Consider the following 60,948-nt stretch of genomic DNA (forward strand, 5'->3'; position numbering starts at 1 on the left):
TGGCAAAGGGAACAAGTATCAAAATCCAGGAGGTGCAGAGATTCACCATCAAAATCAATAAAAATAAGTCCACACCCAGTCATCTAATAGTAAAACTTACATGTCTTAGTGACAAAGAGAAAATCCTGAAAGCAGCTCAGCACAAGAGGTTTGTAACATACAATGTAGAAATATTAGATTGGCAACAGACTTATCCACAGAGACCTGGAAAGTCGGAATGGACTGGCATGATATATTCAAAATACTAAATGAAAAAAATATGCAGCCAAGAATACTATATCCAGCTAGTCTGTCATTGAAAATAGAAGGAGAGATAAAGTCTCCCAGGACAAACAAAAATTAAGAGAATTTGCAAACACCAAACCAGCCCTACAGGAAATATTGAAAGGGCTCCTCTAAGCAAAGAGAGAGAGTCTGAAAGTAGTAACCAGAAAGGAACAGAGAAAATATACAGTGACAGTCATCTTACAGGCAATACAATGGCACGAAATTCATATCTTTCAGTAGTTACCCTGAATGTAAATGGGCTAAATAGCCCCAATCAAAAGACACGGGACATCAGAATGGATTTAAAAAAGCCAAAACCCATCGATATGCTGTCTACAAGAAATTCATTTTAGATGCAAAGACACCTCCAGATTTAAAGGGAGGAGGTGGAAAACAATTTTCCATGCTAATGGACACCAAAAGAAAGCAATCCTTTTATCAGATAAATTTGATTTTAAGTCAAAGACCATAATAAGAGAAGAGGAAGGACATTATATCTTACTTAAGAGGTCTGTCCAACAAGAAGATGTAACAATTTTAAATATCTATCCCCCTAACATAGGAGCAGCCAACTATATAAACCAATTAATAACAACATCAAAGAAACACATCAACAATAATACAATAATAGTAGAGGACTTTAACACTCCCCTCGCTGAAATGGACAGATCATCTAAGCAAAAGATCAACAAGGAAATAAAGGCTTCAAGTGACAAACTAGACCAGAAGGACATCACAGATAAATTCAGAACATTCCATCAACAGAATACACATTCCAAAACAACAGAATACACATTCTTCTCTAGTGCACATGGAACATTGTCCAGAAAAGATCACATCCTGGGTCATGAATCAGGTCTCAACCAGTACCAAAAGATTGGGATCATTCCCTTCATATTTTCAGACCACAATGCCCTGAAGCTACAACTCAACTACAAGAGGAAAGCTGGAAAGAACTCAAATGCATGGAGGCTAAAGAGCATCCTACACAAATGAATGGGTCAACCAGGAAATTAAGGAAGAATTGAAAAGATTCATGGGAACAAATGAAAATGAAAACACAACTGTTCAAAATCTTTGAGACAAAGCAAAGATGGTCCTGAGAGGAAAGTATATAGTGATACAAGCCTTTCTCAAGAAAGAAGAAAGGTTTCAAGTATATAACCTAACCCTACATCTAAAGGAGCTGGATAAATAACAGCAAAGAAAGCCTAAACCCAGCAGGAGAAGATAAATCATAAAGATTAGAGCAGAAATCAATGAAATAGAACTCAAAAGAATAGCAGAACAGATTAAGGAAACTAGGAGCTGGTTCTTTGAACAAATTAATAAGATTGATATACTCCTGTCCAGACTTACCAAAAAGAAAAGAGAAAGGACCCAAGTTAATAAAATCATGAATGAAAGAAGAGAGATCACAACCAACACCAAAGAAATACAAACAATTATAAGAACATATTATGAGCAACTATGCACCAGCAAATTTGACAATCTGGAAGAAATGGATGCATTTCTAGAGACATATAAACTACCACAACTGAACCAGGAAGAAATCAAAGACCTAAACAGACCCATAACCAGTAAGGAGATTGAAACAGTCATCAAAAATCTCCAAACAAACAAAAGCCCAGGGCCAAATGCCTTCCCATGGGAATTCTACCAAATATTTAAAGAAGAATTAATACCTATTCTCCTGAAACTGTTCCAAAAAATAGAAATGGAAGGAAAACTTCCAAACTCATTTTATGAGGCCAGCATTATCTTTATCCCAAAACCAGACAAAGACCCCACCAAAAAGGACAATTAGAGACAAATATCCTTGATGAACATGGATGTGAAAATTCTCATGAAAATACAATCCAATAGGATCCAACAGTGCATTAAAAGGATTATTCACCACGACCAAGTGGGATTATTTCCTGGGCTGCAAGGTTGGTTCAACATCCGCAAATCAATCAGTGTGATACAATACATTAATAAAAGAAAGAACGAGAACCGTATGATACTCTCAATAGATGCTGAAAAAAAGCATTTGACAAAGCACAGCATGCTTTCATGATCAAATCTCTTCAAAGTGTACCTCAATATCATCAAATCTGTCTATGAAAAACCTGCAGCAGATATCATTCTCAATGGGGAAAAACTGAAAGCTTTTCACCTAAAGTCAGGAACATGGCAGGGATGTCCACTATCAGCACTGCTATTCAATATAGTACTAGAAGTCCTAGCTTTGGCAATCAGACGACAAAAAGAAATAAAAGGCATCCAGATCAGCAAAGAACAAGTCAAACTCTCACTCTGTGCAGATGATAGGATACTTTGTGTGGAAAACCCAAAAGACGGCACTCCAAAACTACTAGAACTCATACAGGAATTCAGTAAAGTGTCAGGATATAAAATTAGTGCACAGAAATCAGTTGCATTTCTATACACCAACAGCAAGAGAGACGAAAGAGAAATTAAAGAGTCGATCCCATTTACAATTGCTTCCCAAACCAGAAGATACCTATGAATAAACCCAAACAAAGAGGCAGAGAATCTGTACTCAGAAAACTATAAAGTACTTATGAAAGAAACTGAGGAAGATACAAAGAAATGGAAAACATTCCATGCTGATGGATTGGAAGAATAAATATTGTGAAAATATCTATGCTACCTAAGGCAATCTATACATTTAATGTAATTCCTATCAAAATATCATCCATTTTTTTCAAACAAATGGAACAAATAATCCTAAAATTTATATGGAACTGGAGAAGACCCCGAATAGCCAGAGGAATGTTGCAAATGAAAGCCAAAGTTAGTGGCATCAAAATTCCAGACTTCAAAGCTTTATTACAAAGCTGTAATTATCAAGACAGTATGGTACTGGTACAAAAACAGACACATAGATCAATGGAACAGAATAGAGAGCCCAGAAATAGACCTTCAACTCTATAGTCAACTAATGTTCGACAAAGCAGGAAAGAATGTCCAATGGAAAAAAGACAGTCTCTTCAACAAACGGTGTTGGGAAAATTGGACAGCCACATGCAGAAGAATGAAACTGGACCATTTCCTAACACCACACACACAAATAGACTCAAAATGGAAAAAGAACTCAATGTGAGCTGGAAATCCATCAAAATCCTTAAGAAGAACACAGGCAGCAACCTCTTTGACCTCAGTGGCAGCAACTTCTTCCTAGAAATATCGCCAAAGGCAAGGGAAGCAAGGGCAAAAATGAACTATTGGGACTTCATCAAGATCAAAAGCTTTTGCACAGCAAAGGAAACAGTTAATAATAGCAAAAGACAGCTGACAGAATGGGAGAAGATATTCACAAATGACATATCAGATAAAGGACTAGTATCCAAAATCTATAAAGAACTTACCAAACTCAACACCCAAATAACAAATAATCCAATGAAGAAATGGACAGAAGACATGAACACACATTTCTGCAAAGCAGACGTTCAGATGGCTAACAGACACATGAAAAAGTGTTCCACATCAATTGGCATCAGGGAAATCCAAATCAAAACCACAATGAGACATCACCTCACACCAGTCAGAATGGCTAAAATTGACAAGTAAGGAAACAATAGATGTTGGCAGGGACGCAGAGGAAGGGGAACATTCCTACGCTGTTGGTGGGAATGCAAGCTGGTGCAGCCACTCTGGAAAATATCATGGAGGTTCCTCAAAAAGCTAAAAATAAAGCTACCCTACAACCCATCAATTGCACGACTGGGTGTTTACCCTAAAGATACAAATGTAGTGATCCAAAGGGGCACGTACACACAGATGTTTAGAGCAGCAATGTCCACAATAGCCAAACTATGGAAAGAATCTATATGTCTCTCAATAGATGAATGGAGAATATATATACAATGAAATATTATGTAGCCCTCAAAAGAAATGAAGTCTTGCCATTTGCAACGATGTAGATGGAACTAGAGGGTATTATGCTGAGCAAAATAAGTCAATGAAAGAGACAATCATCATATGATCTTTATGATATGAAGAATTTGAGAGGCAGAGTGGGAGGTAGGGTGTAGGGAAGGAAATATGAAACAACATGGGATTGGGAAGGAGACAAACCATAAGAGACTTAATCTCACAAAACAAACTGAGGGTTGCTGGAGGGTTGGGGGTAGGCATAGTGTGGTTGGGTTATGGACATTGGGGAGGTTACGTGATATAATGAGTACTGTGAAATGTGTAAGCCTGATGATTCACAACCTGTACCCCTGGGGCAAATAATACATTATATGTTACTAAAATAATTTAAAAAATAAAATACAAATAAAAAAGAATGCTTGGGTAGTGATTTTCATATCGATCAATTAGATATTTTTATTAACAAGTCAGGAAATGACAGATGCTGGAGAGGATGTGGAGAAAGGGGAACCCTCCTCCACTGTTGGTGGGAATGCAAGCTGGTCCAACCACTCTGGAAAACAGCATGGAGGTTCCTCAAAATGTTGAAAATAGAACTACCCTATGACCCAGCAATTGCACTACTGGGTATTTACCCTAAAGATACAAACATAGTGATCCGAAGGGGCACGTGTACCCGAATGTTTATAGCAGCAATGTCTACAATAGCCAGACTATGGAAAGAACCTAGATGTCCATCAACAGATGAATGGATAAAGAAGATGTGGTATATATACACAATGGAATACTATGCAGCCATCAAAAGAAATGAAATCTTGCCATTTGCGACGACGTGGATGGAACTAGAGCGTATCATGCTTAGTGAAATAAGTCAATCGGAGAAAGACAACTATCATATGATCTCCCTGATATGAGGACATGGAGAAGCAACATGGGGGGGTAGGGGGATAGGAGAAGAATAAATGAAACAAGATGGGATTGGGAGGGAGACAAACCATAAATGACTCTTAATCTCACAAAACAAACTGGGGGTTCCTGGGGGGAGGTGGGATTGGGAGAGGGGGAGCGGGCTATGGACATTGGGGAGGGGAGGCGAACCATAAGAGACTATGGACTCTGAAAAACAACCTGAGGGTTTTGAAGGGTCAGGGGTGGGAGGTTGGGGGAACAGGTGGTGGGTAATGGGGAGGGCACATTTTGCATGGAGCACTGGGTGTTGTGCAAAAAGAATGAATACTGTTACGCTGAAAAAATAAATAAAATGGAAAAAAAAAAAGAAAGAGTCAGCAAAAAAAAAAAAAAAAAAGATATTTTTATTTTAAAGTTACTCAGATTTACCCTACCACTGTGTACATCTGTAATGACACTGGTATTTTTTTTTAAGATTTTATTTATTTATTTGACAGATAGAGATCACAAGTAGGGAGAGAGAGAGAGAGGAGGAAGCAGGCTCCCTGCCAAGCAGAGAGCCCAATGCGGGGCTCGATCCCAGGACCCTGGGATCATGACCTGAGCGAAAGGCAGAGGCTTTAACCCACTGAGCCACCCAGGCGCCCTGATCAATTAGATTTTTAAACTAAAGATTGTAGTCAGAGATAAAGAAGGACACTGCATCATTCTTAAAGGTCTTTCCACCAAGATCGGACAATTGTAAATATTTATGCCCCCAATATGGGAGCAGCCAACTACATAAGATAACTTTTAATCAAAATAAAGAGTCATATTGATATGAATACATTAATAGTAGGGAATCTTAACATGCCACTCTCAGTAATAGGTCATCCAAACAGAAAATCAATAAACAAGAGCATTGAATGACACATTGGATGAGATAGACCTCATAGATATATACAGAGCATTCCACCCTAAAACAACAGAATACTCATTCTTCTGGAGCACACATGGACTTTCTCCAGAATAGACCATATACTGGGTCACAAAGCAGGACTCAACTAATATCAAAAGATTATTCCCTGCATTTTCTCAGACCACAATGCTTTGAAACTAGAACTCAACCACAAGAAAAAGTTTGGGAGGAATTAAAACACTTGGAAGCTAAACATTATCCTCCTTAAGAATGTTTGGATCAACCAGGAAATCAAAGAAGAACTTAAGCAATTCATGGAAACCAATGAGAATGAAGACACTTTGGTCCAAATCCTATGGGATACTGTAAAGGTGGTCCTAAGGGGGAAATACAAAGCCATCCAAGCCTTCCTCAAAAAAATTGGAAAATCCAGCATACATCAGCTCTCTTATACCTTAAAGAACAGGAAAATCAACAACAAAGTAAGCCAACTCCACACACAAGAAGGGAAATAATCAAGATTAGAGCAGAGATCAATGAGATAGAAACTAGAGATACAATAGAACAAATCAACGAAACTAGAAGCTGGTTCTGATTAAAAATAGAGCTTCTCTATGACCCTGCAATTGCACTACTGGGTATTTACCCCAAAGATACCGATGTAGTGAAAAGAAGAGCCATCTGTACCCCATTGTTCATAGCAGCCATGGCCATGGTTGCCAAACTGTGGAAAGAACCAAGATGCCCTTCAACAGACAAATGGATAAGGAAGATGTGGTCCATATACGTATGGAATATTGTGCCTCCATCAGAGGATGGAGGCAAAAGGATGAATTCCCAACTTTTGTATCAACATGGATGGGACTGGAAGAGATTATGCTGCGTGAAATACATCAAGCAGAGTCAATTATCATATGGTTTCACTTATTTGTGGAGCATAAGAAATAACACAGAGGACATGGGGAGATGGAGAGGAGAAGGGAGTTGGGGGAAATTGGAGGGGGAGATGAACCACGAGAGACATGGACTCTGAGAAACAATCTGAGGGTTTTGAAGGGGATAGGGGTGGGAAGTTGGGTGAGCCTGGTGGTGGATATTATGGAGGGCACGTATTGCATGGAGCACTGGTTGTAGTGCATAAACAATAATTCTGGTACAGTGAAAAGAAATTTTAAAAAAATAAAAAAAAATTTAAAAAGTCAATAAGATCAATAAGCCATCAGCTGAACTAATCCAAAAGAAAAGAGAGAGGGTACAAATTAATAAAGTTAGGAATGAAAAAGGAGATCGTTACTAACACCAAGGAAAGAGAAACAATCATCAGATATTATGCCAATAAGTTAAGCAACCTAGACGAAATGGATGCATTCCTGGAAACTTCCAGAACTGAATCAGGAAGAAATTGACAACCTGAATAGACCAATATCTAGTAACGAGATTGAAGCAATGATCAAAAACCTCCCAAAAAACAAGAGCCCAGGACCTGACGGAGTCCCTGGGGAATTCTACTAAATATTCAAAGAAGAAATAATACTTATTCTCCTGAAGCTGTTTCAAAAAATAGAAACAGAAGGAAAACTTCCAGACTCTTTCTACGAAGCCAGCATTAGCCTGATCCCCAAACTAGCAAAGACCCCACCAAGAAGGAGAATTTCAGACCAATATCCCTGATGAATATAGATGCCAAGATTCTCAACAAGATCCTAGCTAATAGGATCCAACAGTACATTAAAAGGATTATCCACCATGACCAGGTGGGATTTATCCATGGAATGCAAGGGTGGTTGAACATTAGCAAATCAATCAATGTGATAGAACAAATCAGTAAGAGAAGAGAGAAGTTTCACTTGGTCCTCTCAATTGATGCAGAAAAAGCATTTGACAAGATACAGCATCCATTCCTGATTAAAATAACTCAAAGTATAGGGATAGAGAGTACATTCCTCAACTTCATAGAATCTATCTATGAAAAACCCATAGCGAATATCATTCTCAATGGGAAAGAGCTGACAGTCTTCCCTTTGAGATCAGGAACACGACAAGGACTTCCACTCTCACCACTGTTGTTCAATGTAGTACTAGAAGTCCTAGCAACAGCAATTAGACAACAAAAAGTAATAAAATGTACTCAATTGATAAAGAAGTCAAATTCTCTCTCTTCACAGGTGACATGATACTTTATATGGAAAACCCAAAAGACTGCACCCCCAAACTACTAGAACTCATACAGCAATTCAGTAATGTGGCAAGATACAAAATCAATGTACAGAAATTAGTTGTTTCTTACACACTAACAACAAAAATATAGAAAGGGAAATTAGAGAATCAATTCCATTTACCATAGCACCAAAAACCATAAGATACCTGGGAATAAACCTAACCAAAGAGGTAAATGATCTGTACTCATGGAACTACAGAACACTCATAAAAGATACTGAAGAAGACACAAAAAGATAGAAAAGCATTCTATGCTCATGAATTGGAAGAATAAACATTGTTAAAATGTCTATACTGCCTAGAGCAACCTATACTTTTAATGCCATCCTGATCAAAATTCCACTGGCATTTTTCATAGAGCTGGAACAAACAATCCTAAAACTTCTATGGAACCAGAAAAGACTCCACACAGCCAGGGAAATGTTGAAACAGAAAACCAAAGCTGGGGACATCATGATGCCTGACTTCAAGCTACATCACAAAGATGTGACAGCATGGTATTCACACAAAAACAGACTCATAGATCAATGGAACAGAATAGAGACCCTAGAAATGGACCTTCAACTCGATGGTCAACTCATCTTTGACAAAGCAGGAATGAATATCCAATGGAAAAAAGACTGTCTCTCCAATTAATGGTGCTGGGAAAATTGAAGAGCCACATGCAGAAGATTGAAACTCAATCATTCTGTTACATCAAACACAAAGATAAATTCAAAATGGATGAAAGACCTCAGTGTGAGACGGGAATCCATCAGCATCCTAGAGGTAAAACACTCAGTCACCTCTTCGACATCAGCCACAGAAACTTCTTCCTAGACACATTACCGAAGGCAAGGAAAACAAAAGCAAAAATGAACTATTGGGACTTCATCAAGATAAAACCCTTCTGCACATCAAAGGAAACAGTTAACAAAACAGAGTGGCAACCCATGGAATGAGAGAAGATATTCAGAGATGACATGTCATATAAAGGGCTGGTATCCAAGATCTATAAAGAATTTCTCAAACCCAGCACCCATAAAACAAATAATCCAATCAAGAAATGGACAGAAGACATGAACAGACTTTCTCAAAGACATGCAAACAGCTAACAGACACATGGAAAAATATTCAACATCACTTGCCATCAGGGAAGTACAAATAAAAATCATGATGAGATACCACCTTACACCAGTTAAAATGGCCAAAATTAACAAGTCAGGAAATGACAGATGTTGCGAGGATGTGGAAAAAGGGGAACACTCCTACACTGTTAGTGGGAAGGCAAGCAAGTGCAGCCACTCTGAAAAATAGTATGGAGGTTCCTGAAGATGTTAAAAATTGAACTACCCTACCACCCAGCAATTTCACTACTGAGTATTTACCCCAAAGATACAGACAGAGTGAAAGGAAGGGGAACCTGCACTCCAATGTTCATAGCAGCAATGGCCACAATAGACAAACTGTGGAAAGAGCTGAGATGACCTTCAACACATGAATGGATAAAGAAAGTATGTTTCATAAATACAAAGGATTATTCCTCCGCCATAAGAAAGGATGAATACCTACCATTTGCATTGACATGGATGGAACTGGAGGGGATTATGCTGAATGAAATAAGTCAGGCAGAGAAGGACAATTACCATATGGTTTCACTCATACGTGGAGTGTAAGGAATAGTGTGGAGGACCAGAGGGAAAACTGAATGGGAAGATATCAGAGAGGGAGACAAACCATGAGAGACTCTGGACTCTGGCAACCACAGTTTGGCGACCGTGGCCATTGCTGCTATGAACCTTGGGGTACAGGTGGCCCTTCTTTTCACTACATCAGTATCTTTGGGATAAATACCCAGTAGTGCAATTGCAGGATCATAAGGAAGCTCTATTTTTAATTTCTTAAGGAATCTCCACACTGTTTTCCAAGGTGGCTGCACAAACTTGCATTCCCACCAACAGTATAAGAAGGTTCCCCTTTCTCCATATCCTCTCCAGCACACGTTGTTTCCTGTCATTAATTTTGGCCATTCTAACTGGTATAAGGTGGTATCCCAATGTGGTTTTGATTTGAATCTCCGTGATGGCTAATGATGATGATACCATTTTTATGAAAATTTTATTAATTTATGTTAGAGAGAGAGCGTGGCATGAGAGTGGGGGAGAGGCAGGAGGGGGAAGAAAGAATCGTGAGCCCATGCTGCACTGAACATAGACACTACGTGAGGCTTGATTCCACCCATGAGATCATATCCTGAACCAAAATCAAGAGTCAAAGGCTTAACCCGCCGAGCCCATCCATCTCCTTGGGCATTAGTATTAGTGCATTCCCTGCTATGTCCACCACCGCTGTGCTGAACACTCCTGTAAATACATCTGTGAAAAATCATGCCAGAGTTTCCTGGGGTGAGTCTGAATACGAGCATTGCTCGGTGATGGGTGCACCTGCAGCCTGGGGTGGGTGCTGCTCACTGTTCCCCCAGACAGGGGTGCCTGTCACCCTTCTCCCCATGGGACCCCAATGTCCTCAGTCACCTGAGGGTCACCCGGCCCTGGAATCCACCTTCTCTAGCAGAGGACAGATGGGACTTCTTTCTCTGGCCAGGACTATGAACCCTTAACTTGGGAAAGAAAAGCTCTCCTTGGACCGCCGACCCAGCCAGGCAGCCATGACCACCATGTATGTGACAGAGCCAGAGTGGCTGGGCCATGGAGGGAATGAGTGCCTTAAAGCAGCCTTGCGTGGGGCATGTGGGAGCAGCAGCCCCTGCTTCTTCAGGAGCAGTGATGTGTGCAGAAGGAGGAGGCTGGGGTGGAGACTTTGAGGCCACACCACAGTCCCTGTCTTGGTCCTAAAATCAGCAGGAAGACAGAGACTCCAGGAGGATTCCCATACAGGGAAAGGGGCATATTGGAGGGCACTGAAGCTGCCAGCCCCGCCGGCCACAGGCCACTTGCACAGGATCACCTCCGGCACTTCCTTAGCACGTTGTCCATGTTCATATGTGGACAGTGATTGACCCACTCAGTGCTGATGAACTTCCAGAGATGGACTAGAACCCTTCCAGGGCCTGCTCATGGGTCAGAGGCCCCCCACGGAGAGAAGCAGTGGATGTCCCTCTTCCTCTGGCACGGGGGAAGGCAGCCACCATCCTGGGGAAGGCCCTTGTCCAGGCATGTGTTCTCTCTGAAGCCCCTGCTTTCAGTGGGCATTGTTGTGCCTGAGAAAGGCTGCCTCATCCCCAGAGTCAGGATCTGTGAGGAGCTGTCTATATCCTGGCCCAGGATCATACCCTGAAATGATCCTGTCTTTGGGAGGACGGGTCTCCTTCAGGAGCTAGGGAGGGGACTGGCTGTGAGGGGACATGGCCATGAATGCCAATTAGGTCCCTCACTGCAGTAACAACACCCTCACACTCAGGCATCCTGGTGTTGGGCCCTCCTCCCCGGCCTCCTTCCCATACCTCTGACTCGAGCCAGGGCTGCAGCCAGAGACAGGCTGGATATCTGTCCCAAGGTCCTACCAGGAAGACAAAGCAGAAGAAGGAGAGAAGAAGGGAACACGGTGGACTGCTCTTCTCCCTGCCCTGAGTCAGCCTCCACTGCTGCCTCCAGGTCCTCTGGCCCAGCCCTGCATCAGCTGGACCCTGGGAGGGAGTCTGTATTCCCGGCCAGCTGGATGGGGGGTATACAGTGACTTTTGCATCCCCAGATGTCCAACACACCTGGCCTTGTACCTGAGCCTTGCTGCCCAGGATGGGCATGGGTCCGGGGCTCAGCGGACTTTGGGGCCACAGAGCATTTGGAAGTGGTGAGGGAACATAGGGGACCGGTCAGGTGTGGAGCCATGGGTCTCACACATGTCCACTGTGGGCCTGGGTCATGGTACAGGTACTGTGGCAGGTCCCCTGTGCATACCTGGCCCTCTCAGGAGGAGTCCTGTGTGCCTGGTGCACCTGTCTTCCACCTACCCCTGGAGGAGTGGCCAAGTTCAAGTATTTCCATGTCCAACCCTCAGGGACAGTTGGGAACCTGGGGTCAAGAGAGGCAGGGATGGGCCCAGGACAAATGAGTACAGAGTCCAAGGAGTGGAGCTGCTCTCCAGTCCTAGCCCCAGCCCTCCCATGAGGTTGGCTTTGGGAGTGAGAGTCCTCAGATCCTTGGGGATAGCTGCCCACCCAGTCCCAGGTAGGGACAAGATTCTTGGCATCCCCAGACAGGTAGAGGCATGTGCGCCTGCGTGCGTGTGCACACACACACACACACACACACACACACACACACACACACACCATTCTGACTGCCCAGCTTGGGGTCAGAAGGGGAAGACACCCTAGGAGTGTGGTGGGTGACAAGGAGAAAGAAGATAGAGGTCGGCATTGAGATATCACCTTACACCAGTTAGAATGGCCAAAATTAGCAAGACAGGAAACAATGTGTGTTGGAGAGGTTGTGGAGAAAGGGGAACCCTCTTACACTGTTGGTGGGAATGCAAGTTGGTGCAGCCACTTTGGAGAACAGTGTGGAGATTCCTCAAGAAATTAAAAATAGAACTTCCCTATGACCCTGCAATTGCACTGCTGGGTATTTACCCCAAAGATACAGATGTAGTGAAAAGAAGAGTCATCTGTACCCCAATGTTTATAGCAGCAATGGCCACGGTCGCAAAACTGTGGAAAGAACCAAGATGCCCTTCAATGGACGAATGGATAAGGAAGATGTGGTCCATATACACGATGGAGTATTATGCCTCCATCAGAAAGGATGAATACCCAACTTTTGTAGCAACATGCACGGGACTGGAAGAGATTATGCTGAGCGAAATGAGTCAAGAAGAGAGAGTCAAGTATCATATGGTTTCACTTATTTGTGGAGCATAACAAAGAACATGGAGGACATGGGGAGATGGAGAGGAGAAGGGAGTTGAGGGGAATTGGAAGGGGAGATGAACCATGAGAGACTATGGACTCTGAAAAACAACCTGAGGGTTTTGAAGGGCGGGGGGTGGGAAGTTGGGGAATCAGGTGGAGGGTAATAGAGAGGGCACGTATTGCATGGAGCACTGGGTGTGGTGCAAAAACAATGAGTACTGTTGCACTGAAAATAAATAAATTAATTAAAAAAAAAAAAGATAGAGGTCGGAGACAGCTGGGCCATGGCGCAGGGGCATCAGGACTCCTGACAAGAACTCAGGTCCCTAGCATGGGGATGGGAGACAGGCCAGACTGATGGTCAGGGGCCTTTAAGGGGCCCAGGGGCATTGCCAGGACATTGGGAGAGGACAGGATCTGGGGTCTGATGTCCATCACCATCCTGGGCTACTGGAAGTAGGAAGAGATGCCCCCCAAGTCCAGATAGGGCTACAGTACAAAAGCTCTCAGATTGCTCTTCTGTCAATTGGTATGTAGAGATGGGGTGTCCCTGGGGTCCCACAGACTTGTAGAAGAGTCTGTTGGCCTTGGGTCTTTATTCCTGACCCACTGTCCTCCAAGTCCTGGGATAATGCTTTGTACTCTCCCGAGGTCCTTCTGAGAAGAGACAGCCTAGGGGCTTGGGAGCCTGATAATCTGGGTTTCCAGGACGTGGCAGAGCACTGGGCCTCTTGTCTGAGTACCAAGGCAGGACTCTCCTTGTTGCAGCCTCAGGGTCCCCATTTGGAAGAGGTTCCAGAGTCAGTGCTCTGGTCAGGGTGAGGAGGCCTTAGGAAGGAACCAAGCACCAGGACAGGAGAGGGAAATGGGGAGAAGGGAGGCTTCTGAGGTTTCTCACATCGCCCCCAGAGCCCCCAGGTCCTGCTCCTGGGAGAGACACAGACACACACAAAGAAGACAGAGACAGAGAATGAACACAAGAGAGGGAACCAGGAAAAGTCACAGACTTCCCTCAATCAGGTTGGAAAGCACATCCCATCATTTCCCCCCACTCTACTCCTTAGAGCGCATCACACAGACCATCCACCCTCGGTGGGAGGGGATTCCACAGGTTTGTGTGACCAGGATTCAGGAATCCCTGGGAACCACTGTGGAGACTGCCCAACACTGGGCACAGATGAGGCTCTGGGACCAGGCCTTAACCTCATGGGAGCCCCTGATGTCTGTGTGTCACAAGAGGACAAGGTTAGAATCAGTCCACTGCAACCTTCCCACGGGGGCTGGGAGAGACATGCAGGAGGAAGGTGACTTTGCCTGGACCCCAGAGCAGATCCAGTCCCCACTGAGCTGTATTCTATGCCCCGCCCAGCCCCCAATCATCCATCCATTGCCACGTGTGTGTACCAGCCTCCCGTGATAGCAGGTACAGAACATATGTGGCACTCCTACCCCTGATGGCATCCCTAGAAGTAGAAGACAGAAGACCCCACTGTGCAGATGGGGAGGCTGGGGAGGCCCTGAGAGACATGGGGTCTGTCCAGGGTCATAGCCCTGTGCACAAGCAGGGACCCGATCTGAACCCAGCTCTTTGTCCTCACAGCGGGGACACCATCTGCATCCAGCCCCCACAGGGGCTGTGGGTGGGCTGTGTGGGTGTCACTGTATGGACGGGCATGGGGTAGAGGGTGAGCATAGAGCACCTGGGGGAGGGGTAGAGCATAGAGCACTTGGGGGCTCTGGTGTGAGGAGGAAGTCTGGTAAGCAGACCTCAGGCAGTGGTGACCTCACTTCCCTGACAACAGAGCCCAACAGAACGTGGAATCCAGGTAACCAGGCACCCACATTCCAGAGACAGCCTCCTGCCCAGCTCATTTCGTTGGAGGGACTGGAAGGAACAACATGTTCACATGTTGCATCCCAAAGTCCGGAGGCTGGAAGCAGAGGAAAGCCTGCCCTGCCAACGCTTTCCTTCCCTGGGGGTGTCATGTCAGGGCTCCCCAACGCCTCAGACCATTTGGCTGGAAGGCCCAAAAGGTGATGGAGGGAGGCTCAGAGGCAGCCACCCAGCCCCACATGCTCTGATCGACCTGTGCAACCCCAGGTCCCCTCCCCATGTGTGTGTGTAATTGTGTGTGTAGAAAGAGGCCTCACGTAGGGTGGGGAGGCCACGAGCAGGAGCAGGCTCATGGGGGGTCAGATGCTTGGTGGGTGGGTCATGTTCATACCCAAGATCAAGGCTGGCTAGGTGCGATGGGGTGTGTGGTGCTGCAGCCATCTGCCCAGGGTTTATCCTGAGAGCCCTGCAGGGATGGCTCAGTGTCCTGGGTGCAGGACTGTGCATTCACAGGTCTGTGTCTGATCTGGGACCAGCTGGAGGACTGGGCAGGAGGATGGTGGGGACGGCAGGGCAGGGCTGTGATGCGTCCAGGCCAGATACTGGTCCCTGTCTTTGCAGAAGGCCACAGATGATGAGAGGAGGCTTGTGGACACACACTCCTCCCAACACAGGAGTCCCCAGTCCTGGGAAGGCCTCCAACAACCACCCAGGCTGCTGTGCCTGGATGTGCTACACTGGACTGCCATCCTGGATCCAGAGCCCATGGAGGCCAAGCCTGAGGGTGAGAAGGCTGGGACTGGATGTCTGTAGGTGTGTGGGGATGGCTCGGTGCTGAGCCCCACAGGGAGCAGCCCCCAGAGACTGTTGTGAGGCCAGGATCAACGGCTGGGCTCAGAGTATCTGGGGTTGGACTGCAGTAGGGAGACTTTCCCGTGAGGGTTCCCACCTGGCTGCAGCTCCTCCAGGAAGCCCTGGGCAGTGCTCTGTCTCTGCAAAGGCACAGGGAGAGGCAGGCACGAGGGTGAGCTTTTCTCCTCTCGAAGCTGCTCCAGCTGAGGAGCTAGAGCCAATGGCAACTTCAGCAGCTCGGGAGTGGGGGACGGTGCCTGCAGCAATGTCAGCAGGAGACCAGGAGCCAGTAAGTGACCTGGAACTTGCCCACAGAGAGGCTGATGCTGTCCAGGAAGAGCTGGCACCTGCCACTGCCCCCACCCCTGCTCCTGCCACTTCTGCCCCTGCCAGAGCTGCTCCCACTTGTCCTGCCCCTGCTTATGCTCCTGTTTTTGCCCCTGACCCAGATCCTCCCTTGAATCTTGCCCCTTTGCCTGTCCTTGCCAAAGTCTCAGCCCCTTCCCCTGCCCCAGCCTGGGCCCCTATTCCTGCCCCAGACCCAGCCCCTGCCCTTGATCCTGCACCAGACATCACCACTGTTCCTGACCCAGCTCCTGCCCCTGCCCATTTCCCTTCCCCTGCCTCAGACCCAGACCCTGTCTCTGTCCCTTTCCCTGCCCCAGCCTGTATCCCTATTTCTGTCCCAGACACAGTGCCTGCCCTTGATCCTGCACCAGATGTCACCACAGCACCTGACCGAGCTCTTGCTCTTGCCCCTTCCCCAGCCCCTGTCCCTTCCCCTGCCTGTGCCCCTGTTCCTGCCCCAGACCCAGATCCTGCCCAAGCTCCTACCCCTTGCTCCTGCACCTTTCCCTGCCCCTGCCTGTGATTCTGTTCCTGTCTCTGGCCCAGCTTCTGCCCTGGATCCTGCACCAGCCACAACTGCTGACCCTGTCCTTTCCCTGTCTCCTGCCCGTCTCTGCACTTGCATCTGTCCCTGCTCCTGTCCCTGACCCTATCCCGACCCCCATGCCTACTCCTGCTCCTGTGGGGCTCTGAGAACCACATTCAGTGCCCACAGCCTTGCAGGGAGAGCTCCCTGTACAATTACCCTTAGTTCTAGCCCCTGACCCTGAAGCCCTGCCAGAATGTGTTGTCCCCTCCCCCTATGTTCTTTCTCTCTAGTACATATTAACTGGTATAGTAGCTTTCCATGTCTTCTATGCTGTTTATCATTTGTTTTAAATAAAACTACTTGCTTTCAGTTGAACATGTCATAAGCATTAAGTATATTCCCAGCAAAGTGCCCCCACATCACAGAACACATCTGTGGGATATCTGCTTCCACAAAGGAGACCCTGAACCCAAAGCCCTCCCTGCCCATTTCTCCTCCAGTTCAGGCTCTCGCAACCCCTATGCTGTTTCTCTGTCTCTTCCTTCACCTATTCTGGATGCTTGCTGTATGGGGAATCAGGGCATAGGTGCCTTTGTGTCTGCCCCTCTATTTTCAAAGGGGACTCTGGTTTGTTTGTTTGTTTGTTTGTTTGTCTCTGTTTATGTGACAGAGAATTTCCCTTATTTGATATGGAAATGCCAATGGATTACAGATGAGATGTAATCATAGAAGCTCCTTTAGGAATCATGGACACAAACTCGGAGTCAAGAACCCTGTTCCTGCTAGGACACCACAGCCTGACCCCAGACAGGACACAGCTGGTTCCTCTTGTGGCCCACACAGAAACCAGAGAAATGCAGAAAGATGGATGACACACCACAGAGGGCACACACATCGCTCACACCCAAGGCCAGAGAAAGGTTTCCCCTGTCTTTGGTCCAAACCAAAGTCATGGGGTTCCACAGGGACAGAGACCAAACACATGCAAGTCCAAGGGGAAGGTTAGGCACATGGGGAGTATGTGGGAGCTCCCAAGAAAGGACTCTGGAAAAGGAAACCCTATGGAGGCAACGCTGGTCACCCTCAGACTGGCAGGTGTCTGGTCTGGGGGCCGGCAGCCCTGGGGAGGATGTGAGGAGGCAGAGGTTCAATGCAGACCTCCTGGAGAGAAGCACGGCAGGCACCCTCATCTGGGAGAACAGTGAGCATCACCCAACCCAGGCTGCAGGTGCACCCATCACTTAGCTGTGCTCAGTCTGGGACTCACACCTGGAAACTCTGGTGCAGTTTTTCAGATATTTTTTCCAGGAGTGTTCAGCACAGTGGTGGTGGACAGAGCAGGGAATGGCACAACGCTAATGCCCAAGGAGATGGATGGGATCCTTGGTCCCAGTCCTCATAATAGAATGCCCTGAAGTGACTGTCCAGAGTCGTCTGGGACACAGGATCTAGGAAGCCCCTCCTGAGACCCCCCCCCCCCGTCATCCTGTTCCCAGGAATATTCAGAATTGTTTGAGGGGAGGTGGAGAAGATCCAAGATGACAGAGGGCCAAGAAGGAAGGTCAGCACTGGGAGGATAGACGGACATGCCCCGAGTCACCATCCAGGGCCCAGACTGTGATGCCCTCGGACCTCACCCCAAATAATGGCTCCTGATATATGGACCAGCTTCTGCTCTTTCACTCCCTCCTCCTCTACCTCACTTATTTACCCATCATTCATTCACCCCTCTTTCTCTTCCACCCCTCCCTCCCCTCCCCCCAACTCTCATCCTGTCTCCCTCCTATCCTCCCTTCCCTCCTCCCTCTCTCCAATCCTGGCTCCCTCATGCCCTCCCTCATTCAGCAGAAAATCTGGGGTCCCATCGCTATACTGAGCACTGGGGCTTCATCAGCAAGCACCCAAAACCCAAGTGGTCATGTCCACTGTGGGAGGTGACAGGGGGCAGTCCTCAGGCTTAACAGTGGTGATGAGCACCAGGAACCTGCTCCTGAACACAGAGGCCAGTTGCACAAAGAAAAGAATGGATAGACCCATGCTTAGCACTTCCTCAAGAAAAATCTAGTCATGAAAATTAAGTATATCCTCAATTCATGCACTGTGAGATCTAATGGTCCATATGCACTGATTCTTAGAAGCAACAAAGCGTAAATCATCCAGCATTGACTGGGGCTTTGTGACACAACTTTTCTGACCAAATGACATCATTTCAGCTAACATCTTCAGAGACCCAAGAGTCCCTGCAATCCTCTGTCCCTTCCGTCAACCTCCTTGGGAAGCTCTATCCTGTCATCTTCCTTGTATCCTGCATTTTCTGTGACCTTTTGTGGTCTCCCCTCCCCCCACCAGGGCCACACTCTCCAGGATTCTCCATGTACCTTGGCTGGGTGGACACATCCCACACTGGGCTCAATAAGCCCATGTTTTGTGCAAGGCCTGTGGGCTCCCTCTGGGGTCACTTGCCAAATCCATTGCAGTGGCCTGCATGTTCCTGCCCTGGACCTCTGATGAATCTGTAAGGCTAGCTCATATCACTGGCATGGAAGCATGAGTCCAGAAGGTCCAGATGACCTGTTCCCATTCCCAGCATCTGGATCCTGGCCCGAGAGTGGTCGCTGGGCAGAGGAGTTGGGCCCAGAGAGCCTGAGGGAGGACGTGGCATGGTGAGCCCACAGGAGAAGAGTGAGCACCGTGGGGTCCTGGCACTCAAGCCTGCTGGAGATCACGTCCCACCCGCACTGCATCCGTCCCCAGGGCTGGAGATCATCGGGTACCCACCCTCCCAGGCTGCAGGCTGGCAGTGACTGGCCTGCACGAGGCACTGCTGGAGTAGGAGAGAGCCCTCCACGGTGAGGAGGGGGCAGGTGCTCCTCCTGCAGCAGGTGCGCTGGGGTGAGCTGAGGGGGCATCAGCAGACAGCAGTGTCTGCAGCTGGGGTCTCCACACAGAACCCCTCCTGAAGCTCAACACAAGCTTGTCTGGATGGCCTTTGTCCCCAAACAAATCTGTCCTAGAACTGCCCCTCAAGCCCGGACTCTCAATGTTTTGTACTCAACTCAAGTGACAAGAAATGGCCAATGGTTTAGATGGTGTTGGGTGCACAGAGACATGTGATTTTCTGGCCCATGATGTAACATTGCTGGCATTTTAAAGATCGCAGGGCTTTGATTCAAAAATGGTAGAATGCTGGGGACCCCAGAGAGCTTTCCAGAAACCTGTCTCTGTGCCTTATAGCCCTCCCATCCCACCAGCTCTACTCAGAAACCCTCCAGGCCACAGACCCACAGTCTTGGGTCCTCAAATGGCCCAGATGATGTGCCTTCAAAAAGCGATCCAGGTGGGCAGCAGGACACACTGCAGATTTCAGCAAATCCCCCTCCTAGAAAGTGAGGGGGCCACTGGACAAGCTGTCCCAAAACAGCCAGGTCAGGGTTCCAGGAAGACACCAAAGGCTCAAGAGTAACTGAGGAGCATCTGAAGATCAGGTAGGGACAGTGGGAATCTCAGGTGGTTTTGCCCAGGGTCAGCTCCCATCCCCCTAAACCCTCAGTGTCATGGCTCTACTGGGGGATGGGGGAGGGACCATGCCTGGAGGACCCTGGGCTCCACTGTCAGGGGTCGCCAACTTGATCTTGCACAGGTGGGGAAACCTGGCCACACCCCAAAGAATTTCTAGAATAGTAGCTATCTCAGTTGTCAGGTCAGCTGACCTGGTCAGTCAATCTTCTAGCTGCCTGAGGTGGGACCGAACCACGGGCCAGTGCACTAGCCACAAATAGAAGAGGGAGAACCAGTTCTTCATTTCAATAGTCTCTGAGTTACTGGTTTGTTCCTATGGCTGGTATACCTCACAAGGCCTTAAAATGTTCTCAACATGTTTTCTGCTGGAGAGGTTTTTGAAAAATCTCTGGTTTGTAGGTAAAATCATCTGGAATTGGCCTTGGTTGGCAGAGCCATGGTGGGAAAAGTATGGAGCTTCCCCAAAATACTAAAAATAGAACTCCTGTATGATCCCACTACCAGGTACCCATTCCCAGGAAATGAGGTCAGTTTCTCCAAGTAATGTCTACACACTCTCACCCAATCTCCCTGAGGTAGGGGCAGCCATCCTTAGCAACAGGGCAGTCATGTGGGAAGTCATAGGCAACCCTCCCTTTGAGGCAGATGCCTCCTGGGGAAAAAAGGCTGCCCCAGGGCTGGGAGGTCTCCACAGCAGCCCACTCAATGTCCTAGATACTAGGAGTAGGTGGAGTACAGCACCAGGCCAGTGAGGGTGAGGACACACTACCCCAAATTTGGCACCTTGGCAAATTAAATATAGAAACTGAAAGAATTTTGCATAGAGCAGAAGCAGGAAGGTCCTCTGTTCCCTCAGCCATTAGCCCTTCTTCCCTGAATCAGGTCAGAATACTCCCATGGTGCCCTTTCTCTGCCCAGACCACAAGGAGGACATGCTTATCACCATATTCAAGGAATTTGGGGCCACAAGGGCTGTCGGAACAAACCTAGTTAAACTAACCTTTGTCTTCCTGGTTACTTATTTATCATTTACCAGCCCCAGTCCAAACCCCTGTGTCTCTCAATTCTTCACACATTGGTTCCTTCTTTGTCTAAAAGGCAGAAGATCTGTCTGCTCCAGTCGCCTCTGCTGGGCTCCATGTTCATGTGAGGCTCCCACCAAAAAAATCAATACACTTGGCCAGCATTTCTCCTGTTCATCTGTCTTTGTCAACTTCCAGACCCAGCCAGGGACCTTAAGAGGAGTTGAAGGAAACTTTCCTCTCTTGCAGCCCTGGGTGGGGAGTGATCCAGGGGGAGTCCAGAAAATGCATCCTGTCTTTCTGACCTTGGTTAAAACTGCCCTCTGCTGGCTGGCAGCACAGGGCTCTGCACAGCTGGGGGAGCCTGGGAGAGGCAGGTGGAACCTGTAGGAAGCTACCTGACCCCCAGCCAGGGGACTTGGCCCCACTGACAAGTCCAGGGTGTGATGATGAATATTATCATAGGAGCATCGTGAAATCAGACCTTCCCCACACCAGGCTTCATTATGGCTGCTCACTGTAGTTGCTACTGTTGGCTTAGTGACTTTTCTGAACTAACTTGGTCAAGTCTGTGTTCTTTGCTCTGTGTGGCCACTGAATCCGGTGCTGTTAACTTAGTGGTCAGCCAGTGGCTGGGCAGAAGGTCACCCATGTTTCTGAGCTATGGCTACAGATCGAAGGTCCCCACAACCTCCTCCTCATGTTCGAATAGTCTGCTCAAGTGGCTCATGGAACTCAGAGAAACATGTTACTTACCAGATGACCAGTTCATTAAAAGGACAGAACTCAGGACCAGGCAGCTGGAAGCGATGAGCAGGGCAAGGTGTGCAGCAGAGGCTCAGAGCTCCTCTGCTCTCAGAGTGAAAGATGCCTTTACCCACCTGCACTCTGACCTTCATCTGTACTTCCTAACTGATGACGTCCTTCCTTCAGGCTCCTGTGTTAACTCAAGTGAGAGACCCAGTGGGCACCAAAATGACCCCTCAAACAATAAACACTGCCTGACACCAGCAAGACCCCATGTGATGGGCCCAAAGAAAATGACTGACCAGAACTTTACTGACCCCCTTCAACTCCCCACCAACCTTTGTCCTAGATTTTCCTCATGTTAAAGCCCAGGAGTGTTTTCAGCACCTTCAGACCATGCTAGTCCTCTGCGTTACAGTGTTGGCTGCATTGAAATAAATTCCTTTCCTGTGTCACCACCACTTGTCTCTCTGCCTTTGGATCTTGGACACTGAATACTGTAATGTAGCAAGTCAAATACCAGTTCTTCCCCTCCCCAGGGTTCACTGCTGCTTCTCCTCTCACTGCAGTTCTGCTGTTGGCTTAGTGACATTTCTGACCTGATTTTGTCAAGTCTGTATCCCTTGTGTGTGGCCACAGAAGTGTCTGGTCTTTGAATGTAATGGTCAATGATGATTGGGCAAAATTTCCTTAAACATCCAGAAATTACCCTCCTTCTGAGGAAAAAAAGAAAACAAAACTTCCAGTCTTTGCAGATGTGGCAGAGGGATGTGTGGGTGTCAGGATACACCTTCAGCACCATTAGCACTCTGCCTTGACCTTCACTTCCTACTTGCTGAGTTTGACAATCACCAGGGGGCTGAGCCTAGGGCCTTCTCAGGTCAGCCCTGAGCAGGCACCCAGCCCATGCGTGCAGTGTTCCAGGGGCTTGGGAATAGTTCAGAGCTTCCAGGCCTTTCTCCCACAGAACTCCTCACCACTCAGCCTTTCTTCTAGTGATTCTGCTTGGTTTCTATTTCCCCCAACTCTTATCCATTGCCCTAAGCAGCAGAGACACACATATGCCTTTAAATGGTTTGGACATCGAATGTCCTCCAGTAGATACCTCGCTACTGCGAGAGTTGGTGGAAAGCAACAAGTCACATAGGCATCCAAGGGTCTGGACCTCGTGTTTCCCTCTCCTGAGATGGGGACATCTGTGAGAGGAGCAGGTGGCCATCTGGTGGGGGGAGGGGTGCAGACACCTGGCTTGGACAGGACAGATGGGGTAGGTAAGGCTTGAGACCCCCCAGGCATGTTCCTGGTATCTGGACTGAACTGGTCTTCAAAGCTGCAGATCGGTTGGGATCATCTTCAGGCTGAGGAATAAAATGAGGGGAGCAGAGGGGACTGAGGAGGCTAAACTTAGACAGGAAAGGGCTGAAACATTCCTCTGGGGAAAAGTGTGTCAGGTCCAGGGTCATGGGGACAGAGCTTGAGGCCATTGTGCTATGCGAAATAAGCCAGTCCCTAAAGGACTGATATTGGAGGACCCTACTTGTGAGGGACAGAGAGCACTCTTACTCATAGAGGTGCAAGGAGCTGCTGGGTGCTGGGGCAGGTTGAGGTTGAATGGGGGATTCAGGTCTCATGGGTAGAGGTTCAGTTTGGGATGATGAGGAAGTGGTGGTGATGGATGGAGGTAGCAGGTACAGAATGGTGAATGTACTTATTGCCACTGAATTGTACCCTGAAACATGCTTATCAGTTGTATGTTAATTACATCACAGTAGGAAAGAAGTGAAGTGAGTGAGGAGGACAGGGTGAGTCAGGAGAACAGGGCCATTGCAAGTCCCAAGAGGGCAGGGATCCTGTATCTTAGTTCTCACTCTCATTTTCTGCCCATTGCTGGGGACTGAGCTCACAGTAGGCACTCAGTGAATGCTTGCTAAGATGCAGTGCAGGCAGATGAGAGTAAAGTACAGACCCACCAGTGGGCACTGAGGAATCTCAACAGGATGTGCATCCAGACTGAGTGAGTGCCCACATTTCACAAGCGCCAGCACAGAAATAACCACTTAAAACAAAGGCAGGTGACCATAAGCTGTATTACAAAGCAGTGACCATCAAGACAGTATGGTACTGGCACAAAAATAGGCACATAGATCCATGTAACAGAATAGAGAATGCAGAAATGGACCCTCAACTTTATGGCCAATGAATCTTCAACAAAGCAGGAAAGAATGTCCAATGGAAAAAAGACAGTCTCTTCAATAAATGGTGCTGGGAACATGGGACAGCCACATGAAGAAGAATGAAACTGGACCATTTCCTTATACGATACACAAAAATAGACTCCAAATGGACGAAAGACCTCAAGGTGAGACAGGAATTCACCCAAATCCTTGCGGAGAACAGAGGCAGCACCTCTTTGACCTCGGACACAACAACTTCTTGCTAGACACATCTCCAAAGACAAAGGAAACATAAACTGTTGGGATTTCATCAAGATGGAAAGCTTTGCACAGCAAAGGGAATAGTCAACAAAATGAAAAGACAGCAAACAGAATGAGAGAAGATATTTTCAAATGGCATATCAGATAAAGGGCTAGTATCCAAAATCTACAAAGAACTTAGGCAACTCAATACCCACAGAACAATAACCTAATCAAGAAATAGGCCAAAGACATGAACAGACATTTCTCCAAAATGACATCCAGAAGGCCAACTGACACATAAAAAAGTGCTCACCATTCCTCGACATTATGGAAATACAAATCAAAATCACAATGAGATACCACCTTATACCAGTTAAAATGGCTGAAATTAACAAGACAGGAAACAACAAGTGTTGGCAAGGATATGGAGAAAAGGGAACCTTCCTAAACTGTTGGTGGGAATAAAAGCGGGTATAGTCACTCTGGAAAACAGTGTGGAGGTTCCTCAAGAAGTTGAAAATAGAGCTGCCCTACAACCCAGCAATTGCACTCCTGGGTATTTACCCCAATGATATGAGGTAGTGAAAAGAAGGGCAACCTGCATAGCAGGTTTATAGCAGCAATGTTCATAGCAGCAATGTCCATAATAGCCAAATTGTGGAAAGAGCCTAGATGTCCTTCAACAGATGAATGGATAAAGAAGATGTGGTCCATATATACAATGGAATATTACTCAGCTATCAGAAAGGATGAATACCTACCATTTGCATCGACATGGGTGGATCTGGAGGGGATGATGCTGAGTGAAATAAGTCAAGTATAGATAAACATCCATTATAGACATCAATTATCATATGGTTTCACTCATACATGGAACATAAGGAATAGAGTGCAGGACCACAGGGGAAGGGAGGGAAAACTGAACAGGAAGAAATCAGAGAGGGAGACAAACCATGAGAGACTCTGGACTGCAAGAAGAAAACTGAGGGTTACAGATGGGAGGGGTGTGGCAGGATGGTGTAGCTGGGTGACAGATATTAAGGAGGGCACATGTTGTGATGACCACTTGGTGTTATAGGCAACTAATGAATCACTGAACACTGTGCTAAAATCTACTGATATATTATATGTTGGCTAATGAATTTAAATTTTAAAAATTAAATTAAATTTAAAAATAAAAAATAAATCCAAGGCAGAAACATACATAACTCAGAGGGCTCCATGCTCCTGGAGGCTGAGCTAGGGACCACAGCCATGGTCTCCGGTGGTCAGGGGACTGGAAGTCTGAGAGGTGGCTCAGTGCACCCCAGACCCTGAAGCCCCATGGCTATGGCAAGGTGCACAGACTGGGAGGGAAGACCCATCAGAGGCCATCCTGGCTCAGGCTGCTGCAGGCGCACTCTCAGCCCCCCCAGGTTGTGTTTGTCTAGAACCAGGAAGAAAACCTCTTCCCTCAATTGTTCTTTTTATTTTTTTATTTGACAGAGAGAGATCACAAGTAGGCAGAGAGGCAGGCAGAGAGAGAGAGGGAAGCAGGCTCCCTGCTGAGCAGAGAGCCCGATGCGGGACTCGATCCCAGGACCCTGAGATCATGACCTGAGCCGAAGGCAGCAGCTTAACCCACTGAGCCACCCAGGCGCCCCCCTCAATTGTTCTTTTTAAATATGGCTGCTCAGCACTGACACAGGAAAAACATCCGACATAAAGCTGGAGCCGTCACAGCTCCAAATGACCCAGAAGTTATCAAAATGTGATGATCCCAAAGAGAGGACCTTGTGTCCCCAGGCAGTCCTCCTGTGTGCGGGTGCAGCTGGGGGCCCTAGACATGCCTGTGTGGGCAGTGCTGGGCTCCACGGTCTCCCTCAAATGGACAGAAGTAAGAAACTGGTCTGACAGCTCTGCTCAGGGCAGCACCCCCGATGGAGACTGGAACAGTCCCTCATGATTCCTGGATATCCTGGTGATTCCTGGGCATGGTGGGAATCTCAGTTTCTTCATGAAGGGGGTGGGGAGGGCAGCTGAGGCGCCATGGGTCCCACAGGTCCTCAAGGGATAGCACCTTGCTGGGCTTGCGGTCCAGCAGGTACCTGTTCAAGTGACTCTCATAACACCGCTCAACCTTGATCCCATTGGCCAGGTCGACCCCCATTGCCTGGTGACAGGCCAAGGTCAGTCAGTGAACTGACTAGCAACCCCTCCAAAAAAGCCTCCCATGTAATAAACATCACCCTGGTCCCTAGAGATGTGGCCTGGGACTGTGGCCGGTGCTGGTAGTTGAAGTCTTCACAGGCCACCCAGTAGAAACTGGGGTGCAGGGTGCCAAAGAGGGGAGACAGGATCTCCATGCCCACATGGTTGCAGAACTTCTTGTCCACATCCACACATATCAGGTTGTCCACCTCACGGAGGAAGTGCTTCTCACAGAAGAGGCTGGCCATCACCATGCACTGCAGGGACACGTCCTACCAGTGCACTGTGCTGGGGACCTCGAGGACCACCACCCTCCAGTCCTCCTGGGGGGCCCATGGACCCAGCAGCAAGCTTGTGGATAAAGACCTAGTAGGTGAGCCTGCATCCCACTATGATGGGCTTCTCTGCCCTCTGCAGAAACAGCTGAAGGAAGACCACCTATCTACAGGGACAAGGGACAAGCTGGGAGGAGCGTTACTGTCAGAGGCTAGCAGCAGGACCCCAGAACTGGGGGTCATGACGTGTGCACCTTCTTTTTTTTTTTTTTTAAGATTTTATTTATTTATTTGACAGAGAGAGAGAGAGATCACAAGTAGGCAGAGAGACAGAGTTGGGGGTGGCAGGCCCCCCACTGAGCAGAGAGCCAATTACAGCTCTCAATCCCAGGACCCTAGGACCATGACCTGAGCTGAAGGCAGAAGGTTTACTCACTGAGCCACCCAAGCGCCCCCCGTGTGTGCACCTTCTTCAAGGGGGCAGGCCCTGAGCTACTTAAAGCTACAGCCACTCTCCCAGCCTGACCAGAGCAAGTCTGTTCATGGGACCTCCCTACCTTCTGCTCCCAGAGATGGGGGCCATCAGCACCCCATCATACAAAGGGGATCCTGAGGTTCAGAGGTAGGAAACCAACCCCACAGTCAGCATGCTGGAGCCAGGAACACGCCCCCTATGCTGAGCTCTGAGGCAAACCCTGATGGTGCCCTCCCCTGGCCAACCCCCTGCAGGTCCTGTCCCCTCCAGCCAGGAGTGGAGCACATTTGGGCACAGCCCTCCTTTCTGTAGCCTATAGATGGACAGAATCAGGAGGGCTGGCCACCTGTCCCACTTTGCTTTGAGTGGGCTGTCACTGGCCCCCACAGAGCTGTTTCCACCCCCTATAGGGTCCTCCCGTGAAGACTACTTGGCCTCTTGCTGACAAGGTCCATCAGTCAACCACTGCTATTCCTAGGAGTTGGTCACACTCAAAATCCCCCAGATCAGGAATCAGGTCCAGCCCTTGAGCAGGGAAGTGGCAAGAGGACTGATGGAAGAAGAGGGGCTTGCTTGGGCCCCAGCTGCGAATCCAACAGAGTAAGCTTCCAGGTCCAGGTCTCCATCTCCCTGGCCCCAAGAAGTTTTAAATCTTGTCTCTTTGAGGGGAATATCTGTGGGGACTGCCGCTCCCCCATTGTCAGCAATGGTGGTGAGCCCCTCTAGACAAAATTTTTTAAGATTTTATTCATTTATTTGACAGAGAGAGAGACAGATAGAGAGGGAACATAAGCAGGGGGAGTGGAAGAGGGAGAGGCATGCTCCCCCCTGAGCAGGGAGCCCAACATGGCGGGGTTCGATCCCAGGACCTGAGCCAAAGGCATATGCTTAATGACTGAGCCAACCAGGCACCCTGAGACTGATTTTTTTTCAGACAAGCACTAAGGCTACTTCCCTGTGCATGACCCATACCTGGCAGGTTAGTAAATTGCTCACCCAGGGAAAGTAGGCACTACATTTAAATAGGGGACAAGGCCTCACACACCCACCAGCCACACGTCAGGTCACCAGGGTAAGTCCGGGTCCACCCAATGGGGGAACAAGTCAGACATAAAGTGGAGAGAGAGGAGTACTCCTGGCAGAGGGCAGAGAGAATGTAAAGGCTTGGCATCTGGCCCAAGGCATATGTGGGAGGACCACATACCTGGGAGGCCCATGGAGTTGGGGGATAGGGTGGGAGATATGAGGCTGGAGAGGACGGGCAGCCAGGGAGTGGATCAGAGAGGCTCAAAGGTTCTGTTCTGAAAAGATCACTCTGCTTACCGGAGAAGAATGAGCTCTGTACAGCAAAGGACAGGTAGACCCTCACCCTAACCCCTAGCCCCACCCTAACTCTAATCAAACACTATGCTTAATTTTGAGGACTGACAGCTCTACTCTGAAAGCACCAACAAGTCCATCATGCTGGCTTTCACTCCTTGCTCAGTATTGTACTGAAAGTTCTACCCAGAACAGTGAGGCAAGAAATAAGGAATCCACATGTGAAAGGGAACAGTAGAACTAGGTCTATTCAGAGACCAGAGATGGCATCATCTTATATAGAGAGCTTCCTAAAGAATCAACAGAAATGATTACAGCCAGTTCCCTAATTCTGCAAAGTTACAGGACAAAATATCAAGACACAAAAATGTCTCTTATTTGTATACACTAGCAATTAATCATCCAAAAAGGAATTTAAGAAAACAATTTCATTTTAGGGAACATCAACATTGGCAAAACACTTGGCAACAGATGTAATCAAAGTGTATGTCTTGTACACTGAAAATTACAAAAGGTTGCTGAAAGAAAGTAAGGGAAACCTAAATAAATCTGAGGAAACCCATGGTGATGGAAAGATGTAGTACTGGTAAGATGGCAACAGTACCCAGTGCAATGTGGAAATTCAATGTGTTCCCAAGAAATTTTACAAAGACCTTTGGGAAGAATTGCACAAGCTAATCATAACAGTCATATGGAATTTTAAGAGACCACAAGGTAGCCCAAACCATCTTGAAAAAGAAAATGAAAGGTGAAAGGTCATACTTCCAAAGTTCAAATCTTAACGTGAAGCAACAGCAAATAAAACATTGTGATACTGTCACAAAAGTATGCATATACACTGAAACAAATAATACATGCTATGTTAATTGGTTGAATTTAAATTTAAAAATTTTGGGGGTGCCTGGGTTAAAGCCTCTGCTTTCAGCTCAGATCATGATCCCAGGGTCCTGGAATTGAGCCCCGCATCAGGCTCTCTGCTCGGCAGGGAGCCTGCTTCTCCCTCTCTCTCTGTCTGCCTCTCTGCCTACTTGTGATCTCTCTCTCTGTCAAATAAATAAATAAAATCTTTACAAAATAATAAAAAAAAATTTAAAATTTTTGTTAAATAAATAAAATTTAAAAATTTAAAAGTATTCATACAGATCAGTGGGATTTAACTGAGAGTCTAGAAATAAACCCCTTCATCTATGGTCCTCTGAATTTTGACAAGAGTGGACAACATTACACTGGGGGGAAAGAATGGTCTTTTCAAGAAAGGGTGCTAGACAATTGGCTATACATGTACAGAGAAATGGAACTGGACCCTTACCTCACACCACATATAAATATTAACTCAAAATAAGTTAAAGGTTTACATGTAAGAGGTAAAATGATAAACTCTAGAAGAAACAAATGGGGATAAATCTTCATAAGCTTGGATTTAGCAATGTTTTTAGATGTGACACCAAAGTATAAGAAGGGAAAGAAAAAAATAGATAAAATCATATCCTCAAAATTAAAAATCTGTCCTGGGTGCCTGGGTGGCTAATTTGGTTAACTGTCCAACTCTTAATTTTGGCTCAGAATATGATCTTGGGGTCATGAGATTGAGCCCCATGCCAGGCTCCACACTGACTGTGGGGCATGCTTAAGATTCTCTTTCCTTCTCCCTCTCCCCCTGTCCATTCTCACACTCTTTCTCACTTAAAAAAGAAATGTAAAAAAAATTAAAAATCTTTGTACATCACAAGATACTATCCAGAAAGTGAAAAGACAGCCCCCAGAATAGAAGGAAATATTTGCACATTATTTATCTAATAAGAGTCTGTTGCCCAGAATATATAAAGAGTTTTTATGACTTCTCAACAAAAAGACAACCCCATTTTTTAAATGGATGAAGGATTTGGATAGACCCTCCTCTAGAGAAATCATACAAATGGTGAATGGCACATGAATAGATATTAAACATCATTAGTCTTTATGGAAATGAAGATTTAAACCAGTTAGATGTCCTTTTACACAAGTAGAATCACTATGATCAAGAAAACTAAAAATAACAAAAGAATGTTGAGAAACTGAACCCTGTAAGTCTCTTTTGTGGAAAATGGTACAGTTTACATATAAAATACTTAGGCATTTACTCAAATAGATCAAAGTAAAATTGCCATGTGGCTGAACAATTGTACTCCTGGATATATAACACCCAAATTGAAAACATTGATTCAAACAAACAAACAAACAAACAAAAATGTACAGGAACATTTATAGCAGCAGCGTTCATAATGGGCAAAAACCAGAAACTATGCAAATGTCCATCCATGGGGAAAAGGACAAACAAAATGAGGTAGACCCATAAATAGCAATCTTGTTCTGCCCTACGAAGGAATGAAGTAAAATGATTCATTTGTGGGCTAAAAATATGGTAGTTCTTGAAAACATTAAACACAGAATTCGAGTGTGGTGCAAAAACAATGAATAGTGTTACGCTGAAAGGAAATAAAAAAAAAAAAACACAGAATTCCAGTGCAGCCTATATGCCCCTTAAAATTGAAAGTAGAATTACCCATCTTCAGAGCAGCATTTCTCACAACAGCCAAAAGGTGGAAGCAATGCAAGTGTCCACTGACAGATGAATGGATAAACAAAATGTGCTTATGTACGATGGAACACGATTCAGTATTAAAAACAAAGGGAGGGTTGCCTGGGTGGCTCAGTGGGTTAAAGCCTCTGCCTTTCGCTCAGGTCATGATCCCAGGGTCCTGGGATCGAGCCCCACATCGGGCTCTCTGCTCAGCAGGGAGCCTGCTTCCTCCTCTCTCTCTGCCTGCCTCTCTGCCTACTTATGGTCTCTGTCTGTCAAATAAATAAAATCTTTAAAAATAAATAAATAAATTAAAAGGGAGTTCAGACACAGGTTACAACATGGACTGAGCCTGGAAGTCATTACACTGAGTGAAATCAGCCAGTCACAGAAGGACAGATACTGTATGATCCCACTTGGATGAGGTGTGTGGAACACAAAGCTGGATGTGGCAGCAGGGGCCAAGGGGAAAGGGCAATGGGGAACTGGGGTTTCACTCATACAGTCTCCCTCAGAGAGAATGAAAAAGTTCTGGAGAATGATGTACAACCATGGGATGTTCTTGTTCCTATATTTAGTCACCATGAAAAAGTGAACGAAGGACTGCTGCATGTCACAACGTGGATGGACATTGAAAATAGCCCCAGTGACATTAGCATATAGAAATACCACTCGATTGGAGCCCTCTGTGCTCCTTAAATCCATAAACATTATCCAACGAAGGGAAAGTCCTGGAAGAAGTTCCAGAAGATGAAAACTGAAAGACATTTCAGACTGTCGGGCAGGTGGTGACAGCTGAAGCAGGCCTGCGGTCTGGGTTCAAATGTGGGAACCGTCATGATTTCCTCACTTGGGGTTACATGGTGGTCCCATGGACCAGTGTCTCTGTTTGGGGTAAAATGTACGAAAGTAGCCCATGTAAAGTGGCAAATGTGGTAAAGAAATGACAGCTGGGGAGTGTGAGGATAAAGCATATTCATGCTGCTGTGACAAATTGATGCAGATTCGAAATCACCGCAGAGTAAATGACTCTTCCAAACATTCACATTAGCACCACATCACAGAAGCAGAGAGGACATCAGACTCCAGTGTAGAGGCCAAGCCCTGCCAGATCCAGTTCACCCACCATGGAGAGACCACTAACCATTGGAGGAGGCCACATATTAGCAAGAGACTCGTGGGAGGATTAAATCAGGGGCTCCTCTGTCTTGCGTGCAGTAGAAGCAGTGGGATTTGGAATTCCAGTTCTCCACAATGCTCCATGACAACCTGGCTAGAACTGTAAAAGGGAAGGGAAGGGAAGGGAAGGGAAGCCTCAGTAAAGTGGACTGGAGACACCAGAAGGGGAGGCTGGAAGGGGGCAGCTGGCACTCAGTGCCCATTACAGACCCCACATTACAATCCCCCATGGAAGAGACTCATCCATTCCAGGCTCCACAGGGGAAGCTGGAGGGTTCATCTCCTATAAGAGATCCACCATCCCTGCAGCTCGGCTGGTGAGAATCCTCCATTACCCTGAAGCCCTGCCTTTCTCTAGGGGACTTTCCTTCCAAGCAATCCTCCCAACTTCTTCCTCCTTCTCCATGAAATGATGTTCCTCTCCTTTGTTTCTTGCACTTGCCTGTGATGTGCACATAGCTTGCTCATCCCAGATTGCCAATCTCTGCTCTTCCCAAATAAACCCATTTTGCTGGTCAAATAACCAGCAGTTTGACTTTAAGGTGAACAGAACTAATAAATTCAAGGAACTTTCAAGGAACAAAATCAATATACACAAATCACTTGCATTTCTACATGCTCTGAAGGGACCATCAGAAAGAGACTACTGAGAACAATCTCATTTACTACTGCATCCAAAAGAACAAGACACCTAGGAGTCCCCTGAACCAAGGGGGTGACAGACCTGTCTTCTGACAGCTGTGAGACACTGAAGACAGACATGGAGGGATACCCACAGAGATGGGAAGACACTCTGTGCCCGGGGAAGAACCTACACTGTGAAAATACCTGCTCTCCCCAAAGCCATCTAGTCCCCACTGTCCCTCCCGAACTTCCAGACTCCAGACCAACCCTGAAACGGGTGTGGACATGGGAAGGACCCTACAGGGTCAAGGCCAGGGGAACACAAGCACCAAGGCAGGCATCCACTCCCTGACTGCAGACTGTTTGAGGAGCCCCAGGAACCAAATCCTCGTGCATGCGCACAAACACAGATGCGGGACCCAGGGCGCACATTGGAGCCCAGAAAGGGGAGACTCCACAGCCCCATGCACAGCACTGCTGGAGGCCACGTCACCACACACAAAACCACAGAAGCCCATGTCTACACAGCACACCCTTCCTCCGTGAGGTCCTGAGACCACACACCCCCTCGCCTGTTCCCACTCAGGTGGCTTCTCCTTGCCTTCTCCTCCAGCGGCTGGTCCTGAAGAGGCTGGACTTTGTCAGTGTGGACACAGTCCTAGGTCCTCCACAGTGGGTTCTGTCAGTGTGGATGTGGACCCACATCCTCCTCAGCTTGTCCTGTCAGGGTGAGAGTGGCCCCACATCCTCCAGAAGTCTCCACAGCAGGTAATGAGGAGGCCAGACTCCTGTCCCAGCTGTGGCTGTGCTGGCCAGGCTCAGGGCAGGAGCTGGGGTCCTGCACCCTCACAGGTGGGGGAGGCAGTGCAGGACTAGGGGAGCTCACCCTTCAATGGAAGCACCTGTTCCCTCCTGGGGTCCAGCTGAAGCCATTTCATTCTGGAAATTCAAGCTGCATGGAGCCAAATATCCCCAACTTCCCTCCAAATAGTTAAGGAACAATGAATTGCAAACAATATGGAATGACAACAGTCTCTGGCCCATAGAGTGGCATGGAACATGACCCTGGCCTTGACGCAGACCCACACTCTGACCTTAACTTGAACTCAAGCCTGGCTCTGACCCCAACCCAGAACCCAGACTCTAGCCCCCAACCCAAACAATGTTCACAAGAATCAAAAGGTAGAAACTGCAAATATCCATCAATGGTGAATGCATATACAAAGTGTGTTAAGGGTTTGAATTTGGGTTCAGATTCAGATTTCAGTCAGAGTTCTAGATCAGGCTTTGGGTTTAGGGTCAGAGTGAGGATTTACAGTCAGTGCAAGGGAACGGTTAGAGTTTAGGGCTTTAGGTTTATGATTCAGGGCTTCTGAGATTAAGTTCAAGGTCAAGTTTGGGTTTTGGGTTCTTGGTGGGATTTTTGTTCAGGGTTCTTGACCCAGAGTTCTGGTTTAGGGCTTGGGTTCATGGTTCAGGGCTTGGATCCAGGGCTCAGGTTCAGATTCCAGACTCCAGATCAATTTCAGGTTTGGGATTCAGGGTTCCAGTTTGGGCTTTAAGGTCAGTTTAGGTTTCAGAGTTAAAGTTAGGGGTTAAGATTAGGTTTAGGGATGGCGCATTGTCTTCAGTTGTCATCATGGACACAAAATTTCTATCTGAAGTTTCTAAATCTGAAATGTCATTCATCTGGGCATCATACCTGGCTTGGAATTTAGGATCCCAGTAACTCCCTACTGACAGCATTCTGGTCCCAGAGTTTCCCAGTCACCCAGAAGCAACTTTTTCTTGGCCCAAACATACCCTTGGCAGAGAATGGTGAGCTGGTGCCAAAGCTGGTATGATTTCACAAGGGTAAAAGTGTGAAATGAAATATCGGGGAAATGTTCATGGAAAATGAAACAGGAGACAAATAATTGGTCAACTCCTGATTCCTCCACAATAACAAAGACCAAGTTTCCAATAGAATCTGATAATCTTCCCTAGGAAAGCCTATGGTACTCATTACCAGTACCAAAGGAGGGCCCCTCCCCTGGTTCAAACTAAGAACCACAGCAGGATACTTCCTACTTCATGTCAAAAATAAAATTTTACTCTTTGGCTGTTTCAGTGTACAATTTGAGGAAGCACTGACAACACTTTCCTTTCTCAAAATCTCATCACACAGGGGTAAGATGCAGGCAACGCTGTAGTGCACTGCTATTGGAATACCAAACACAAGGAGCGCTATTAGAACAATAAAAAGATATCAAATATGAACCTCAGAGAAAGCACCCTTTATGGACACTTAATGAGGATCCCTAACAATAAGATCTACCATCTCGTCCTATGGAATTCACCCATAAAAAATCATCAACCATAATAGCCTGCTGACCACTGTAACCACCTCACCATTGACCTCTAGGCTTGTAATACACACTCCAGCCACTAGAGACACACTTCTCAGGAGCAGAATGGGACTTGCCCACTCCCAGTGGACCAACTCTTACAGCGAAGCCCAAAATCCCATTCCTTGGAAATCCCAGTCATTAGGACAAAGTCACAGAAATCACACCCAGAATTCAGTAAAGGGCAGACATCTCATGAAGCGGATGCTGCAGATCACCTCCACTCCCACGAAGTGACTCTACAGTGGACTCCAGATCTGTCCCTTTCCGGGGATTACACGAACACCGTCTTCTTCCAATACTCCATCCTCAGAACAAAACTGTGAACTGTCCTCATCAGTACTGTGTTCAGGCTCACAGTGAGCCCTGAAAAAGCCAGACACCTTCTTAAGAGCTCTCAGCCTCTCATGCCTATCCTAGCAGTTGGAAGGTGCTGCTCTCCCCGACTTCTGTACCAACTAGAGAATGCTTGGAACAAGTCTCGCCATACTCCATGCAAAACGCATATTCTTCCTCTGCAAAATGATGGACAGTAAAACACCATGGATTCCCCGCACCTTCTCGAACCTTGGTAAATTGGAGATACAGCTTGGCCAGAGCTATTATCCCCAACCCCCTACACACACACCCTTCCCGTGTGCACGCCAGACCAGTTTCCATCCACCCTGCTCATTCTCAGCCATGGTCTCTGCAGAGTAGTACGGTAGTACTGAGGGGTTGGGACTGAGGTGCTAGGTGCTAAGCCAGCACCTTGGACCCACTTATATCAGAAATTAATATCCCTTTTATTAACAGATGCATCCCAGAAGATCTTGCCACCACCGCCATTAGAAAAGCCATTACAACAGAGGTCATGACAACCTGAGCCAATCCATCCCTGTCTCCAGGGATTGGCTCATCCATGTGCATGTGACCTGGTCCCAGCCAATGAGGTGAGAGGAACCTCAGGTCTCAACCTGCCAGCCAAGCTTGGGGTGGACCACCCAGGCCAGGGGCTTTTCCATCACAACTGCAGAAGTGGCCCAGGCCAGGCCTCTGCCATTGTCACGGAGGACCCAGGAAGCCAGGTGCTCCATAACATTACTGAGGGCTGAATCAGACTCGTCCTGAAGTCCACACGTGCTAGATTCTCCCCTAACTCAGGAGAACCCTAAATGTGTTCATAGGCTTGGTCTGAACAAGATGACCATCTGTGTGGTATATAACCCACAAGTTATACCCACCAGGCAATGGGGACATACTCAATAACTACATGGAATTCAAGACAGACAAACATCTTGTAGGAAGTTCAAGGTCTCCAGAGACATGTGGGGGAATTCCTGAGGCCTTAATTGTTGCCAACCTCACTATTATTTTTATTTTCCTTTCAAGTGGAAGAACCAGGGTCAGGGAAGATAGATCCCAGTGTACTCCCACTCTGCCGCTGGAAAAGAACAGCTCTCTCCCCATCATCCTTCATGTTGCAGATCTGGGGTGTGGGAAACTACCACCCATGGAACAAATGGGACCTCCCCCTATATTCTGTCAGTCAAGTGTGGCGGGAACGTTATGGGTGGTCTGTGGCTGCTTTCAAGCCACAGTTCAAGAGTGGAGTCATTGTCAGAGACACCACATGGACTGCAACACCTAACAGAAAATCTTTACAGAAGACTTCACGGAAAAGTCTGTGCCGATCTCTGTTCTCAAAGATCCTAGGATCATGTCACTTCTTTAAGTAGAACATAGCCCTTTCTGGGTAAAATCTAATTTCTTCACCCTAGAGGCAAGGACTGCCATCCTTTTATCCAGAACTCCCTCTCCATCCTCCTCTATTTGCACCTTGAATGGCACATCTACAGGTCTGCAGCCCAACGGGAATTCACTGTCATTTACATGGTAGTGATGCTCACAAATGGAGGTGTAAGTGTGAACTGGTGAGTGTGAGCGTGTGTTTCCTCTTTGTTAGCCACAGTGTGCAAGGAGAATACAACGCAGTAGCATGCTTTCTGTCCCACAGGAACGGCCACACAATGTGGTTCCATAATGATCTCAGAAGGAATCCACCTTCACAGAACAAACTTCATCTGGGAGGACTCCCATATCCCTTGTCCTGGACACTATGTTCCACCGAGTCTGGGGGCACACAGAGGGACAGAGACTCTCCCTGCCCATCAGGGTTTTGAAGGACACATGCTGTTCTAAGACATTGATCCCAAAACAATTCATCCACCTGTCATCCAGCCAGGCATCTATGAGAAAGATCTACTCTAAGCAGAAAAGACGGACCAAGAGATAACAAATGACAGCCTTGTGTGACAAGTGCTATGACAGGGGACACTAATGAGGACTGGGGGTGTGCAGGGTTGGCCAAACTGGGTGGTAGGGTCCAGGAGTTCTCCAGGAGGATGTCACAGTTGTGCCCTTGTGTGGCTATACGTGTCAGTGTGACTGGGAACTAGCCAGACTGGAAATGACAGGGATGGTGAAGGGCGGTGTCCCTAAACTGTATTCTGCAAGGCAGAAGTTCAGTAATGAGATTTCTTTTACTACAGTTTCATTTCACATGCATCTACGAGTCTCTGAAACTGATTGTGTAGAACATGAAGTATGTAGTTGACCATCGCTTTCAAGTCTGAGGTGCCAGGAGCAGAGCACACTTGACATTTCTTTTTGTTGCTTTCAGAGTATGATGACTTTTCCCACCTTCATCTCTGACCCAAGGACAGGGAATAAAGGAAACACAGATCTACACTTTGAAATGTTAACAGAAGCGTTCTGCAAACCCAAGTTCTCACAGAAGCTAAAGCTTCAGGACCAGGGTGACAGAAAGAGGAGGCAGATAGCAAGGAACCAAAAGAATATGTCATGTGTATGTGAGCTGGCCCACTTCTCTACCTGTCGGAAGCAAGTCATGCCTGAGGAGAGTCACACCTGCACTGGATCATCTGTTTGCTGACCTTGAGCATAGCAGAGGATGTGCTGAGCTGGGTGGGGTGTTGGGGGGAGATGGGCAGCTGGCCACAGATACTACTTGCCCAGTACCTATAGGACCAGCTCCTGGTCCTCAGCTAAGATGAAACAATAATTAAGTTTAGTTACCTATCTCCTGGGACAGGTAATGTGCGCTGTGCTGTGGTGACTATATCCTCTCCCATTTTATTTTATTTTTTTAAATCACTTTGGGCAGGTAAGATTGACATACAAAAAGTTGCCCATAGTTACTGTATGCAACTTGACCTTGACCTAACCCTACTATATAGCTAAGATATACTCTATGTAGAATATCGCTCATAAATTAGAGGATGGTTTTTAGGAGTTAAGGAATTCAGGGACCAACCTTCAGTCTTATTCTCCCCGGAATCTGCTAAATTGGAACACTTCGGCCCCGTGCTATCTGGAGAGTGGCCACACGGGGGCAACAGTGAGTAAACATTGGCCCAAACCCCACTAAAAGCCAAATCTTCCTTCCACCAGTCAAACCTTATTCATTCAATGTTTCCAGGTCACTTTATAGATTATGAAATGTGACTTTGTTGAATTTTTAAAAAACCAAACCAGTTCTTTCAACCTGTTAAAAATAGAAGATGTTTTCAAAAATCTCGGAGTTGGCCAGCAGATGAAGGCCCAAGAGCCTGGGAAGTGGCTATGACTATGGAATATATTCAGGTCTACTTAGGAAACAAGGATGACTTCTGTCCCACTTCTTTTCAGGAAGAATTCGTGTCAACTACCAGCACTGAATCCACACAAAATAGTGCAGCTCAGAGGAAAACAAAAGGAAAATCAAGAGCCTCCAGAAGCTGAGAAAGAGCCGCACCCAGAAACCAAGAAGACATACCACTGAGGCTCTGCTCAGGCCCATTTGCAGTCTGTAGAACCTCTGGAGCTAGAATGCCCCCACTGTCCCCAGGGGTCGTGGGTCAGACAGAGCACACACCCTGATTCTACACTGTGGAACTAGTGACAAGTCTCCTGGTCCCTTCCTCCATGAGACACCCCCTATGTCCTGATTACTCCAACCTGCTTCCTGGAACTTCCATTCCCCTTTCTGACCCCATCGTGCACTTTTCCTGTCACTGCCATAGTATAGAGTACATTTAACTACATATTATTCTGTCATTTAGATGTTTTTTTTGTCATGTCTGCTGCCAAACTATACCTTGCATCATCTACCCTGATGTAGAATTACTTGTTGCATTGCATGACTTCACTGTGGACTCACAGCCCCCTCACAGTGTCATGGGGCTAGCATCCTGGGCCAGGTCCTCACTAAGCTGGCTCAGCTCTTGCAGTGATGGCCTGATCCAGGCACTGCTATTTTTGTGCAAGTAAGACTGCACAGCCAAAACCTTGGTTTGGGTTCAAAAGTGCTCATGGCCCCTCAGCCACATCAGATGGCATGGCGGCACACCCTGAAGACAATTGCTAGTCCAACGTTGCCCCGGGAAATTTCTATGGTGCAGCCATTTTGTCCAATGAGGGAACTCAATAGGATCAGGGAGGATGGGAGTCAAAACTCCTGCGGTAGAATCCATCTTGGAGACTGCCCAGAACTTCCTACAAGTTCATTCCATAGTCCGGAATGAATCAATTAATTTAAAAGCATTTCCTTATTTTAGAAATGATGAGCCTGAAGTTCAGATGAAATGACTCTCCTAGGTCATATTAGAGATCAGTGAAAGAGTCAGACTGAGATGTGAGATGGGCTCCAGCATGATCTCCCAGAGTGGCTTTACCTAGAGTCATAATCAACCATTTATCTTTCCTGGACTCCCAAACTCTCATGGGACTCTTCATGGGCATACTCTGGGAACATAGGTCATGTCAGTGCCACAGAAACCTCTGACACTGGTTATAATGAGACTCTGTGATGTCAATAGAGTCCCAAGCCATAGGCCATCTCAGAGTTTGTCTGCAAAGATATGGATGGTGGGAAACCCACATGCTGACAGAGGGCAGAGGAAGATGGAAGAAGTTATGGAAAGAGGGGGTGCTCACGTCACATCTGGCCCCAGATGACATGGTGGTGTCCAGCAGGATAAGACCCCCAAATACTCCCCAGTGCCTTCACACAACTCACCCCTAAGATTTGAAGCTGAGCTTCCTACATGGGTCATGAGCACTCTGGCTAGCTCAGGGAAGCATGACACAGGACCTAAGAAAACCAAAGTCTTGACAGATGTGTATTCATGGAGCAGTAGATTTCTCCAAATATATTCTGAAATGGTAAAAAATTCACTGATAAAACATGGATATTTTTTATTAAAAAGAAACCCAACTTGTTCAATTAATAAATATTTATGGAGTATCTACTTGGTGCAAATGTATAGCTCTAGTCCCACCTGGGAGCTTGGAAAGAGCGTGGGATATAACCAATGGATCAACGATAGGAAGGAATGCAGGCTAAGGACTAAGAGAGCATCCTATTCAGAGAGGCCCATTAAGGAAGCCCACTGAGAAGATACTTTTCAGCCAACACCAGAAAGACAGGGCCAGTGAGTCTGTTTGTGACAGAGTGACAGAACAACTCAATTTTTAAATATTTTCACCATAAAACATAAATGTCAAGAAATATAGTTTCAAGTATTGCTTTGAAACATTTGTTTCTTCTCTGTAATTTGACTTATAGACTAACCTTTACTCACTGTAAAATACTCTAAGAAAATATCTTATTCAAGCATGGACAACTCATATTAAAAGGCCAATAAATTAACCCTAGCAAACCCCTAAACCTACCCTTACCCCAACCCATAACCCTAACCCATGACCCTAACCCATGACCCTAAAACCTGACCCCAACCTGACCCCAACCTGACCCTAGGTTGGGCTTGGAGGAATGTGTCCCCAGAGACCTGGTGCCAAACCACAGGGACCCAATCGATTCCAGAAGACTCTGCCTGCCACCCAGAATGAAACCATGCTGTTTGGAACTCTGGAAACAATTCAGAGCAGGAGAAATCTGCATGCACACCTGAGGCCATCCCCCACATTCAGTGGCCTGCTGGACACAGACCTGAAGCCTGATACTCACCCTGACCCACGCCCTCAACTCAGCACTCCAAGAGTCTTGCCACACAGTTGGCTGACTGAACGAGCCATCATCCTAGGCCCTAACCCCAACCCTAGGTTGGCTTTTTAAAGGACCACACCCAGAGGCCTGGCTCCAAATCCCCAGGGAACAGGGACACCTGAGCGAAGAGGAGGGCTCTTCCTACAACACAGTCAGAAATCATGTCTTTTCCAGTTCCATGGAGGATTTAGAGCAGGAGAAATCAGAAAGAAATCCTGAACCAATCTCTGCTCATTTATAACTTCATACCATACTGAATGCCAAGCCTGAGCCTGATACTCTCCTCAACTCTAGCCCTCAATTCAAATGTCTCTGAAGGTCTCCACACCTAAGCAGATCACACCTTCCATGCTCCTGGGACTACGCCTATCCCAGCATAAGACACAGGTGTAAACATGAATATACATTTCTACCAAGAGCACTTACAAGTGACCAAGAGACACATGAAAAAGTGCTCCACATCAATAGTCATCAGCAAAATACAAATCAAAGATACCACCTTACAACAGCTGGCATAGCTAAAATGATCAAGGCAGGGAACAAGTGTTGGAGAGGATGTGGTGAAAGGGGAACACTCTTATGCTGCTGGTGGGAATGCAAGCTCATACAGCCACTCTGCCAAATCTTATCAAGTTTCTACAAGAACTTAAAAATAGAGCTACCCTATGACCCAGCAATTGCACTACTTGGTATTTACTGCAAAGATATAGATTGAGTGAAAAATAGTGGCACCTGCCCCCCAATGTTCTTCGCAGCAATATCTACACTAGCCCAACTATGGAAAGAGTCCAGATGTCCACAGACAGATGAATGGATAAAGAAGATGTGGTTCATATCTACAACGGAATATCATTCAGCCATCAGAGAGGATCAAGACTTATTATCACATCCACCTGGCTGGAACTGGAGGGTATTATGTTGAGGGGAATAAGTCTATCAGACAAAGACAATCGGCACATGGGTTCACCCATATGTGAAATGGAAGAAACACCACAGAGGATCAGAGGGAAAGGGAGGAAAACTTGAATGGGAAGTCATCAGAGAGAAAAACCAGGAGAGACTCTTCATTACAGAAACAAAATGAGGGTTGCTGGAGAAGAGGTGGATGGGGATGAGCTAACTGGGTGATGGGCATTAAGGATGGCACATGATGCAATGAGCACAAGGTGTTAAACACACCTGATCTATTACTGAGCACTACATCTGAAACTAATGATGTATTCTAAGTTGGCTCATTGAATTAAAGTTAAACAAAAAGAACTCAAGCAGACACTCATAAAAATTTGTATAGAACCACCAAAGAAACTGAACAGCCAATGTCATGTTAAGAAAGAAAAACAAAGCTGGAGGAGACACAAATCCAGATTTCAAGTTATACTACAAAGCTGTAGTCATCCTAACAGTATGGAACTGGCACAAAAAAACACAGCGATCAAGGGAACAGGATAGAAGCTCAGATATAAACCCACAATTATGTGACCAATTAATCTTCCACAAAGCAGGCAAGAACTTCAAAAAGGAAAAGGGCAGTCTCTACAACAAATGGTGTTGGAAAAACTGGACAGCTATGCACAAAAGAATGAAATTAGACTGCTTTCTCACACCATACAGAAAAATAAACTCAAAACAGTTTCAAAATCTCAATGGAAGACCTGAAGACCTGAAACCATAAAAACCCTGCAAGAGGGCACAGACAGTAATTTCTTGACATGGACCAAAGCAACACTTTTCTACACTGTCTCCTGAGGCAAAGGATATAAAAGCAAAAATAAACTAATGGTAATCTATCAAAATGGGAATTCCACATAGCAGAAGAACTATGAAGAAGTAATAATCACAAGAAAAACTACTGAAAGGGAGAAGATATTTGCAAATATCCTATATAATAAAGGGATAGTGTCTAAAATATATAGAATAGATACAACTCAACACCCAAAAAACAAATAGTCCAGTTAAAAAGTAGTCAGTAGACATGAACAGACATTTCTCCAAAGATGAAATATAGATACCCAAATATCTCATGAAAAGATGTTCGCCATCACCCAACTTCAGGACAACGCAAATCAAAGGTATAATGAGATATTACCACATACTGTCAGAATGGCTCCCATCAACAGCACAAGGAACAACAGGTGTTGGGAGGATGTGGAAAAGGGGGAACCCTCGTGCACTGTTGGTGGAACCTGCAACCTCGTGCAGCCACTCTGGAAAACAGTATGGAGGTTCTTCAAGATGATAAAAATAGAGCTACCTTAGGATCCACCAATCACACTACTGGTATTTACCCAAAGAATACAAAAAAATAACTCAAAAGGATACATGCACCCCTATGTTTCTTACAGCATTATTTACAAGATCACAATATGTAAGAACCTTAAGTTTCTGTTAATAAAGTGATAAGTGAGATGATAGGTGTATACACAAACGCACACACACACACACACAGAGTTGACTATTACTCAGCCATAAAAGAATGAAATCCTGCCATTTGCAGCCACACAGATGGATCTAGAGGGTATTATCCTAAGTGAAATCAGTCAGTCAGAGAAAGACAATACCATATGATGTCACTCTTAGGTAGAATTGAAGAAACAAACATACATAAATAAGGGAGAAAAAAGAGACAAACCAAAATACAGATTCTTAACAATAGAGAATAAACTGAAGGTTACCAAAGGGGAGGTGGATGGAAGGATGAGTGAAACAGATGAAGGGGACTGCAAGTTGTACACTTTTCTTGATGAGCAAGTAGTATATAGAATGACTGAATCATGCTATTGTACACCTGAAACTAACATAATACTGTATGTTAACTCAACTGGAATTAAAATAAACAATAAAAAAGATTTTTCTTTCAGTAATCTACTTGAAAAAGCTTTTGTACACAACATCCATATGCCCTACTTGGGAGTATTTCCTTGACAATATTTATTCACTCTAGGCCTCGAATTCAAATTTCACTGTTAATCCTAGCCCACAGGAGCCATGGTCCCTTTCTGTCCAGGATCAGTACTTATACATTCCAGAGAGTGTAAGTAGAGATGGGTGCCACTTCATAATCCAGAAAGCTATTATTGTTTCTGTTTTAGCATGAGATGCTCAGAGAGTGTGGGACAGGTTTCAGAGCAGCCATGTTCTCTATCCTGGATCACTAATTCAGCGGTCTTTACCTGGATCCATTTGGCTAATAGGTTCCCTGTGGATGAGCTTTCTTCGAAGCACATCCGTGGAAAAGCAAGATCAGTGTGGGATAGGAAGAGGATCAAGTACAGACAAGGGTATGATCCCACCCCTGATCTAGAACTGCCATTGGTGCAGGTATGGGAGACAGAAGCAACAGGAAACCACTAAGCTCACCGGCTGAATGCAGGAGGCACAGGTCAAGGGATCTCGAGATGTGGGGCATGGAGGCTGCTCTGAGCTACCTCTGGGAAGGAGAGGGGGAAGGAATGAGAAAGAGAAACTGCTTGCACTTGGCCCATGCCAGCTGCCCACTGCTCCTGGCACTCATGAGTCTACACAACTGACATTGGGCTCCTGATAGGCTGAGTTGGGTCCCTCAACACTCAGTGGGATAGCTGGCTCCAGGGCTCAGGGACATGCTGAGGAAGGTGGTGGGGAAGGCTGCCCCTATGAGGTCATAGCCTCTGAGCAGACAGCCCTGCAGGACTGCTGAAAACCCACTGAGAGTTTCAAAATACATGCCATGGAGGAACTAAGGCATGGAGAAACATAAAACAATATTGGATTTTAAGGTCAGAGCTGTCAGCTCAGGAAGTGGGGACAGCTTCCCTGAGGAGGCTGAGGGGAGGGCAGGCCAGGCTGAAAAGGAAGACATGGCTCTCCTGATTGGGGACCTGCAGCTCCTCCCTTCCAAGGCAGGGTATCGTCCTCACTTCACAGGGGATCCATGGAAGTGTTCCATCAGGGGACTGACAGAGCTGCCTCTTGAGAAGGCTACCCTGGCATTGGGTGGCTCAAGGCAGACGATGAAAGCCAGACGGAAGGAGGGCAATACCCCAGAGGATCATGGGGAACAGCAGAGGCTCATGACCATGAGGATGATGAAAAGTAGGAGACAGCAGCATGGGTGCCGGCTTGAAAGTGCCATGGGCACCCTGCCCACAGGTAGATTGACTGGGTGCTTTCTGAGCCAGGCATGGCTGACCTTGGTGGGCTCCAGACTAATCCTGACCACAACCCTAGGAAGTGTTCACCACCCCTGCCCTCCTCTCCCCATGCTGCTGTTAGGAACCATAGTCACAGAAAAAAAGCCCAGAAACCAACCATTAAACTGATGCTCCCTTCACCCTCTGTTTCAAATCTTGTCCAACCACAATGGTATGAAAGTAGAAATCAGTCACCAGAAGAAAATGGACAGTCAGAATTATGTGGAGATTTAACAGCATGCCAATAAACAATCAATAGTCAAAGAAGAAATCAAAAGAAATTTTAAAAGTACCTTGAGACTAATGAAAGAGGACCTATGAAAACTTAAGGGATGCAGCAAAAGTAGTTCTAAGGGAGAATTTCATAGAAATTCGGGTCTTCATCAATCCACCTGAAAGCTCTCCAATAACCAACCTAATTTTACATAGGAAAGAAGTGGGAAGAAAAAAAGAAAAAAGCAAAGCCCCATAACAGTAGAAATAAGGAAATAACAAAAAGGAATGTGGAAATAAATCCAATGGAGACTAAAAAGACAAAAGATCAATGAAAATACAAGCTGCCTTTTTTTGGAAAGATAAATAAAATTGGCAAACTTTTAGCTAGACTCACAAAGAAGGAGAGAGGACTCAAGTACATTGGGAAAGAAAGGTAATTGATTCCTGTCTCACATCAAGATACTAGAGGAAAACACAGGCAACAATCTCTTGGACCTTGGACACTGCAACTTCTTACAAGACGTGTTTCTAAAGGCTAGGGAAACAAAAGCAAAAATGAGCTATCGGGACATCATCAAGAAAAATCTTCTGGGGCGCCTGGGTGGCTCAGTGGATTAAGCCTCTGCCTTCGGCTCAGGTCATGATCTCAGGGTACTGGGATTGAGCCCCGCATCGGGCTGTCTGCTCAGTGGGGAGCCTGCTTCCCCCTCTCTGTCTGCCTCTCTGCCTACTTGTGATATTTCTGTCAAATAAATAAAATCTTTAAAAAAAAAAAAAAGCTTCTGCACAACAAAGGAAACAGTCAACAAAACTAAAAGGCAACCTACAGAATGGGAGAAGATATTTGCAAGTGGCACTATGGATAAAGGTCTGGTATCCAAGATCTACAAAGGACTGCTCAAACTCAAAACCCAAGAAACAAAGAATCCATTCAAGAAATGGGCAGAAGACAGGAAGAGACACCTCTCCAAAGAAGACATCCAAATGGCCAGTAGACAATGATAAAATGCTCCAGATCACATGTCATCAGGGAATTCAAAACCACAATGAGATACCACATCACACCAGTTAGAATGGCTAAAATTAACGAGACAGGAAACAACAAGTGTTGGTGAGGATGTGGAGAAAGGGGAACCCTCTCACACTCTTGGTAGGAAGGAAAGCTGATGCAATCATTCTGGAAAACAGCATGGAGGTTCCTCACAAAGTAAAAATAGAGCTATCCCATGACCCAGCCATTGCACTCCTGTGTATTTACCCCAAAGATGCAGATGCAGTGAAAAGAAGGGACACATGCACCCCAATGTTCATAGCAGCACTGTCTGTCCACAAGAGCCAAACTGTGGAAGGAGCTGAGATGTCCTTCGACAGATGAATGTATAGAGAAGATGTGGTATATACATATCATAGAATAGTACTCAGCCATCAGAAGGGATGAATACCCACAATTTGTGTCAACATGGATGGAACTGGAAGGGGTTATGCTAAATGAAATAAGTCAAGCAGAGAATGACAATAATCATATGGTTTCACTCATATGTGGAACACAAGGTATAGTGTGGAGAACCACAGGGGAAAGGGAAGGAAAACTGAATGGGAAGAAATCAGAGAGGGAGACAAACCATGGGAGACTCTAAATCATAGGAAACAAAATAGAGGAGGGTACACTGGGGGCGGGGTAACTAGTTGATAGGTTTTAAGGAGGGGACATGTGATGATCAGCCCTGGGTGTTATATGCAACTAATGAATCATTGACCATTACCTCAAACTATACCTTGGCTAATTGAATTTAAATTTAAAAATGTGAAAAAAAAGAAAGATGAGCTATTACAATGAATACCACAAAAATACAAAGGATAGTAAGAGACTACTGTGAGCAAGGAGAGGCTAACATCTTGGACAACCTAGAAGAAATGGATAAGTTCCTAACAACAACCTAGAATGACTGAACTGAATATATACATGTGTGTGAATGTACATATACACACATGTATATATGTATTAGATGTAATATATATACACATTTTACACACACACACAAAATGGAATATTACTCAGCCACCACAAAAAAAGAAATCTTGCCATTTGCAACAATGTGGATGGAACGAGAGGGTAATATCCTAAGCAAAATAAGTCAATCAGAGAAAAACAATTATCATATGATCTCACCGGTACATGGAATTTAAGAGACAAAACAGAGAATCATTGGAGAAGAGAGTAAAAAATAAAACACGATGAAACCAGAGAGGGAGACACAGCGTAAGAGGCTCTTAGTCATAGGAAACAAAGTGAGGGTTGCTGGAGGGGAAGGAGGTGGAAGGATGGGATAACTGAGTGATAGACATTAAGGAGGGCCTGTGATATAATGAGCACTGGGTATTATATAAGATTGATGAACCACTGACCTCTACCTCTGAAACCAATAATACATTATATGTTGATTAATTAAATCTAAATTTTAAAAAGGAAAATTCTTCTTTAATCAATACTTTCCAAACCCTTTGACCCATAGCAACAATTAACTCCAGAGATGTGCCTATCTCTCTCCATCATACTCTGCTGATAGGAATAATAGGCAATCTTTTTCCTTGTCCCCATTAGTGAACCTGTGGATGTACTATGTTGGGGATGAACAAGCACACAGCTAAGATCCCGATCCTAGGCAGAATCTCAAACCAAATTGCACCTTGGTTGCCAAAACTAAACCTTTCCTTTGTGGCCCCTTTAAAGAGACCCAGCATCGTTCATTGATTTTCTGATGTGAATAGCCTTGCATACCTGGGATAAATCCCACTAGTTTGTGGTATGTAATCCTTTTCATGCATTGTTGAATATGATTTGACAATTTTCTTTTGAGGATTCTTCTCAATGAATGTGTGAACGTTCATAAGAGATATTGATTTGCAATTTTCTTATGAAGCTTTGTCTGCTTTCAGATTTTGGTATTTGGTATTTGGTTTTAGGGTATGCTGGGCTTACAGAATGAGTTAGAAAGAATTCTCTCTGCTTTTGTTTTCTGGAAGAGAGTCTAGAAAATTAATATGATCTAAATGTTTCATATAGTTTATCACTGAACACTTCTTGGCCTGGTGCTTTCTCTTTTAGAGAGCTATTAATTTTAGATTCAATTTCTTTCATAGACATAGCTGTATCTCTTCTTGTGGGAGGTTTGGTAGATTGTGTCTTTCAAGAAATTTATCCATTTCATCTAAGTTATCAAATGTAGGCAGAGAGTCATTCATAGGATGCCTTTATTGTCCTTTTAATGTCCATGAGATCTGTATTAATGGTCTCTCTTTCATTTCTAATATTAGTAATTTGTGCCCTTTTTTTTCTCTTAATTATCCTGTTTAAAGGCTTATCAATTTTATTGGTTTTTTCAAAACCAACTATTTGTTTCATTGAGTTTATCCATTAACTTCCTGGTTTTGATTTCATATTTTTATTACTTATTCTATTTGGTGTAGTTTGGATTTAATTTGCTCCTCTTGTTCTAATTTCCTAAGGTAGAACCTTAGATTATTTTTAACCTTTCTTCTTTTCTAATATGTACATTCAATACTATAAAATTCCCTCTAAACACTGCTTTCACTGTATCCCACAGATTTTGAGAACTTGTGTTTTCATTTTCATTTAAGTCAAGTATTTTAAAATTTCTCTTGAGTTTTCCTCTTTGACTCTTGTGTCACTTAGAAATGTGTTGTTTAGGAATGCATGGCTCAGTCAGTTAAGCATCTGGCTCAGGTCGTGATCCTGGGGTCCTGAGATCAAGTTTCGAATTGGGATCCTTGCTCAGCAGCGAGTCTGCTTCTCCCTCTGCCTGCAACTCCCCATGCTTGTTCGCTCTTGCTCGCTCTCTCTCTCTCTCTCTCTCTCTAGCTGACAAATAAATAAATAAAATCTTTTTTTTAAGTGTGTTTAATCTCTGAGTATTTGGGGAATTTCCCGCTCTCATTCTGTTATTAAATTCTAGTTTAATTCCACTATGGTCCAAAAAAGTCATTATATGATTTCTATTTTTTTTTTTAATTTTTGAAGATATGTTTTATGGCCTAAAATGGTCTATCTTGATGAATGTTCCATAGGAACTTGAGAAGAATGTGTATTCTCTGTTGTTGGATGAAGTAATCTATAGATGTGCATTCTATCCAGTTGATCAGTGGTATTGCTGATTTCTACTATGTATTCAGGGGTTTTCTGGGAGCTGGGTGTTTCATTTCTGATACAGGTGTATTAAAGTCTCCAAGTATAATATGGATACATCTTTTTCTCCTTGCAATTCTTTTTTTGCCTGATGTTGCTTGAAGCTCTGTTGTTTGGTGCATATATGTAAAGGTATGTTATGTCTTCTTGGAGAATTGATCCCTTTAATACTATGTTATGCCCCTCTTTATCCCTAAAAACTTTCCTTTTTATGAAGTTTTCTCTGTCTGAAATTAATATTGCTATTCCCCCTTTGTTTGGTTTGGAGTTAACATGTTATCTCCATCTCTATCCCTTTATTTTTAATCTATATCTGTTTTTGTATTTGAAATAAATTCTTGGGGTGCCAGGGTGGCTCAGTGGGTTAATCCTCTGCCTTCACCTCAGGTCATGATCTCAGGGTCCTGGGATCGAGCCCCTCATCAGGCTCTCTGCTCAGCAGGGCGTCTGCTTCCCCCTCTCTCTCTCTCTGTCTGCCTCTCTGCCTACTTGTGATCTCTCTCTCTGTCAATTAAATAAACTCTTAAAATAAAGTAAAATAGTTATTTTGTAGACAACATATAGTTGCACATCTTTTTTTTTAGATTTTATTTATTTATTTATTTGAGAGAGAGAGCACTTGCACTGGAGTGGGGGAAAGGGAATAGGGAGAGAATCCCAAGCAGACTCTGTGCTGACAGCTTAGCCTGACTCAGGGTTCAATCTCATGACTTTGAGATCATGACCTCAGCCAAAATCAAGTGTTGGGTGCCCCTGGGTCTTGTTTTTTGATTCACTCTGACAAGTGGCACAGTTAGACCATTTATATTCAAAGTGATTATTGATATAGTTGGACTAATATTTGCCATATCTGTGACCTTTTATATTTGTTGCCTTTGTTTTTATTTTTGTCTTCCAATCTTTTTTTGCCTTGTGTCATTTTTAAAAAATTTTTTATAAACATATACAGGTACCCTCCCCAATGTCCATAACCCCACCACCCTCTCCCTACCCACTCCCCCCCGCCAACACTCAGTTTGTTTTGTGAGATTAAGAGTCTCTCATGGTTTGTCTCCCTCCCTTCCTACCCCCCAAACCCCCCACGTTGCATCTCCACTTTCTCATATCAGGGAGATCATATGATAGTTGTCTTTCTCCAATTGACTTATTTTGCTAAGCATAATACCCTCTAGTTCCATCCACATCATTGCAAATTTGCCTTGTGTCATTTTAATTAATCATTTCATATAATTCCATTTTCTCTCCTTTTTTTGCATATCTTTTATACTTTTCTCCCTTTATTCAGTGATTGCCTTAGAGTTTGAAATATACATTTATGACTAATCCAAGCCTATTTTCTTTCTTTTTTTTAAAAAAAAAAAAAGATCTTATTTATTTGACAGAGAGAGAGAGCACAGCAGGAGAAGTGAGAAAGTGAGAAGCAGGCTCCCCGCTGAGCAGGAAGACTGATGCAGGACTCAATCCCAGGACCCTGAGATCATGACCTGAGCCAAAGGCAGACACTTAACCTACTGAGCCCCTAGGCACCCCTCAAGCCTACTATCAAATAATACTGTGCAGTGTGAACACCTCATGAAACTAAATAATGCTAATTCCTCCATGTCTTCCCTAATATCATTATTAGCATTCATTTCCTTTATACATAGCATATATATACATTGTGGCTTTTATTATTATTTTGAACAAACTGATATCTATTAAATCAATTAAACATAAGAACAATCACTTTTTATTTTATCTTCAATTATTCCTTCTCCAGTGCTCTTCCTTTCTTTTAGTAGATCTCAGTTTTTGACTTATATCATTTTCCTTCTTTGTAAAGAGACATTTTTTGCAAGGTAGGTTTACTGAGAAAAAATTCCCTCAATTTTTGTTTGAGAAAGTCTTTATTTCCTTTTCACTCTTGAAGGATAATTTCACAGGATACAATATTCTAGGTTGGTGGGGTTTTTTTTCTCTGAACCTTTTAAATATTTCACATCATTCTCTTTATGTTTGATTAGTTTCTGAGAAGTCTTGTGTTTAGATGTATCTTTGTTCCTCTATAAGTAAGGTGTTTGTTTTCTTTTTTTTTTTTTCACCTCTAGCTTCCTTCAGGATTTTCTCTTTATCTTTTTTTTTTTTAAGATTTTATTTATTTATTTGACAGACAGAGATCACAAGTAGGCAGAGAGGCAGGCAGAGAGAGATCTCTTTATCTCTTATTTTCAGTTTTGTTTTTGTTTGTTTGAAAATGATATGCCTAGGTATAATTTTTGGTGTTCAACATTAATTTATGGAAACTCTCAATCCTTGTTGTTTCAAATATTTCTTCTATTCCTTTCTCTTTTCCTTTCTCATTCTATTTTCATATTCTGTTTTAAGCTGTATGTGCTATGACTTTTGTAGTTGTCACACAGTTCTTGGATATTGTGTTCTGCTTTTTTCAGTCTTTTATCTGTTGGCTTTGCAGTTTGGGAGGTTCCTATTAAGATATTCACAAGTTCAGAGATTTTTTTCCCCCTCAGCTATTTCCAATCTATTAATAAAGCCATCAAAGACATTCTTCATTTTGGTTAGTGTTTTTAGTCTCTAGCATTTCTTTTTTTTTATTAGAATTTCCATCTCTCTGCTTATCTTGCTTGTATGTTGCCTAATTTATCTATTAGAGCCTTTAGAATGTTAATTATAGTTGTTTTAAATTCCCTGCCTGAAAATTCCAACATCCTTGCCATATTTGAGTCTGGTTCTGATGCTTGCAGTACTCTTTAAAGAGGTGTTTTTTACCTCTCAGTATGTTTTGTAATTTTTTTTTTAAATAACTGAGCATGATGAATTCAGTAAAATCATTTGCTGTAAATAAGCCTTTAATAAGGTACTGCTAAGATGTAGGCAATGGGAAATGTTCTATACTCCTATGACTAGGTCTCAATCTTTTAGTGAGACTATGCTTCTAGACTGTGCATTTCACACCTGATTTTCAGTCCCCACTCCCCTTAGGTGAGACAGGATGGCTAAAGTGGGGTATAATTGGGTAGTTTCCTTCACCCATATATGAATACAGAAGAAGCTTGAGTAGCTCCTTTCCCTCTCCCCTTCTTTCTAGCCTTTCTGTGGAAAGCTAGAGTCATCTGGGGTTGGGTATTTCCTTCCTGGAGGCCAATTAGGCTCTTGGGGGAGGGGGGGGGGATCCATCATATATAGATCTGGTTAAATAGTTTCTCCTGAAAGTAGACCTTGTTAAGGACAGAACAGTCAGGCATATTCCAAAAAGGTTCTTTTTTCCCCTTTTCCTGATAAGTACAAGTGGATTTTTCTCCAATATTCACTGTGAGAACCTGGCAGAAGCCTAGGAGATAAAACTCACAAGTGTGAGAACCTCCCAGTGATTTGGTTTCCTTGGAGTTTTAACTCTCAGCGTGATCTTCCCTGAGTCTTCAGCAACCCATCAGTTATTTTTAGGTTCTCAGGAACCTAATGTTTAGGTTTCTCAGGAAAGTTTCAGCTCAGTTTCCAGTATGGAAAACTGATTCTCTGTGTTTACCAGTCAGTCTTTCCAAATTTGGGAGCAGTGGTTCGCTCTGTGTCCTCACTTCTCTTATGGATCTAAGAATTGTTGATTTTTTAGTTTGTTTTGAACTTTTTACTTCACTTTACTTTTTACTTTATAAGATGGAGTGGTGACTTCCAAACTTCTTATTTACTGACCATAAACCAGATTTGGGATTATTTCTTTCTGCTCCTCAGACTGGATTTTCAGGTGTGCTGCTTTAATCTGTTAATTTATTTTTTCATTTCAATTATCGTACTCTAAAGCTCCAGAATTTTATATTTTTAAAGATTTTGTTTATTTGACAGAGAGAGACAGTGAGAGGAGGAACACTAACAGGGGGAGTGGGAGAGAGAGAAGCAGGCTTCCCACAAAGCAGGGAGCCCAACACGGGGCTCAATCCCAGGACATCACGACCCGAGCTGAAGGCAGATGCTTAATGACTGAGCCACCCAGTAGGCCCATAGTTCCAGAATTTTTGTTTGGTTCCTTTTTACAATTTATGTTTCTTTATTGATACTCCCTATTCGTTGAGATGTTATTCTCCCTGTTCCCTTTAGCTTTTCTTCTCTGGTTTCCTTTACCTATTTGAGCATATTTTAAATAGTTTATTTAAAGTCTCATCTAGTAAGTTCAATATCTATGCCTTGTCAGACACCTTTTTTTTTTAAGATTTTATATATTTATTTGACATAGAGAGATCACAAGTAGGCAGAGGCAGGAAGAGGGTGTGGCGAAGCAGGCTCCCCACTGAGCAGAGAGCCTAATGCAAGGCTTGATCTCAGGACCCTGAGATCATGACCTGAGCTGAAGGCAGAGGCTTAACCCTGTGAGCCACCCAGGCACCCCCAGACACGGTTTTTGTTGATTTTTTTCTATGAATGGGCTATACTTCTTGTTACTTTATATGCTTCCTAACTTTTGTTGAAAACTGAGCATTTTGAATATAATATGGCAACTCTGGAAATCAGAGTTTGCCCACTTTAGGGTTTATTTTGTTGTTAGTTGTGGACTGTAGCTGTTTAGTTTTTTAGTGTCATTTAAAAACTATTTCTGTAAAGTCCATATTCTTTCTCATGTGATATTTCTGAAGCCTCTGTCCCTTTAGCTTGTGATCAGGTGGTGTTTTGAGAGATTTCTTTAAGTGTCTGTAACCAAAGGAACAAGACAAGTAAAGAAAGAAATGGAAAAAACACACTCAGCCTGTTTTGGGGCACTCCTTCAGGGATTTGACAGGCCATTTACAATGCTGAGCCTCTACTTCTTGCTAATGCTGAGCCTAGAGATCAGCCAGGATGAAAGTTTAGTGTCTTTCCAAGTCTTTTCTAAGCACACATCCTACTTTGGGCATATGCATAGCTTTCTTGGCTCCTTGGTATACATACTTACTTTGAATGATCTAATTTGAAAAAAAATAAGAACAAAAAACAAAACAAAAAAACCCTCTTCTCAGTTTTTCCTTCCAGGCTTTAGGCACATCTACTGCTTGCCTCAGCTGTATTCTTTTCCCAAGGCAATAGCAGCAGTTCATTTGCCTTGCAAGGATTACAAGAAGTTCCAACTTTATAACCATTTTTCTGCCCTGATGACTTCCAAGTTAGGGGAAAGAAAAGCAAGACCTTTCAGTAGCCCCCACACAAGTTAGAACAGACCAACATAGTTCTTTGAAAATGTGGTGTACTCTTCTCTCTCTGAGACCGAGGCCCAGGGTCTCACAGTGGTAATACAGGCTGCCATCATGAGGACTACCCTAGAACGAGGGATGCATGGAGCCAGGGTAAGTAGAAATGCCACAAATCTTTACTACCATTTTTTGGTTGCCTTTTTCATAATTCAGCATTCCTTTTATTATTATCCAGAGTTCTGAAAATTTTGGTTCTGACAGTTTTTACTTTGTTTTCCAAAGTTTGGGGAAGATATTTTTGCTGGGTATAGAATTCAAAGTTTACAAGTTTTTTTCCCCTTTCACTACTTTATTTTTGAGGGAGAGAGAGTGTCTGCCCTCACCTGCATAGGACATGGGGGGAAGGCAAAGAGAGAGGGAGAGAGAGAGAATCTTAAGCAGGCTCCACATCAGCACAGAGCCTCATATTGGGCTTGATCTCAAAATCCTGAGATTATGACCTGAGCCAAAATCAAGGGTCCCATGCTTAACTGACTGAGCCACCCAGGCACCCCTCTTTTAGTATTTTAAAAATGTTGCTCTGGCGGTTTTTTTGTTTGCATTATTTCCAGCGAGAAATCTGATATCCTTTTCTTTGTTCCCCTATAAAATACTGTTGTTGCTTTTTCTTCATTGCCTTTAATATTTTCTCTTTATTACTTACTTTCAGCTATTTGACTATGTGTTATCTTGATTTAACTTCCTTTATGTTTCATATGTCTGATATGTTTCATATGTTTGGGATTTATTTAACATTTTGGGTCTCTATTTATAATTTTGATCAAACTTGGAAAAATTTCAGCCATGATTTCTTTAAAAAAAATTTTTGTGGTCTTCTTTAAAAAAAATTTTTGTGCTCCCTCCTTTCCTTGTGGATGCTAATTATCCATATACTCAGTTGTTTAATGTTTCTTACAGTTCACTGGTGCTCTTTTCCTTGTTTTTTTTTTTCCCTTTTATGTTTCATTTAGAGTAGTTTCTATTGGAATTGCTTCAGGTTCATTAATCTTTTCTTCTGCAATATTTAATCTACCATTAACTCATCCAGTGTATTTTTCATATTAGACCTCATAGTTTTTAATCTCTAGAAGTATGACCTGAATCTGTTTTCTGTCTTCCATGTCTCTAATTTTTTTTAACATATAAAACACATATTTACAGGTGTCTGTAAATAATGGTGCAATAAACATAAGGGTGTATATATCTTTTCAGACTAGTGTTTTCATTGTCTTTGGGTAAATACCCAGTAGTGGAATTACTGGATCATGTAGTAGTTCTATTTTTTATTTTTTGAGGAACTTCCATACTGTTTTCCAGAGCAATTGCTCCAATTTGCATTCCCAATAACAGTGCATTAGGGTTTCTCTTTCTCCACATTCTTACTGACATTTGTTATTTGGTAGAAGCATTTATTTATTGTGCTTTTAGTAAATGTGTCTGGCAGTGGTGGCACTAGCAAAGGCAGGTAAATCTTGGCCACTGGTCTCCTGCTCAGACATCATGCTTCCCACAGTAGCAGCCACACAAATGCAGTCTTGACAGCATAGCATCTGGGGGCTCTCAGCCTGGGAGCAGGAGGCACTTTGGACTCATGGTCTTCTGCAGCATCAGAAGGAATATGCATTCCTGGGTATAGGGTAGTGTTGGCAGTTCCAAGAACTGCCCCATAATTACAGAAAAAACTGTGGGCTTTGAATTTCCCACTTTGGTTCTTCAACTTCAGAGCTGGTAGTGGCTTCTTGAAGTAACTAGTCTATATATAACTATTTGTATAATCAATATCCTGTATTAAATTTTCTCTACAATCTATGATATTTCTTCAAAACATCCACAACACATTCTTTTTCTTAACTGAACACTGAGTATTATAGGAAGATATAGAATAATTGGGTTATACTTTATTTAAAGATTTTTATCAGCATTACTCCACTGTCTTTTGGCATTCAGTATTGATTGGGGGAAATGTGAGGTCAGCTTGAATTATAATTTTAAATTATAATTTATATTTATATATAAATTTATATATATAAATTATATTTTATAATTTTATAATTTATATTTTCCTTTAATATTTTTAACTGGATACTCATGAATTTTTTCTTAAAGATTTTATTTATTTATTTGACAGAGAGAGATCACAAGTAGGCAGAGAGGCAGGCAGAGAGAGAGAGAGGGAAGCAGGCTCCCCGCTGAGCAGAGAGCCCCATGCGGGACTCAATCCCAGACCCTGAGATCATGACCTGAGCCGAAGGCAGCGGCTTAACCCACTGAGCCACCCAGGCGCCCCTTTTTTCTTCATTTTTGACATCTATTAGCTTTATCCATTTTTGTGGATATGGATTGTTCTGTATCAGGTTTTCCCAGATATCTGTATGTCTTTTTTTTATGATTTTATTCATTTATTTGACAGAGACACAGCGAGAGAGGGAACACAGCACGGGAAGTGGGAGAGGGAAACGAGGCTTCCTGCTGAGCAGGGAGCCTGACATGGGGCTTGATCCCAGGACTCTGGGATCAAGACCTGAGCTGAAGGCAGATGCTTAATGACTGAGTCACCCAGGTGCGCCTTTATGTTTGTTTGTTTTTTTTTTTAAGACTTGGGTCTTGTTTCCGCAAAATTTTCTTGAATCATGGAGTGTATTTATTCCATTATTTTTTTCCAGATACAAAAATGAGTTATATGATAGAACTCTTTTTCCTGTCTTTAATATTATTTTTGATCATTTTCCTTTTTCCTAAATATTTTACTTCTTGTCTTCTGAATATTTTATATTATAGGCAGAACTGCCCCTCCCCCCAAGATTCCAGGTCCTAATCACTAGAACCTGTGTATGTGTTACATTAGATGGGAAAAGGGACTTTGGATGCAATTAAGGTTATAGACTCACAAAGAGGGACATTATCCTGGACTAGCTGGGTGGGCTTAGTCCAATCACATGAGCACTTAAAAGTAGAGAATCATCTCCCTAAAAATGGATGAATCAAAAGAGGAAGTTAGAGAGATTACAACATGAAAAGAATTCAACTTGCTATTTTTGGTTCTAAGATATCAGGACCCATATAGGGCTAGTCCTCTAGGAGCTAAGAAAGGCCCAAGTTGCACAAGCAAATGGTGACCAGTCTTAATCTTCAAGGACGAGAATTCTCTCAGAAATCTGAATGTATTTCAAAGTGGATTCTTCCTAGAACCTCCTGATAAGACTCCAGCCAGTGAACATAGTGATTTCATCCTTGCAAGATTTGGAACAGAAAAATTAGCCAAGACCACATGTATTTCTGACCTGCAGAATCTGTGAGATAAGTAAGTTTGTATTGTTTTAAACCTCTCAGTTTGTGGTGATTTGCTTGGAAGCAATAGAAAATGAATTTATTATACATCATGCCTTAATACAATTTATTTAAAAATGAAAAGATCAAAGTGATACATTGAAATAAGAAATGAATGAATTTGAAATTTTGAACTAATACGTCTATGTATCTTTTCCTTTACATTCCAGTGTTAACATATTACAAATTTTACTGTTACTGTTCAGAATTTCCACTAAACTATGTGATCACCCATGTTGATTTTTTTATGAATAAGACTTTATATTTAAGTATATGAATATAAAAGAAATATACAGCAAAAGTTATATAAATATGGGAGAAACAAGTAAAAAATGCATCAGTGAAGAGGTGCATAAAAATTTCTAGATGAAGTGAGAACATGGATAGAACTATTTAAGCAGGATATGTTATGAAAATTATATTACAGTGTATAATTTCATCATTCCATGCAATGGTGGAAGAAACATGAGTTAATTCAGCTTATCCAATTAATCAATTAAGTCTATTACATCTTGGAATACTCACTAGGACAGGAAATAAAATTTTTAAAGTTTTCATGAATCAAGGACTTCCACTTATAGCTATCATAGAATAACAGGGACTAGACATCTTCTGATAATATAAATTAATAAACTTGCTCAAATATACAGAACAATAATTTTTAGACATTGCATAAAGTCCTACCTATTGCACAATTGCATAGGACTTTGATACATGAGAGAAAGGAAACAAGTAAGCCCTATCATTAACTTAGCTTCCTACTGAAAGGGAGAACCACAGCAGAAAAGAGAATCAAAAGCAGAACAAGGAAGACTTGGTGAGGCGAAGATGACATTGAGAGAGAGATCTGAGTCCAGGAAGATAAGAGTGGCAGAGCTGGGCAGAGTTCTGGAGAGAAAGAACCAATGCATGAAAAAGAAATCCCTTTTTTTCTTTGCCTAATACTAAGCTATGAAAGCATAGGGTGAAATTCTGTAAGCAAAGCAGGCATGGGAAATTGTAAGCTGAAGAATTTCCAGGGATGTACATTACTTAGGAATAAGATATATTTAGGTTCTGTTAAGAAAAACTGTAAAGTTCTCATTGAACACTCAGTAAAGACTCCAGAAGGATCATGCCTTAGGAGTAGGTCTAGGGGCTCCTGGGTGGCTCAGTAGTTAAAGGTTTGCCTTTGGCTCAGGTCATAATCCTAGGGTCCTGGGATCAAGCCTGGCATCAGCCTCCTTGCTCAGTGGGGAGCCTACTTCTCCCTCTGCCCCTCCCCCTGCTTGTGTTCCCTCGCTCACTGTCAAATAAATAAATACAATCTTAAAAAAAAAAAAAAAAGGAGTAGGTCTAAATTATCTCTAGAGTAAAAATATTCTAAGCCAGTGATGTCCAATACAGTTGCTACTAGTTGTATGTGGCTGTTGAATATTTGAAATGTGTCTACTAGGGCTATGGAATGGAATTTTCATTTTACTTAATTGTAACTCATTTAAATAATTTATATTGAAACTTAGTCAAATGTGTCTAGAGGCTACCATAGTGGACAGTGAAGTTCTATGGCTGACCTCATGCACCATAACAAAGACGAGTCTTGAGGAGATGAAATTGAACTGCAAATAACTGCTTGCCATAACAATTGCCAAAACTCTTTAAGAAAACAAAATCTCTATGTTCAACTATGATTCAAAATGTTCAGAAACTAATACAAAAATTACTAGATATGCCAAGAAGTAGAAAAAATGTGAGCCATAACTAGGAGGAAAATCAATCAATAGAAACAGACCTACAAATGACAAAGATGATGGAATAAGTAGACAAAGATGTCAAAACAGTTAGTGTAAATATACTCAAAGATTTTAAGGCACACCATTAACATACTGAGGAGAAAAATGAAAGATTTTTAAAAAACCAAGAGAACCCTTAGAGATGAAAAATAAAATATCTGAAATAACAAACTTACTGGATAGGCATTAAGGACAATTTTTATATTGCAGAAGAAAAGACTTGTAAATGAAGAAAGCAATAGAACCCTTTTTTTTTTTTTTTTTTTTTTTTTTAAGCCAGAGAATAAGGATGGGAAAGAAAGTGAACAGTGACCTAAGGGATGTTATCAAAAAATCTGACATACATATAATTGGAGTCCTAGAAGGAGAGCAGAGGAAAAGACAGAAAACCAGTAAAGAAATAATTTCTTTGAAGAAAAATTTCCCAAAGTGATATAAACTATGGTCCCATGCTTATAAAATACTCAACAAAACCAAAGCAGGAGAAACATGAAGAATATCATACCAAAGCACATCATAATCCCACGGCAAATAAAGAGGAAAAAAAAAAGGTGATAAAGAGGGGAGCCTAGGTGGCTCAGTTACACTTCTGTCTTCATCTCAGGTCATGGTCCTGGGTCTAGTATCAAGTCTTGCATTGGGCTCCCTGATCAGCAAGGAGTCCGCTTCTCCCTCTCCCTCTCCCCCAGCTTGTGCTGTCTCTCTCGCTCACTCTCTCT

General features: G+C 44.1%; 2 pseudogenes; both read right to left on the minus strand.

The window, feature by feature from the left end:
• Positions 1 to 26,229: 26,229 nt before the first annotated feature.
• Positions 26,230 to 44,573, minus strand: LOC123936931 (annotated as a pseudogene).
• Positions 44,574 to 48,213: 3,640 nt separating this feature from the next.
• LOC123936932 lies at positions 48,214 to 48,476 on the minus strand (annotated as a pseudogene).
• Between the last annotated feature and the right edge of the window lie 12,472 nt (positions 48,477 to 60,948).

Source organism: Meles meles, chromosome 2 (genome assembly GCF_922984935.1).
Source record: "Meles meles chromosome 2, mMelMel3.1 paternal haplotype, whole genome shotgun sequence".
In the NCBI taxonomy this organism is placed as follows: Eukaryota; Metazoa; Chordata; class Mammalia; order Carnivora; family Mustelidae; genus Meles; species Meles meles.